At 33.6% G+C, this 69459-nt stretch overlaps 9 protein-coding genes and 2 non-coding genes across 15 annotated transcripts; 6 read left to right on the top strand and 5 right to left on the bottom strand.

The window, feature by feature from the left end:
* Positions 1-2983: 2983 nt before the first annotated feature.
* LOC105156731 (reticulon-like protein B9) lies at positions 2984-4493 on the top strand. Its single transcript, XM_011072950.3, has 5 exons — positions 2984-3164; positions 3411-3591; positions 3681-3810; positions 4051-4120; positions 4210-4493. The coding sequence occupies exons 1-5, from the start codon at positions 3065-3067 to the stop codon at positions 4377-4379; spliced, it is 651 nt and encodes a 216-aa protein (XP_011071252.1). The 5' UTR covers positions 2984-3064; the 3' UTR covers positions 4380-4493.
* LOC105156357 (uncharacterized) lies at positions 4224-9064 on the bottom strand. Of its 2 annotated transcripts, XM_088876790.1 has the most exons (7): positions 8681-9064; positions 8413-8504; positions 6994-7062; positions 6504-6563; positions 5816-6136; positions 5325-5560; positions 4224-4947 (listed from the first exon to the last, which is right to left on the bottom strand). In XM_088876790.1, the coding sequence occupies exons 1-6, from the start codon at positions 8931-8933 to the stop codon at positions 5366-5368; spliced, it is 990 nt and encodes a 329-aa protein (XP_088732916.1). In that variant the 5' UTR covers positions 8934-9064; the 3' UTR covers positions 4224-4947; positions 5325-5365. The 2 variants fall into 2 exon arrangements, with proteins under 2 accessions (XP_088732916.1, XP_020547038.1); XM_020691379.2 differs by lacking the exon at positions 4224-4947 and having other exon boundaries at positions 5218-5560.
* A 7234-nt stretch (positions 9065-16298) lies between these two features.
* Positions 16299-19784, bottom strand: LOC105156356 (uncharacterized). Of its 3 annotated transcripts, none has more exons than XM_011072467.3 (6): positions 19471-19784; positions 19249-19328; positions 17353-17421; positions 17190-17255; positions 16805-17110; positions 16299-16676 (listed from the first exon to the last, which is right to left on the bottom strand). In XM_011072467.3, exons 1-6 carry the CDS (start codon positions 19748-19750, stop codon positions 16488-16490), a joined length of 990 nt encoding a protein of 329 aa, XP_011070769.1. In that variant the 5' UTR covers positions 19751-19784; the 3' UTR covers positions 16299-16487. The 3 variants fall into 3 exon arrangements, with proteins under 3 accessions (XP_011070769.1, XP_020547745.1, XP_011070770.1); XM_020692086.2 differs by having other exon boundaries at positions 19249-19325; XM_011072468.3 differs by lacking the exon at positions 19471-19784 and adding an exon at positions 18233-18356 and having other exon boundaries at positions 19249-19306.
* An 8141-nt stretch (positions 19785-27925) lies between these two features.
* Positions 27926-34098, bottom strand: LOC105156355 (Nucleotidylyl transferase superfamily protein). The gene is made up of 12 exons (XM_011072465.3): positions 33877-34098; positions 33686-33784; positions 33460-33544; positions 31907-31976; positions 31375-31435; positions 31229-31282; positions 30725-30881; positions 30552-30642; positions 29528-29637; positions 28995-29101; positions 28348-28458; positions 27926-28252 (listed from the first exon to the last, which is right to left on the bottom strand). The coding sequence occupies exons 1-12, from the start codon at positions 33961-33963 to the stop codon at positions 28133-28135; spliced, it is 1152 nt and encodes a 383-aa protein (XP_011070767.1). The 5' UTR covers positions 33964-34098; the 3' UTR covers positions 27926-28132.
* Positions 34099-43050: 8952 nt separating this feature from the next.
* LOC105156354 (receptor protein kinase-like protein ZAR1) lies at positions 43051-45740 on the top strand. Its single transcript, XM_011072464.3, has 2 exons — positions 43051-44807; positions 44915-45740. The coding sequence occupies exons 1-2, from the start codon at positions 43343-43345 to the stop codon at positions 45583-45585; spliced, it is 2136 nt and encodes a 711-aa protein (XP_011070766.3). The 5' UTR covers positions 43051-43342; the 3' UTR covers positions 45586-45740.
* A 2430-nt stretch (positions 45741-48170) lies between these two features.
* On the bottom strand, positions 48171-49623 carry LOC105156730 (auxin-responsive protein IAA32). The gene is made up of 4 exons (XM_011072949.3): positions 49121-49623; positions 48777-49013; positions 48584-48692; positions 48171-48421 (listed from the first exon to the last, which is right to left on the bottom strand). The coding sequence occupies exons 1-4, from the start codon at positions 49251-49253 to the stop codon at positions 48322-48324; spliced, it is 579 nt and encodes a 192-aa protein (XP_011071251.1). The 5' UTR covers positions 49254-49623; the 3' UTR covers positions 48171-48321.
* Positions 49624-49897: 274 nt separating this feature from the next.
* On the top strand, positions 49898-50093 carry LOC148789259 (U2 spliceosomal RNA). Its single transcript, XR_016064309.1, has one exon. It is a non-coding gene; the product is annotated as a U2 spliceosomal RNA (small nuclear RNA).
* An 858-nt stretch (positions 50094-50951) lies between these two features.
* Positions 50952-51112, top strand: LOC148789258 (U1 spliceosomal RNA). The gene has a single exon (XR_016064337.1). It is a non-coding gene; the product is annotated as a U1 spliceosomal RNA (small nuclear RNA).
* A 2154-nt stretch (positions 51113-53266) lies between these two features.
* On the top strand, positions 53267-55204 carry LOC105156351 (uncharacterized). The gene is made up of 5 exons (XM_011072456.3): positions 53267-53901; positions 54193-54306; positions 54461-54544; positions 54644-54772; positions 54911-55204. Exons 1-5 carry the CDS (start codon positions 53467-53469, stop codon positions 55049-55051), a joined length of 903 nt encoding a protein of 300 aa, XP_011070758.1. The 5' UTR covers positions 53267-53466; the 3' UTR covers positions 55052-55204.
* A 168-nt stretch (positions 55205-55372) lies between these two features.
* LOC105156353 (alpha/beta hydrolase family protein) lies at positions 55373-60378 on the bottom strand. Of its 2 annotated transcripts, XM_088877723.1 has the most exons (10): positions 59896-60378; positions 59539-59616; positions 58254-58931; positions 57993-58095; positions 57209-57309; positions 56933-57107; positions 56330-56500; positions 56143-56243; positions 55959-56048; positions 55373-55812 (listed from the first exon to the last, which is right to left on the bottom strand). In XM_088877723.1, exons 1-9 carry the CDS (start codon positions 60193-60195, stop codon positions 55980-55982), a joined length of 1776 nt encoding a protein of 591 aa, XP_088733849.1. In that variant the 5' UTR covers positions 60196-60378; the 3' UTR covers positions 55373-55812; positions 55959-55979. The 2 variants fall into 2 exon arrangements, with proteins under 2 accessions (XP_088733849.1, XP_088733850.1); XM_088877724.1 differs by having other exon boundaries at positions 55373-56048; positions 57209-57303.
* Positions 60379-61348: 970 nt separating this feature from the next.
* ELP2 (elongator protein 2) lies at positions 61349-67578 on the top strand. Its single transcript, XM_011072455.3, has 10 exons — positions 61349-61631; positions 61715-61802; positions 61893-61978; positions 62506-62659; positions 63613-63773; positions 63867-64532; positions 64786-65107; positions 65510-65727; positions 66417-66594; positions 66926-67578. The coding sequence occupies exons 1-10, from the start codon at positions 61488-61490 to the stop codon at positions 67414-67416; spliced, it is 2508 nt and encodes an 835-aa protein (XP_011070757.1). The 5' UTR covers positions 61349-61487; the 3' UTR covers positions 67417-67578.
* Positions 67579-69459: the final 1881 nt, after the last annotated feature.

The raw sequence follows: 69459 nt of genomic DNA, 5'->3' as shown, positions 1-69459 counted from the left end.
TGAATACAAAATTATAATGAACAATTCAATATATAAATAGAGATGTTGCTCTCAAACAAATCTACTAGTGTGAATATTGTTAGCTTTATGAATTCTCAGAAAATATTATTTGGGATATATTAAATCAGGATAGAAAAAAAATGTAATGTATATTTAGTTTCAATATTTCACATGATCGTTACTATTTTATTTTATTTTTTTAAAACAATCACAATCACATTACGAAAATTTCAACCAACTACCAGAAGTATAATATATAACCACGATTAATTAGTATAATTAAAAATAAATAATTATAATAAATAGTTATTGACCACAATCACGCAAATATTTATAATTAAACAACAATTGAAACTACTATTAGCAACTATTATTAAAATAAATGAACGAAAATATATTGATAAAATTTGAAATCAGATCTCATAAAGTCCTAATTAAACTTAAATTACTATATTTTCTGAATTTCAATGAGTGTGTAACAATGAAAACTGATTGGGGCGATCTCTTTAATTGCAAAAAAGTAAAAGATCTTTACTGGTCCTGAGGTCAAAAGTAAGTGTAGGGGCCCCGTTTGGCTGTTCAGCGTCAAACCCTTTTTCGTTTTTCAATTAAGTGATGGTGATGGTACAACTTAATTCACATGCCATCAGTGTGCTAATAATGATAATCACCCATGCTCATCTACACTATCCCCCCATATTACATCATTTAATATATTAATAATTTAAATTTTTAAATATATTTAAATAAGATTAAAAAATAATAAATTACTATAATAATAGGCGTATTCATCCGCATTCGTAAATTTGAACCCACAATCGAAAAATTAGGAGGTCTTAGCTTTACTAATCGAGTGAAAAAGATCTCTTTCTTGAGACTGGGGATGAGTGATTAATACAACGATATTTTTCATAAGTAGCTATAAGAATTTTCATTGTTACCAAATGTTTGGTGTAAATGAAAATTACTATTAAAAGCATGAGCCCGTCACTGTCAAGATGTAAAATAAATCAAAATTATTTATCATAATTAAATTATGAATCTATAAACGGACACAAATTACTATTTAAATTAATTCGATCCCACGAGTTATGAAAAGGCATATTCTATTTCACTTGGACAATGGTCTCTCATCTATTAAAGTATAAACAAAGTGATTGAATTGGGGAAAAAAATTACCTACATTTTAGGCCGAGTAAGATTAAAATAAAAAAATTTCAAATTCAAATCTCAGAAGGGGTAGGTGTCCAAATATCTTTACAAAGAGTCCTATCGAATTATTTATAAGAAACTAGCTAGTGATCGCAGTACACTTAATGTGCGCGAAAAATATGATAAAATTTCACTTAATATTTATATAATTATATAACATTAATCAGATATAATATGATTTTTGGGTATATATATGGAGTTGTAATTCTCTTTCAGAAATATATAAATGAATACAATAATTACTATCAATATATTTACAAAAAAAAAACAATTATGTAATTTAATGAGATAAAAAGTACAACAAAATGAAGAAGAGAGAAAAAAAATGGTGAGAGGAAGGGAAAAAAGAGAAAAAAAGAATTCACTTGTCATCTTTTTCCGATACAGTTAATTTAATTAGTTCATAAATATATGCATAATCAAACATTAATTGTACAAGTCTGAGTAGTTAGGGGTGGTTCCTTAGTGGGTTTTACTATATTAATGGTGGGCTTAAGTTTTTAGGTTTGTGCTTAATTAACAAGATCAGAACCATCTCTTATTTATCATTAAGTAGGCTTGTCTAAACTCAACAGCTCCAATTCCAGCATGTTTCTTGACAAAGAAGGTGGATTTTTTTTTTCTTTGAAATTTTTATTCGAATTAAGTATAAAACAGCTAATTCTAACTGTATGTTACCAGTGTGTGATTGACACATATTTTAGAAAAAATTGCAATTTTATTAGTCTTCTAAATTAAGTGTTGGTAATTTTATTCCTGTTCAAATTAAAATTTATAATTTGGTCCTGTAATTTTAAAAATTATAGCACTTTTAGTCCTTTTCGGCTAAATAGTCGAAAGATTCCACGTTATCAGCCATGTCAACACTTAACTGGGGCTTTGACGAACTTGAAGATCTAGCAGTCCAAGTTTTTAGTTTTTTTTTTTAAATGACTTGGCAATAAGAAAATTACAACTTGGAAGAACTTGGTACATCATCAAGTAGTAATTTTCTTTTTTGCCAAATCATTTCCTTGGGAAAGAAAATGCTGGTATGCAAGTCATGAAATTTCATAAAAATCCCCAATTTAGGTATTCACATGATTGATGACGTGGCTAGAAGCGGCTGAAACTGTCACAATTTTTAAAGTTACAGAACAAAATTACGAATTATAATTTGAATCGAATCAAAATTACCATCCCTAATTTACAAGACTAAAATGCAATTTTTCCCATATTTTAAGTTAAACTATAATTTAAGAAATAATTACATTTATACCCCCTGACCTATGGTCTATTTACAGAAACTATCCCTGACAGCCAAAAAATAGGTATAGTTTGTGTAATGATGTTAACATTTTTAGGATGTATATGTGTAATTTTTCAAAAAAAAAAGTAAGAGGTGATTTGTGTAAGTGATAATGATATTTTAGTGGGTGTGTATGTGTAAATAAACAATAGGGATGGTTGGTGTAAACGAGCTATAGATTAAGGGGTGTAAATATAATTTTTTCCGTAACTTAAACTTATACTTAGTGGGATAAAAGAACGTTCACGTTCAAGGTCAGGAATGCTTGATTCTGTTCCATTGTAGTAAAGAAAACAGGAAGTTTGCGGACAGTTGAATTAAGTATCATGTGACGCAAATCAGCAATAATATAGTAATATTGGGCTTGTCGTGAGGTTACCTTTCTTTCTAGACATGCCAAAGCCATTCCTTTCTTTCTAGTCCTAAAGTACCTGAATTGGCTGCAAAGCTTGGTACTATACACGCCCTATATAAACACACTGTTTCAGGCAATTTCTGCCAACAGCTTATCAACAAGAATTTGACATCATCCTCGATCGCCTGTTTGAGTACCTCACCAAGAAAATGCCCATTTATTCCTCGGATTCCGATGATGTTCCTGCACCTCCTAAAAGGTTGTTCGGTCGTGAGAAGCCTTTGCATGCTCTTCTTGGAGGAGGAAAAGGTCATTTCTCTTTTCTCCCTGATTAACTTCAAACTCCGTTTGATGTTATATATTATCCTTGACAACGTTTTGATATTCAAATCAGTAGAAAAATGATTGAATTTATTAATTTTAAATGAAAAAATATAAATTTACTATGAAAGTATTCGTATCAACAACTGACGACTGATTATGATGTCTCAACTTTACTGCCCTCAGCAGTCCTATGAGAATAGAGCTAAGTACTAACTGAGGGAATTTTTGCAGTGGCGGACGTATTACTATGGAGGAACAGGAACTTATCAGCAGCAATACTAATTGGATTCACGGTTATATGGTTTCTGTTCGAAGTCGTGGAATATAATTTTGTCACTCTTCTATGTCATATTTCCATAATTACGATGTTAATCGTGTTTGTCTGGTCAACCGGAGCAGGCCTAATTGATTGGTAAACATCTTCAAGATTCACAAATATATGTACAGCCTTTGTCATGTGTATCGTACTTAATTATGTTACTTTCATTCATGATCTCCAAGGAATCCACCTGATCCACGAGCACTCACAATACCAGAATCCACTGTCCGATGGCTGTTTACCAAATTCAACAGGATACTGTTAAGGTTCTATGATGTTTCATCTGGAAGAGATTTGAAGACATTCATTCTGGTACGTACTCTACATGCAATTCTTACAGCACTTATCATATCACTTTATCTTTAGAAAGATTAGAGATAGTTTCTTACACAAACATTTCCTGGACTCATTACACTCATATATATCCGTTACAACCATGTATTACGTTGCTGAATCCTTAACTATCGTGTTTTCGTACAAAATCTGTAATGTGAAATATGACTGAAGAACATGTTGTATATATGATTTTTGGTAATTCTTTTTGGGGGTTAGGCCATCGCCTTCCTGTGGATACTTTCAGGAATCGGAAACTACTTCAGCTCCCTGAATCTGTTATATACAGGTAAGAGAGCTCGTCAATCTTTCGTTTCTCTTTATGTGCAACTTTGTATTTTGAGACTAATTGTTTCATCTTGTGTTGTCTGTATGAAGGGTTTTTATGTCTGATAACTCTTCCAGCGTTATATGAGCGATACCAGGACGAGGTGGATTATCTTGCAGGCAAGGGGAGCCGAGATATGAAGAAACTGTACAAGAAACTCGACTCCAAATTTCTTAACAAGATTCCAAGAGGACCTGTGAAAGAAAAGAAGAAATTCTGATTCAGAATTCTCAGAAAATGTGTATAAACTCATCTACATATGTTTAGTTGATTAGTTACAAGTAAAAGAATGTATATGTCTTTGCAATTAAGGGAATGAAAGCCACTTATCTAATTGTCACTGCAATTACTTGTCCTTCTGTACTTGAAACAATAAAAATTCCCATATGATATTGAGTGCATGCATGAATTCTGGCAAGGGATAGAGCGTTCATTCTTACTTTATGAAGAAGGCAGGTAAGAATCGTACATTCTGAAGATGGCTAAGTAAGAATCATACATTCTGAAGATGGCTAAGTATGAATCAAGGTAAATCTCTGCTGGGAATTTGGATAACATTGTATGAAATGGCTTGCAAGAATAAGGCTCCTGTATTGTATAGCAAAGCAAACTTTTTAATGTTGTAAATCTGTGGAAAGTGCATAAAGGTGGGGGGGGGGGGGGGGGATGAAAAGGCAGCATCATAGACATCAATCTGGAATCCATCTCCAGTGTGCTGCTGCTTGAAAGAGATAGGTAATGCATGAAGAGATCGGCATCATTGCAAATGGATCTGGCAAAACAGGTCTCTGTAAAGATGCAAAAGAAAGTGAAGAATTATGAGAGAGATCACCATTCTTGAATTTCTGAGGAAGATTCTGAATCTTATTTCTCGTGTTCTGAAATAGAATTTTGAAACTACACTGGCAGAGTAGACCTCGTTTCTTGGTTCTTAACCTTCTTTGAATCAAGAATGTTAGATCTTTTGCAGGATAAAGAAAATATGGTACTAGTTTTTTCCCATGGAGATAAAGAATGCTTGAAACTGCAAAAACAAAAAGAAAAATCTGGGCTATGTGAGGCATGTAATGAGGATTATTAGCAATTCTTGATACAAATTGAAAGCTTGATTCTCCTGGAATGGGGTGACTGGAAGTGGAAAGGCTTGGCACTCAGATGCTATTACCGAAGCAGGATTGGCAACTGAATAACAGATCGAACTCTTCATCACAATGTGGGAGGTAAATTCGTTTCTGATGGTGTCATTGAGCTGAGATTAGACAGCCAGGCTGGAAACCTGTAGACTCCATTGGTGAAAGGTGTGCCTTGCCTTCCTAGTCCAGGACCACCACCGGTACTAGTCATGGATCCCCACATTGATCTAAGAAGCATCTCATTTGTTCTCGGCTGCCAAACCTCGTGCTGTACACAAGACAACAATTATTCCCTGCTTAATGTGGTCTTAATTCATACGGCACAATCACAAACAAATAAAATTTTATTGATGTTGTTTCATTCATCTATTGCTCACTCTGCAAATAATGTTTTCAAGTGGAAATCTAGATATCAAAATTTCAAGACGGCCCCTAAATGGAAGGTGCACCAGAATTTTATCAGACAGAAACGATCAAAAACAGTATTATGTGTATTTATTTGAAATGAGTATGTATGTCTAACCTGAGTTATCCCTGGATGGGGATTCAAGAAACTTGATGGAGCGGTTAGGTGGGCCGTATACTCTCCTGGCACTGGATTACTGATGAAGGTGGAATCCAGCTTGGGAATCGGCACTGGATTACTGATCAAGGTGGAATCCAGCTTGGGAATCAGCACCGAAGGAAAAACACAGGGTGCAACCGGTGCAGCCATGTGATGGAACTGAAAGGGAATACATGGGACGTGGAAGCCCATTCCAGGATTCAAGCCGATCCCCTGCCCCCCAAAACCGGGTATGCTTGCTCTCGGCAGGAGCATTCCCCCCATCGATAACAATAACAGCTAATATGTTTGTAAAAATTAAAATTTCTGAGCCAAAACTACAAAAATACATAATTCAACAAGATTCTGGAAAAAGAAGCCTAGAAAGACATCCAATAAACATATACATACTACTACTCCTGGAAATGATTGTCCACAATATTTCCTTCAAATGCCTTTGGATCGAAGGATTTGAATTCTCGAGGTAGTACTCCAGTTTCACGGGGTCTCAGATTATTTGGAATTCAACGAAATTAACCAAACAAATATGCAGAAACCGAAACCATAATTTCTCAAGCAGCTAAAGAAATAAGGGGTTGACACTACTTCTTTGCTTGTTTTTCCATCCATTTCTTGAACTGGAAAAGAGAGAGAGAGAGATGATTACCTGAGATTGTAGAGATTGGATATACGAAGCAGCCACGTCCAGAAGAGTAACTTGATCTATCTGAATGGGAATGAAATCACAAGCAGTTGTTTGAGTGAATTCTCAATCAGCAGATGGGGATTCTTGAGTTAGAAGTTTATATAGACATAAAAGTGGCACGTCATTGTCGCATAAGCTGCCTAATAAAACAAACTCATGAAGAACCAAAAGTGGATGCTTTTTATAAAATTCGGAATCTCGAGTTTCAAACAACCACAATCATCTGTATATGTACATAGTAAATTTTACATACATTTCATGAATAGCTATGATCGCAGTAGAACCTCGACTGAAAAATAAAACTAAATACAAAATGCAGCTTTGTCTGTTTTCGTTCACGACAATGTTTATGTGTGCATATAGCAATATAAGACGAGCATGTGTACGTGTACATATAATTATAGTGATACAAACATATGCATATGTACAAATAAAGCGTTTAAATTTGTACCTTAGAGGTAGTGTTTGGCAACAACTCTCTGAGAGCTGTTAATTTTTCCCGCAGCCGATCCCTGCGCTTCTGCATGCTCCAATTACAACATGATTAAGAATGCTCCAATCAGGCATCATAAAGTTTGACAAATACTAAGAATTTCAACAAATTAATATCCAGCTTAATTAAAGGGAAATATAAACAATATATATTATTTTCAATCTTGGAATTTCTTATTATTTACCTTTACAAAATCCATTTTTGCTCGGACCATATGTACGTAGCATTAATGGACTACTAGGGAAATTCTTATTGAGACAGGGTTTAATCAGGCCTAAAATAATTATAAGACAAGTACAATATATTTATACTGTAACAGGTGTATAATTTAGGAAAAATATCCAATCACATAATAATTGTATCATACTTGCTCTATGATTATTGAGTTTGATCAAACTTGGTTTGTGTAAAAATTTTCTCCACCGACCTTTAAAAATATATATGAAAATGAAAAACCCTTCACTTACCAAATCCGCCCTAATGAATTCATTCGAGCAATTTCTTACTAATCTTGGTAAGTAAAACTGATGATCCATGTATATATAGAGTTTCTCAAAAATTAAAGTTATTCCTAATGGAGAAAACTATTTTGTCCACAACCCTAGCTATAAAATTAGTATATTTATTAGCACTAAATTCTACTCAGGAGACTACGGTGTTTTAACCAACACTTAAATGTATTTTTCGTTTTATAATTTAAGTTACTTGGTGCTTTTATTTTTTAATTGTTTATGATAGCATTTTGATCCTATATCTTTTTATAATTCGTGATTTCAGTATTTTTTTTATCGGAGTTCATCTTTACTGTCGGAAAAATACATGTGCATATCCACGTGACTTTTTAAAAATAAGTTATTGTTCATATTGACTCATTTTTATCCTTTGACTTTCTAGCTAGGATAGCATTTGGATCTTATATCTTTTTAATTTTTGCGATTTCAATCCTTGTTTTAGTTGGAGTTCAACTTTTCGTTGGTAAAGGTGAACTAAAAAGGACTGAAATTGTAAAAATTGATAAATATAGGATTAAAATACTATCTTAAAAAATAAAAAAATAAAAATATCGAATAACCTAAATTATGAAACAAAAAATGCATTTAATCCTTTAATGAATTATAAGCAAGCTGCCGCCACCCCCGGCCCTTGTCCAAACAAGTGAAGGAAAAAAACTACTTTACAACCACAAATCTTTGCTCAAAAATCATGTATCATTACCCTACACGCATGAATAAACCCCCATCTAGCCCTAATTTACTCATTAACAACAAAAAAATAGCTAAATAATCATAGCCTTTTTCTTCTAATGCAAGTTTCTTCATATATATATATATAAATATATGTGTGTGTGTGTATGTGTGTGTGTGTGTGTGTTCTCACCCTCTCAGAAGATGCATGTAGTTTTGAATGGGTTCTTCTACGTAATTGCCTCCTCCTTGCTACTCCTGTTCCCTGATCATCAGACGTCCCTTCTGTCAAAAATGAAAAACAAGAAGAAAAAAAAAAACATAAAGATTATGAACCAATACATTTCAAAAAGAAAAAAAAAATATTAGTTACAGTTAAAAACAAACTTATTTAAGTTTATGATTAATCAATCAAGTTGATGAATGCATGCGATTTGAGCAACTCATGATCATGACATCACCTTGAATCCTCGGATGATCAGGACTAGATTCATCAAACGCATGAGTCGTCTTTTTACGACCAAATGATGGTTCTCCCGTTTGGACCAGCGGCATGCTGGACGACATCGGGACGGGTTGGAGCTCACCATCATCAGACAGTAAGCTGAGAATATTGGAAAAGTCATCGAAGTTTTCGGGTACGACGACATATGAGTCGCAATTAGGGGGCTGTGATGTAGTAGTGGTACTGATGAATATTTCTTGATTACTCATTTTGGTACGGACAGTGTTGTCTCCATATATATATATAAAATTAGAGAGTGAGAAGAGGAGGGAGACAGGGAGGATGATAACTTAGGCAGCTGCAATGCTCCATGTATTATATTACAATGTTTTGGGTTAAAACGTACACGTACTCCACTTTTTCTATAAAACATACATATATTTATATAGGTGATTCATAATATTGATTTGTCATGTCTACCAGATTTTCTTTTATATTTACAGTTTTGGGTAAAAAATTAATCAATTTGAGATCAAGATATATATTCAATCAATAATTTAAGTATATTTTAACATAATTTTCAAGTACGATGATACTTCAAATAAAATTGAAGAATAATATGCTCAACTTGATTTATAGCCCTATATAATAATAGATACTGCTAAAAAAATAAAAATAAACAATGTTAAAAAAATATAAGAACTAATGTAAAGGAAAAATTATATTTTTAACCCCATAAACTACATCCAACATCTTTTCAATCTCATAATTTACGATATTATCGAAAATAGTCTCATAGCTTTAAAAATAAATCCATTTTCAGTCATTCTACTAACTCTATATATAAGAAATTAACCGAGGAAACTATGTGCAAGTTTCATGTGATTGTTATCTTTTTCAAAATTGAGGAAAATACCCCTATGATTTACACGTGGTATTTTTTTCATCAATTTTCAAACAAAAGTTGGTAATAGGACTTAATTACTAGAAGAAATTTAACTTTTAGCCATGGCTAATTTCTATGGTTAAAAATTAATAGCCATAGTAAATATTTTTTACCACGCCCACGCAATGTTTATTAGCTGTGATTTTTACAAATGTGACCAAAATATTTGTAATGGCTTATAACCATCACAAAAATAATTTTCATGACGGATAATCTAACTTTTTGTATTTTTTAACCATGATTAATAATAATTATTTACTATAATTTTAATTTATAGTCCATAAAATTGTAGTCAATAGTAAAATTTTGTCCAAGAGTGACTAAAAATGCGGATTTTCTAAAATTATAAAACTATTTTTAAAAAAAAAATTGTGAATATTAAGATTAAAAGTGTATAGAATCTAAAGGAGGCAAAAAACTAGAATTTCCTTCCATGTGAATCATTAATTTGTCGTTCTTGACTGCTTTTGTCAATCCCAAATGTAGGGGTAGACTAATCATTCTTGTAATATATAACATAAATAATTTGTTCACATACTTTTTAGTATTAATGTAAGTGCGAACTATTAAAGGAAACGTCACTAGAAAAATAATTATTATTGTCCATATATTCAATGACTATAAATTAAAATTTGTGATAATTAATAATATGAGATAAAATCGATACAAAAATTTAACGTATCTATTATGTAAAATATCTTTTGTTAAGGTTATGAGTCATGATAAATATCTTTTGTTAAGGTTAAGGTTAGAATTATAAATTAGTCCTAATTTTTTTTTTATTTTTCGTGATTTTGATCCTTTCAGTTTTGGATTTGGTAAAAGTAGTCGTAGTAAATCACGTGCACTTTTGTTTTAGTTGGTGCACTTTTATCAATATGAATAAGAAACTTTTAGAAAGTTCAGCATTGGAAGAACAAAAATTGTGAAATGTCAAACAGTTAAAGAGCTCTTTTATAACCCCTAAAAAGATAAAGGATAAAAAGCCAAAATTGCGAAGGGCACATGAATTATTTCGACTACTTTTGCAAAATTCGATACCAAAAGAACCAAAATCGCACAACAACAAAAAATGATAAAACTATTTTGCAATTTTAAAAAGATAAAGAATAATTAAAATACCAACGTGCAAAAATTACAAAATCGAAAATACATTTAAGTCGCACGCCGTTGGGAGGAAGAGGAAACTTAAAAACCATAGTAAATTAATTAATATATACTATTTATTAGGATGAAATAAAATTAACACAAAAAATCCAAATTTTACTCCCAATTAATTAATATTTGCAATGGTACATCTTAACTATAATCAGAATATTGGACATAATTTTGAGGTGTGGGCAGTGTTTTGTCATCGATCGCTTGCAGAATCACAATAACTAATAACTGTTCGGTGGTCCAAAGGAATTAGAATTCACCGTAATTTTCTATTTTTAATCATAACAAAAATTTATATTTCTATTTTAATGTAGAAGATAGTGAAAATATATCGATAAGGAAAAGCTAAGTGAAAATATTAGCATGAGTTTAATAGTAACCAGTATTAACTAAATACTGTCAGTAAAATATTTTATCCCTTAGAATTTTTTTATTAATTAATTATTTGAAGATTACTATCTAATATATTAATTAATGCTATTATTATATTTTGATGTAGCAAGACAAATGTAGTTAAAATTTTAATTACTATAATAACATATATATGTTGGTTGTTGGAACATTCTTAACATATAAAAATTTTAATTAAGTCGGAGTATTGGGTTTGATTAAATCAGAATAAATTATATAGTAAGTATAATATATTTATTGTATAATTAATATATAATTAAAAAACTGACCAACCTCATATAATTGCCTTCAATTCAAACGCTTTATGAATTAATGATGACACATTAGTTCTTAATTACTCATGAGAAGTACATACTAAAAAGTTATTACATGGATTAAATTTGGGTTACATTTAATTTTGGGATAGTAACAATTTATTCTCCGAGATTTGGGTGTAATTATACGCATATTTTTTTAATTCAAAAAATTAGATCTAGCATTTCAAAAATTCGCTTTCGCCTAATAAATAAGTCCTTTCGTTAGTCAAAATTTATTGAATTTGTCGATATTAACAAAAAAAATGAGGGAAAATATACTCCCCTCCCTTAAGATTTGATGCAATTATATACACAGGATATGTTTGGGAGCACTTTAGAAAAGTGTTTTTCAATTTATGACTTCCATAAATCACTTTTTAAGTATTTAAAATGTTAATTTCTACTTTTAAAACCGCTAAGAAAGGCCAAAAATTAAAAGCACCCAAACTGCGTGCCAAACCAAGTGGCTCGTGATGAGTGCCGATGTAAATGCATGCATGGTTATCTTATTGTGAACGTGTCGGAATGTTTGAATAGCCCTCTTGACTCATCACCTTTGCTTTCTCTAACTGTCTCTCTCTCTCTTCTTCATATATAGGAATTAGGAAGTATTAAGTACTCAGATTTTGGTGGAACATGCATGCTGGTCTGTCAGTGGGGTTGCTGTGGGAATTGAAATGCTGAATTCTTGCTGCTGCGACAAATGCTGCTATAAGCACATATAACCACTTTCCCTTTTTTGTCTGACTTTGGTACTTTCATTTCTCCCAATTACTCAATTTAGAAATAACATCAGATCAATATACTACAAACCAAAACAATTAGTAATAATGTATGTCAAATTTTCCAACATCAACCTCATCCATCGAGCCCACTTTTACTTTATACAATAATAATAATAATAATAATAATAATAATAATTATTATTATTATTATTATTGCTAATTCTGTATAGAATGGCAGTTTTAGTTGCTCATGTCTTACTCCTAAACACTAATAATGTTACATTAATCAGGTGAAAGTTTTAAAATAATGTTAATTTCTGTTCGCCTGCCCAACATCGCAAATTTCTGTAAAATCACATGTCTCTCTCTGGTGCATCCTCGTACGGGCATAAGTTCAGGTGAATTTAATATTTTCATGATAAATCTACTTGATTGAAAAATTTGATTCTTTCTGAACTCCCGCTTCAACTCATATATAATTCTTCAAAATATATTAATAGTTATACATAATTATAACAAAAAAATAATTTTTATTTAATAGCAATTTTCATCCTGTATGTAGTTACTAGGGGTGAAAATTTTAATTTTCTTATAATTTAATTTAGCAATTAAGCTTTGTAAATAAAAAAATCAACACATTAAGGATAAAAACGGCTGAATATTGCAATCTGGCCTAAATTCGGGGGGGGGGGGGGTTCGGATGATGAGGACCACATGCCAAATTTATTTAGAATTTTTTTATAACTCAACCAAAATTTTATTTTTCTCCTTTTAAGAAATATGTTGCGCATATAAACTTCTTAGTGCCATTCATAGGGAAAATTATCATCTTGGTCCCTTAACTAAAGGATGACAATTTTAATCTTATTGAAATCCAATTTCACAATTAAGTCCTGCAATTTGAAAATATTGGCAAATTGATGACAAAAGTCACCACAAATATGGCTAGAATTCGGGGCTTATGTGAGGCGTCATGCCAAATTCCAACCCTATTTACAATTTTCAACTAATTTTATTCTTAATATACCAATTTTTTAAAATTATAGGGTTTAATTATTAAATTAAATTCTAATAGAATTTATAATTGTCACCCCCATAAAATTACAGAATCAAATTTATATATTATTATTTTTTTAAATTTACTATCATCATTATAGAAAAGTACATATATAAACCTAGGCTGAAGTTTAATTTAAAAACAAATACACCCACTTAAAGTTTCTCAAATCGTATATTCATTTTTTAGGCTTATAGACCTTTTTCTTAGTCTAACTTTTAATTTTTTAGGGTAGTATTTTGATTTTGTATTTTTTAAAATTTTATTAATTTTAATTCTTTTTTGGCAGAAATTCACCCTTCTTACTGAAAAAATTGCATGTGTGTCTCTCGTGATATTTTAAAAATTGGAGCTTTTATTCCTATTTTGTCGTTTTTACAAGTACTTTTATCCTTTAAGTTTCTAAAATAGCTTTTTGGTCTTATATCTTTTTAATTTTCGTGATTTCAGTCTTTTTTACCTGCAATTCAGCCTTCTCACCGGTGGGTGAACTTTGATGAGCAAAAAATTAGAGTTGGAAAAATTAAAAAGATGCAATTTGTACATATAATCTCAACCATTTGTCATACATCAAAGACGCTATTGTAATAAAATAATAAATTTTAAATAATTATAAGTCAAAAATTTAACAAAGTTTAATTATATTTAAACACGTTTATTTGGATTTTATCCAATTTATACTGATTTACCTTAAACTTAATATTCTAAAATTACGAGAGAATTTTAAAATTAGTTTCCATAATATTAATACGTTCTTTTAGTTTTTATAGATTACGCATATAACTCCTATATTTTATTTCTTATAGCATGTTCTTTCTTTTTAAAAGAATAGCACTGGCAAAAGAATCATCTCGTTAGGAACTCATTGTCCATTACTGTAATTAAGAAAAGTTGATGTAACTTTTGAAATGTGTAATAGCAGAGGGGGATCGATCATGTTTTAGCCCAGTGAGTGAGGCTAACATTCAGGTTTCATTAACAAGTTTGAAATTATAAGTTCGACTCTCATCCGACATATGAATTTATATTTTACTTTATATTAATTTTTGTCATTTTATATGATTTATTATAATTTATTACTGTTATTAGTCATATTAACGTATTAATTAGATCAAATGCTATTAGGCCTCTTTTAGTCAGAAGGATTGAACTTGACATCTCTGTTAATCGAATTCAATTTTTTTGTTTACTTTATTTAGCCAAAGTCTAGTATTAATGTAGTTGACCCGTCATTAATTGTGATAAATGCATGATTAAAATCATGTAATTATCTACCTCATCCAATTCCATCATACAAAATAAACGAGTCCTTACTATATTAGTTGAATCGACATATTACTAAAAAAAGAAAAAAAATAGTAGAGGGGGCCAAAATAAATTTAACCGTATACAATATTGATCCGAACGACCAAACGGATTCAACTATATAATCATAATGCATCTACCATTATCTTATATAATTACATGTCGGGACCAAAAAATAATTCAGTCCCAAACATGTTAGGAACGCCGAATATCGTGCAAGTGGGAGAGCAAAAAATTTACGTTTATATCGATTGATTTCAAATTATGAATTTTAAATTCTTTTTATTTGAAATTGTTTGAAATTCTTAATTCAAATTCAAGTTCATCAATTTTAATATAACCTAAGGATATATAAGTATATGATTCCATTACACAATTAGTATATGTACATAAGTATACATATATGTAAATTTATGCCTTAATACATAGTAGATATTTTTTTTTTTTTTTAAAGTATCAAATTTGGTTCTCCAATTCCTCTTCAGAATTCGAACTCAATATATTTTTCACAATTGAACCATTTGATTTTCCCTGAAACCTATAGTAGCTTTGTGCGGCCGGTTTGTGCAATTTATATTTATTTATACTATATATTAATTAAGGGAGAGCACATTTTTTATGTCTCTCTTTTTTGGTTAATTTATTTTTTTTAAAAAATTTCATTCATCTTTTTTTTTCACTATTTTTTTATAAATTTAATATTAACTTATAATTATTTTATATGTATTTTATTAAATAACAATATTTTATAAGTATTATATTTTGAATAGTATTATAAAAATTACACGTGCATAAGGTGTGTCATAAATTACTGGTAATAATAAGAGTAAAATATACTTTGCCCTGTGATCTATTATTGATGTAACATTTACCCCCTTAAACTAACAAATGTAACACTTACCCCGTAAAATTAAACTTTTGAATAATGTTGCCCTTATATTATATACATATTGTTGATTATATTATATTTATTGTATTATCTACTATATAAATTAATTTATATTTCACTTTTAACTTAAATTTTTTACTTATTAAAAATATCAATTAAAAAATAATTTAATATAAAAAATATTAAAATACATTAAAAATAATATAATTATCAAGACATGAGGGGCATTTTTGTTCTACTAAGAGAGTAAATATTATATTAATAATAGTTCAGGAGGCAAAGTGTATTTTATCCTAATAATAATACAACCACAAGCCCTATTACAAAATTTAGGGTCATGAAATCAAGACCAACTCATTCAACTTTCAGACGGCTCGATCCGTCACGGAGGCCGGTTTACAATCCTATATGAAACAAACAATGTTAACGTCCGGGCCCGGGGCCAATTCAAATTCTAGAACTCATCCCGGCCGCTTGGGGTGGCCTTCAAATTCTGAGATCTTGACTCAGACTACACCCCTTAAACGTGAACTTTCTTATTTTTTCATTCATTACATATGTTTTTTTATAAAAATTAGAAGAAATTAGTAGTTGAAGAAAAGAAGAAATTCTGATTCCGAATTCTTAGAATTATTGTTTCAAGTACAAAGGCCAAGTAATTGTTGTGACAAATTGGTAGTTGTAAGTGGCTTTTAGTCCCTGGCCAATAAAGTCTAAACTTAGTTGGTAAAGCCTAAAAAATAATGGATTTGTGTCATAGCAATGTGTGGGTATTAATTTGTTTTAATAGTAGTTGTTGGTGTGTTGTAGGCAAAACGATTGGAATTCATAATGTATTTATAACCAATTTACTGAAAAAAAGGCGGCTTTCATTCCCACAATGTGCATTTTTTACTTTTCCACGGAGATAAAGAATGGTTGATACAAAATGAAAGGCTGATTCTTCTTGATTGGGATGAGTTGAAATGGAAAGGCTTGGCAATGCAGATGCTATTACAGAAGCAGAAGTAGAGGTGGTGATAATGGACACAACTCTTCATCCATATGTGGGAGACAAATTTGTTCCTGATAACGGCATCGTCGCTGGGCAGCCTGGAAACTTGGAGACTCCACCGGAGAACAGTGTGCCTGCCCCTCCTAGTCCACGACCAGCACCGTTATCTGTCAGGCTTCCCAACGTCGGCCTCAGAAGTGTTCCATTTGTGCTCGGCTCCCAAACCCCGTGCTGCACACAAGACAAATATCATTCCCTGCTAGCTCAATGTGGCCTTAATTCAATAAAAACAATAGAATTTCATGGATCTTGTTTCGAAAGGGAAGGTGTTCAAGATGTTGAAAAGAGTATGGTATAACCTGAGTTATCCCTGGATGGGGATTCAGGAAAGTTGATGAAAGTAGTGTTTGGTAGGTGGTAGGCTCTCCTGAAATCGGATTACTGATCAATGTGGAATCAAGCCTAGGAATCAGCAGGGAAGGAACAACACAGGTTGCAAATGGTGCAGCCATCTGATGCAACTGAAAGGGTATATACGGGACCTGGAATCGCATTCCAGGCTCAATGCCAATACCGTGCCCCACAAAACCAGATTCACTTGTTCTCGAAAGGCCTTGGTATCCAGCAATCGGCATATGCATCCTTCCCATGGACGACGATAACGCCTACCGTGTTTGCACATTTGAATTTCTGTGTGAAATCAAGCAAGGAAAAGAGATATACACAGAGAAATGATGTGATTACCTGTAACTGAGAATGTAGAGATCTGATACGTGAAGCGGCCTCGTCCAGAAGAGCAGCTTGATCAAACTGAATATTCGGGAAATGAGAAGCAGGTTTTAAGTTAATGGAAGCTATAAGGGGCTACATAATTCTTCAGAAATTCAATTGGAGTCTAAATTTGGACCTTAGACTTAGTGTCAAGCAGCAATTCTTTGAGTGTGCTTAATTTTTCTTTGAGGCGATCCCTGCGCTTCTGTTCAAATTAAACCATGATTAAGGATACTTGAAATCATATAAATATGCATCGTGGAACGTCTCATCATATATACTTATATAAATTCATCTAAATATATATTTGGATTGAAATGATTTAAAGCAAAAAATGCAAGCAACCCTAATGAGCAGCCCATATAAAAAAAATGGTATTTACCTTTCAATTTTTTTTAAGATCCAGCAATTTACCTTTTTACATAGGAAGATATATTGCTTCATTTTAAAAAGTATAGAGAGATAAATTACTTTTTTTATCGTAAAAAAGTAATTTGTTCATTTGTAATATTATATGATCATAATTTAAAGTACGATGAAGTAAATCCCAGACTAAACCAGTGATGTGTGGAATTTCTTGAAATCAAACTTATTCCTAATTTTAGACCAACTCAAACCCTAGCTAGCTATAAAGTTAATATCCTAATTTGATCGGGATATGATCTAGAGAACAATGTTTTTCTAATTAATTAGCAAAATTTTGCACACTGCTCCTTTTTCCAAACAAGTGACTTTATCTCAAATCATTACCCAAATTAATTCATGTATCAAAGTAGTCGGCGTGTGTGTGCAAAAATTTGTGTTGTTCAAGAAAGTGCTGAATTTTAGGGGAAAAAAGTTGAAAAAAATAATCAAGATGTAAAATTTTTAGAAATTGTTAGTTATAAATAATAGGAAATTGATGCAACTCAAAGTATCTGATAAAATTCGTGAAATCATGAAATTGCCCTTAAATTGGTAGTATTTTCTTCCTTATCCCTTTCTTGCTTCTTCAATATATACAGCAGAAACCTGACCTCCAACCCTAAGTTGGCATCTCCTTCCCCAGGCCCAGGTCCGGTGTTCCCCGCGTCAACCTCCATCTGCTCCTTGCTGCCGCTTATGCTACGTATGCTCTCCCTCAAATCTAATTATTTTACACTGCGCATATATATATATATATATATATATATGCGTTTACATTTTTTTATGTATTGGTATATATATATATATGTGTGTATATGTATAGTATAGGTGGTGGCAGTGGTGTCGCCGTCGTGGTGGGTGGCCGTGGTCTCGCTGGTCTCTTGTGACGATATATAGTTCATGAGTGTTGATTATTATTATTATTATTATTGTTATTATTATTATGCAAGAGTATTTTCAAAATTTTACCCTAATGTGATATTGAAAATGAGCACATTATCCCCTATGAAAAAAATATAGCAATTTATCCATTTATACTTTTTAAGACGAAGCAACTTACCTCCTTATACAGAGAGGTAAATTGCTTCATTTTAGAAATCATAGAGAGTAAATTGTTGTATTTTAAAAAATATAGAGAGGTAAATCGCTATTTATTTTTTCTTAAGGGGGTAATTTGCTCATTTGCAATATCACAAGTGGATTGCTTGTATTTTTTTCCTAATAATTGGCATAAATTATGCTTACAAACAGACTTTCATGTAACATAAATTCAGTTAAAAATTGCAGCCATATTATAATTTATTTATCCCCACAAAATATAAATCAATTACAACCTCGCAATTGATGATTTTAAGTAGGCCTAAATGAACAAAACCACACCTCTGGTTTTACTCATCCCATAAATAAATAAATAAACCATAGCCGTTTAATTTCTTCAAGTGCAAGTTTATACATATAATACACATTTACATGCACCAAACTTGTTCTTACCAAGGACAATTTAATAATTTCGACTCAAAATTTTTTATGAAAAATTGTATTTGAATTTGTGCGTGTACATCATAAAAAGAAATAAAAGACAAACGTATACATTATAAAAAGAAATAAAAGACAAAATTATTCTTACCCTCTCGGACGATGCATGATGTTTAGAACATCTTTTCTTAACCCGTCTCTTCTTTGATCCTTCATCCTCAATTCGTCCTTCTTAAAAGAAATAAAAAACGAAATTAAATATAAGGAAAAAATTGATAGTAACATATTAATTCATATTTATTTAATAAAGAAGAATTAAAAAGAAATTTAGAGTTTAAGTTGATAAATTCATGCAATTGGAACAACTGTTCACCTTGAATTTTGGGATGATGATGACTAGATTCATTAATAATAATAGTCTCTTTATGACTAAAGGATGATTCTCCCGTTTGGACCGTCGGCACGTCAACCTTATTAGACGTGGACGTGGTTGTGGTGGTGGGCGGATGAGTTCGAAGCTCACCATCGTCAGATAGTATGCTGAGAATATTGGAAAACGTATCAAAGTTCTCAGGTAAGACAACATATGGCTCACAACCACTAAAATTTGGGGCGACAGAAGTTGTACTGAATAATATTTCTTGCTCACTCATGTTTCTCCTTTTCAAATGTACATTCCTACTGCTCTCTATTTATATACATTTAGATGCAAAAAGGGCCAGAATCACAAGAGAGATAGCACCAAGGATAACTTGTCACGTGTGATTTAAGATATGATTTTCTCATATTGTATCCCATATATAAATTAAAAAAAAATTATTTTTTATTTTCACGTGACTTTCGGTCCAATAATTAGCGGAGAAATTACTAGATCATTAGTCCAGCACGTGTTTGAACTAATTGCTTTGTGACTTCTCCATTAATTATTAGACGAAAAGTCATGCAAGAATTGAAAATAAAAAAATTTCTAACTTATGAAATGTAATATGGAAAAATCATAACTAATAGGACTAATAATTGAAAATGAGCATAATTTATGGGACTAAAAATGCAATTTTTCAATCAAGTTGGGTCTACGTAATCCAAAAGTAGAACTATATTTAGTCTACAAAACAAACACTAGAGAAAAAAATGACTATTGACTACAATTTTAATAGCTATTGACTAAAAACAGTTGTAAATATTTTATATTGACAGCGATTAAATAAAATCAATGCAAAAATATAGGTTTTCCACCAAGAAAAAGTTATTTGCTATGGCTAAGGGTCATGGTAAAAGCCATTGCAAATGTTTTAGCCACCCTCACATATGCTACAGCCAACAACCGTTGCATGACCATAGTCAATGATTATTATTTTTAACCATGACAATTAATCATGATTAAATATTACATTTTTCTAGTTAGAGCACGTAAGATCAATATCAAAAAGTCCTTTAATTATATAGTCCTTTAATGCATAAATCAGTAACATAATTAATACACAAAATTCGTCCTAGGAATTAATTTGTAATAATCATTAATTGAAAAAATAGAGCTTCTTTTAAAGTCAGGCTAGAATGTCAGGGATAAAAATGAATTTAATCCCTGTAAAAGTAACATTGCTACATTTTCTAAAACTATATATTGTGGAAAATTATTATTATTATTGTTATTTGGAAAGGTAATAAGTTGAATTATTAATTAAAAGACTGAATATACAACCCAGCTAAAAGCAGCTTCTAGACAGCCAAGCGGTTATGAGAATTAAGGATTAAATTCATTTTGACTCCTGTGATATTTAAAATATCAAAAACCTCCTGTAATATTTTAATATAAAAAATCATCTCTATGTTACAAATAAATAATCACATCTCTATGAAAATTATAATAATTTATCTCTCTGTATTTTTTGAAATATAGTAATTTATCCCCCTGTGATGTTGCAAATGAGAAAATTACCCCTTTATAAAAATAAAAATAACAATTGACCTCCCTATGTTTAGGGATGCTCACGGTGCGATTTTGATTTTTTTAAACCTATTTTCGAAAAATTAAATTGTAATTGGTGGTTTTATGAAATAATTTTTTAAATTGTCACTTTTAAAACCAAAATCATAGGTGCAGTTTCAGGAGGTTTGGCAGTTTTAATACTTATAAAAAAATTAAGACATTAAGACTAACACAAATTAAGAAACGAAATAAGTGTTTGTATGTAACAAGCAATAAAAATCAACATTGTGCACCATAAACCACCAACACTCTCCACAACTTTAAGTAGATTAAAATATAAGATCATATACATTAATTCAATAAAAAAATACTTAATCAAAATGAAGGAAAGACAGGACATAAAACGCCGTAATTAAGAGAGAAAAGAGAGAAGAGGAAAAGGGGGACAAAAAAAAAAATAAGGGGCAAAAAATGAATGAAAAATTGAGACAATCATCAAATATTTTAAAATTTGAATGTGCTTAAAGAATTAAACATATTCTTTTTTGTATAAAGTCCAAATATAAATTTTATAAGAATGGATTTTTGTAATATGGATCTTTGATATTGAGATTATATAATACGAATATGAAATTCTTTTAAAAGATTAATTATTTTATCAAATTATTATATATATAATTTAAAAACTTAATTATATATTTAGTGCGATTGATTTTTGGCAGTTTTTTTAGAGTTCTAAATTAAAACTAAACCAATAGTATGGTGCGATTTTAATTTAAATTTAGAATTTGCGATTTGAAAAATAAATAATGAAAAACGGTTCGATTTGGTTTGGTTTGGTTTGGGCGGTTTTAAATTTTATTAATCACCCCTACCTATATTTTTTAAAATGTAGCAATTTAGCACCTTGTATTTTTTTAAATAAAGTAATTTACCTCCTAAAATGGGGAGGTAAATCGCTTCACTTTAAAAAAGCATAGAATGATAAATTGCTATTTTTTTGTTATAGAATGATAATTTACTCATTTACAATATCATAAGGATAAATTACGTTAAACTCAAATCGATATGTTGTGATAATTTTTTTTTGTACAGATTGCAATATGATTAAACATAAATTCCCACATTAACACTATAATCATTTAGAAGAGTTTCAACATTCTGAAATGAAAAAATTACATACGTTAGAGATATACAAACAAGAAGTTGAAGGCGGCGGGTGGCGGGCGCCGCTGTATATATGCATGCATGATTATCGTATTACCAACGTGTCAGAATGTTTTAACAGGAAAGGGTCTGGACTCATCACCATTCACGCTTTTACTTGGGTCGAGATCTTGCGGATAACTGCATTCAATGTATAATATAAGTGAATGAATGACATATACACATGCCCACATCTGTCTTCTATTGCAACTTACGTACATATATATTTTAACCCTTTCGTAGGTACTAAGCATTCAAATTTGGTGCTCCGACATGGTGGTCTTCCCAGTAGCTGAGGGGTTGCTGTGGAAATTGGAATGCTCAATTCTTGGTACTGCACGAAATGCTGCTGCACTCCATGAACCACATCCATTTGTCTGAGTTTGGTACTTCCACTTGTTCTACCATACCCAATTTTCTTACAAGTATCACATCAATGAGACCAACAGGAAAAACAAAAGGGAAAAAAGAAAAGAAACGAATAATGTTTTAATTCCCAACGTCAACCTCATAAAACTCTGTTTTTGTCCGAATATCACATTTCTATTTATTAAATCTCTGCTAGATCTTTCAGTTGGTGTGTTTTTGCTACAATTTATGCATGTAGTGATATTTTTAATATTACGAATTTCTAGTAACATTCTTTTTTTTTTTTTAATTTATTTACATTGTTTTAATTAAATTTGAGATTTCTTTTTGTTAATTTCAGACTCTGAATTTAACTTAATTTATTAAAATATTAATAACTTTTAATTCGTTTAATATGCAGTTGTTTTTAAAAAATTCTTCTATCAAATCCAAATTCATACTTTTAAATAAATTATAAAAGATTAATTGTTGGGTAGCTTGCACATATTAATTCTATGCCCCACGTCGAAAGAATAACTAAGTTTTAAATACTTAATAAAGACTTATTCAATTAAATGTTTAAGCTAAAAAATGGAGGGAATAATTAAGAAAATGAGGAAATTTATATATATAAATTCACTGGACAATTGGCACTTGCATCTTTATCCTATTGAACAAAATAATATTTTATTTTCTGAAAGATTGCGACGTTTGGATTGAAGAGATGCAAATTGAATGGATGCATATTTTTTAGAAAAAGGCATTTCAATATTTATATATAGATGAAATCAAGCACTACAAGAAAAATTATCAATAGTTACGAAAAAATTTGATGCTAAAATCAACGTCGAACTAATTAGCAAGTAAAACTTTTGTTGCTAATCTATATTAATTATTTAATATATCTTTTAAATAGTTCGTTGCTAAATTCGTAGCAAGTTAATTTTCCTTGCTAAATTCATAGCAAGTAAATTTATGTAGATTAACAATGAGTATTTCACTTACTAATTATCTCGACGCCAATTCTTTTTCGTTGCTATTTACCAATTTTTTTGTAGTGAAGTGCTAGAATAATCACTTCATATTCATAAGTTCTTTCACTTCATATTTTAGTGCCGGTGGGGTCGACGCCAAATTTCTGTCAAATCCGTGCGCTGCATCGCATGCGTGGTGCCTGTCTCCTGTTGGTGGGTCTCAGCAAAGATGTGATATGGTTCGATCTTGATTTTTTAACTTCGAATTTTAGTCGAAATATCAGTGTTTAAAATAAATACTTATACTTAAATAATTTGAAGAAAAAAAAAAGTAAAATTATATATCATTCATTCAAATATACACTATGAACTTGAACTGTAATGGTGTGACTGTAAATGATTGAAACTTGAGTTCCATATTTATGATGAATTCAAGTTTGAATTTGAATTTTCAACTTCGGCGGGCTCCAACTCAAATTTTATGACTGGAGTTTGAATGTTTTACAAGTTTACTTGAATTTGATTTATTTACTCCAAGATGCAAAGGGCAGACAGCGTGTTTAGGTGATCTTTTTTTCCAAATTCAATATTTGCGATTTTAAAGTACTTTAGCCAAGTTTATAGTTCGAAATTTCAAATTAACTTTATTGTTTTTGTAGTATCAAAAGGTGCTCTTTTGGACGTTTAGTCTAATTTTTAATTTCAAATTTAAAAAGATTACATCTAATACGTTTATGTTTGGTATTGTCCCACAAATAAACTTATCTCTTAGTCTCATAAATAGAATTTGTTGACGTCAATGTGAGAGTTGATCAAGAATTCGTCTTTACTTCCGAGTCGATCAATGCAAGTATCTGATATTTATTATCTAAACCTCCACTGAAAATATTTGATCTAAATGCAAATACATTATCTTACAGTCTCTAAATTTGCATATACCTTCCATAAATTTTATTGTCATTTTACTTCTAATTTCAACCCTTGTGATATCATTAGTACCTTTACATATTTTAATAAAACAATTATTAAATTCAAATTTAAAAAAAAAAAAAGATTTCTCAAAGTTATACTATACTTGCACAAATTAGTTTTTAAAAATTTATCTAATCCATATTAACTTACACTAAAATTTCAATGGAATTTAGTAATATTAACAAGTACATACTATAATTAAAAGTTATAGTGTTTAATAAATTAGTAATTACATATAATTATTTTTCTATCTCCGTCATTTGGCTTTATCCTCCCAAATTCACATTTTAGTGGTCTTATTTCTCTGATGATTTCGTTATATTTTTTCCTTTTGAGTTAAAAAATGACACAAAGTTTTCTTATAAGATAAATGGAATACTTGAGACTTGGGATCCAACTATCAAACATTTTGATTTGGTCTGTCTCGGACATCATCTATCAAATGTTTTTCCTCCATGTTGGCCCAACCTAACATAAGCCCGAGAGAAGTGGCCGCCACTTTTGTAGATTAATGGTAATAAATAAATCGTTCATGTTCATGCTAAGTCAAAGTCATAAGACCCTTTTTTTCGGCTAACTTACCGGTTTTGGCAGGATTGAATTTTCTATTGCATTTTATATTTCATCTTATACATAGTATAAAGAATACATTCTTAATTATATCTAAAAAATAATTTATACACATAATGTTATATATGAACTGAAATATAAATGTGCAACAGTAATTATAAGAAGAAATTCGATCTACATTAGGTCATAATGTTGCGTGTTCATGAACTACGACTGAAGCTTAATCTAATTGGCAGTTTATATATATTTTTAAGAATAAGTGATGATGCACGAGGTATTTATTTTTCAAGCTCAGGGAACTAAGTCCAACTCAAATCACGCTATGGAGACCAGGCCCAAACCTTGTTGGTCCACTCATTGTTAGAGGGCTAAAAGACCATTAGCTTGATCTCTGTAACCCTACAAACGGTGTTGTGCTAATTCAGGTCCAATACCAGCAAGTTCAAATCAATTTACCTCAGTTACCACATTAACGACATTCTACACATCCTAGGTTATCTCATCCCAAAAGGGTGCCGGCAGGGACATAGATGCCAGTTGAATCATACTAGTTAAAGATGTAGGGAGCTAACATCCCTAAATTTATGGTTGACTTGGCAGGATCACTTCTAGTTGGCATATGTGCTAGATGATGTGTATAAGTATTATATATTCCTAGGAAATAGACATCCCAAGGATTTGGGATATCCTAACTTCCTCCACTGGAACTCTTAATCTCTCGTAACTTACTCCTATAAATAGAAATTTAGGTAAATCAACAAGAGGGCTAAACTCACACAGCAAGGCTATTCGAGTTCTCTCATTTGTTTGCACTTCTCTCACACATTTCACACCATTCTTCGTACTCCAACACTCATGATTTAGTTTATCAAATCTCACGTTTGTTACTCAATGAGTTTCTTATTTTATTTCGTCATATCTTTTACTGATCTAAGTATCAAAGTATGAACCCATACTTTGCATGTTAGTCTTTTGATAATTTTAAAATTTTAAAAAAAAATCTTCCAATCGTACAGTGCTATTAAAACCCAATACACAACATTACGTTCTAATTATATATTTTATAAGAATGACAAGAGATGATAAGTAGTAGAAGAATAAAAAAGAAAATATTTCTTATAATCAATCAGTACTTGTTTAACAAAGATATTATTAATTCTAATAAATTTTTGTCACCAACATAGTTATTAAATCACTGAAATTGAATAACAATAATAATAATAATGACATCATAGGCCGGTGGGATACCCTTCTTTTCACCTTTTTTAATTTCTCTTGCTTTTAGAACTTAAAGGCGATATTATTGGTAAATGTATTGAAGACGATTTTTCATGAAATCTAACTATTATTTGGACTTTGGAAGATTTGAGGGGACAAAGTGATGTAGAGAGTGAAAAGATAGAAGAAGTGGGCAGTCTTATTTTCACATGATTTCTAGCTTCCGTGGCTTACACGAAGTTTGGCTTTATTACAAGTGGGGAACTCCATCGACTTATCCAGCAGGAAATCCGACACCTAAATTCCCATAATAGCTTATACCGACTCGGGTGCTGATTAGTTAAAGTCAACCCACCTGCAATAAGATAAACTCGAATTAGTGTCGGATTTTCATCCTTGTTAAAGTAATAATCTTGATTAGCATTGACAATGACAAACAAAGTATAATATTATAAGCTCTTTATTCAAAAGGAATGTGCGGCTTTCTTTTCACAATTCCAATTCCACTTTGCATTATGAGTCTCGATTCTTGACTCTCACTCTCTCTCTCTCTCTCTCGCCCCGTCTGTATATATATATATATATATATAATACGCGTATGCACACAAGAAAGACTTGTAATTTCTAATAAGAAGCCTGTGGATAGAGAAGTGCTCGTTTCTGCAAAAAATTAAAAATAATAATACGGGCTTTGTTTTTTTTAATTTTGTGTGTGTGTTTGTGTAGATGGTGAGGCAATGGAATGGTGGAGATAGCTGGGGTGGAGGCGACGCCGCAGGCTTCGGCAGCGTAGTTTGGGCGGCGTGGGGTGCTTTGCTCGCCCTAGTTCTCGTAATATCCGTCGTATTTTCTTGTGCGGGTGGCACGTCACAAGACAAGGCGGCTGCGGCAAATTCCCATGCTGATACATACGGCGGAGCAGCTTGCGCCGGCGCTTGTGGTGCTGCCTGTGGTGGTTGACTCATTGATCTTCTGTAGCTATTACTTTTGGGAAAACTTTTGCTGTTTATTTATGTAATTTGGTAAAGGTAATTAACTGTAAACTGTCCCACCAAAGGCATGTCTGTAAGAACGAAAAGCCAACCTTATTTGGTTGTTTTTTCCTTTTCTCTTTTTTTGGATGATTTCGAATGGTATCCGAACACATGCATGTGGTCAACTCTTATATTCGCAGGTGGAGTTATAGTCAGCACAAATTAGATTTGGCCTAATTTAAATTAATTTATGACAAATATAGTACATTTATAGTGTAATTGATATAGACTTCACCAAAAATAATCATAACAAATGTATGACATTTGCTTTATAATTGATTAATTCAACCAAACTTAATTCGAGTAGAAAAAATTGATAAAGTTATTGTGTCAGACTATTGATTCACGAGTTGTCATTGGCACTTCTATTTGTGTTGTGACTATGTTGAATGAAGCTTAAATACGTCAAAAGAATCAAGTATGTGGATAATTGAAACAGTTAATTCCAATCGAAGACATTGGACGATACAATGTCTTGAACTCGTACAATTTTCTATTTCTAGCACGTGTGTCATACTGCAGAGTGATAAAAGGTCAAATGTTATGCCATAATAAGATGAGGTTATGCCACGGCAATCAGAATGTAATGGTTTAGTCATTTATATAATATGTACCTTCTGAATCATTTAAATCTAACAACATTCACAAGCTAAAACACAAATAAAACAAGAAGCCGAATCTGTCCCTTCAATTTTTCCAGCATTGAAACAGAGTTACCTCCTCCACATCTTTATTTTTTAAGTTGTACAGGGATGTATTTCAATATGCAATGTGCAAAATAAATTAGAGCATTCCTTGACTTCTCCTGATTTCAGTCGATGAAATGTCCATGCGAAATTTATCCGCAGGTATTGGGACGAACATATCTCTTAGCTCTTGGGGAATATCAAAATCATCAAGAACCTACAGAATCATACAATCAGTATAGCTTCAATATGTACACTTTAACTCATGAGAGAGCCAAGGTGCAAATTCATAGTTAAGGATTGAGGGCAAACCTTAAAATCACCATTTACAGTTCGACCACCAACAAGGAAGACGCACCCTGTGCTTTTGCATCCAGAGAGAACTTCCAGCATTCTTCCGTAGTCCCCGCTGTAGTACTTTGGCTGTCAAAAGGAACAGAAGTTAAGACAGAGAATCGGCTAGAACATATTGACCTGTAACTAATGCTATTCATAACGCCAAAATAAGATGAAATGAGGATTTCCAGTGGAACAAACTATTTGATTTCACGGACTCTTTCTGAAATGCAAGTCTAGGTCAAAGATAATTACATAAGTTCTGACTTTTAGAAGACTGCAAAAGGAGTTGATTCACAGAGTCCTCAACCAATTGTTAGTATCTCTATAAGCAAAACTTTCATGATCAAGAGAGCATACCCACGCAAACCATTAGAAGAAAACTACTAGAATAAGACGACTAAGGTTCAACTCACTCTTGTATCATGTTAGTTTCGCAGATATTTTATACACTTAATTGATCACGAAAAAGAAATAGCTCTGCTTACCAATATCTTATGATAAGGACGAGATTAAGAATGTTAAAAAAGATGGAATAGCATTCAGCAACATTTGCCTCAGCTCAAGAAATAGAAACATTAAAAAGGAAAAATATTATATATTGGTTTGAGCGACTCCCGTACATTTATAAGCCTTGCTGCAGTATCCGCACCAATCACAAAGGCACTGCCAGGAAAGAGTTCAGCTTTCTTGTAAAAGTATGGCTGGTTGGAAATTATAACCGTCTTCCCTGCACTTGAAAGATTGAGACCATTAATAGCTCAGTCAGCTGTACAACTGATGAAGTTGAGGAGTTAGATCTATATACAATTACAATCTATATATATATATATATATAGAAGTAACGAATACAAAAGGTAAACATCATCACAACTGAAGAAACAATGGCTAAGGTATTCAAGGAATAGCCGAAAGCATACCCATCTCAAACAAAAGAGATAAAAAAGAGAGAAATGGCATTAAAGATATGTGTTCTATGTATAAATTTTTTTTATTATACAGTGCTTTGAAATTATATTCATAAAAGAATGACATAGCACACAAGTAATATTAATTGCACGTCAAGTCACTAAGAGAAACACATGAACACATAGTTGAGCAAAGCTACAGTCGGATATAATAGTTGCAACGTGGAAGGTGATATGTTAAACCTCACCAACTTTTTCGAATTGCCTGACACGTTGTTTGATTTCAGACACAGTCAGGGGAGGTTTGTCTGCATTCACTGCAGACAACTCAAAGCATGGGTATCCTTCACCAACAATGCTGCAAAGGATAATGTTGTACGTACAGTGACTAAATAGCATCTCAACAGGATAAGTAGAATATGACTGCAATTCAATGATAAGACTGTAACGTGTACCAAGATTCCGCTAGACATGTGAATAACTAGAATGCATAAAGTTTCAAGTAGACCAGCCGAAAAAGAAAGTAAACTCAAGAAGTTCTCAAATATACAAATTAAATATGGAATGGGGTAAATAATTTTACTAGTATAGACCAGAAAATACAACCTTATACCTCCATTTCGTGTGCTAATGGTAAGCATTGACTTCACAACCTCAAAGACCTTATAGATTAAAGCCATCGACAAAATCATCGACATCAACTTTTAACTTCAGCAATCAATTGTATCAATAACTCCAAAGTCTCCGTTTAGAAATTACAAATAAAGATGAAGGTCATAGGAAATGGTGCAAAGTGGAATAAAGAAAAAAGAATTAAATAAAATAGGATCCAATACATTCCTATACTGGTCAAAGTGGAAGCTGTATATATGAACTGAAGCAAGCTTCAGATGTGGTCGGAATAGAGTCGACAAAAACCAAATGCAAAATTGAAGGACATGGATAGTTAAATAACTAAAGATCTTTTGACACCATCGGATGGGGAAGACATTACAGTATCACCAGGTACATCCACATAAATGCCTGTCATGCAGACAATAAGATTTACCAAGGATCTCTGCAAGATAACACAAATTGAAAATCTCCCTTCAGAATACTGCAAGTTTTTGAAATGAGAGATTGAATTTGTGGGGCTGAAGAAGCAAGGGAGAAAAACATTTTGTGACAAGTAGAAATCAATCCACATCTTAAAGTCATGCGGGGAACAGAACAATTGCTTTATCACAAGTCTCATTGTCGGAATAACAATTTCACCAGAAACGATGAAGATACCTCGCAGCAACTTCCAAAAGCTTTAGGTGACCATCATGCAAGGGATTAAAAGAGCCAGAGAGAATTATCTTCCTTTCTGCCCTTGACATATCTGCACAACATTTCCTTCACAATGAACAAGAAAGAGAACATAAATTGTGTGATTTTGCAGCTGTATATAGCTTAAACCATACCATTTAGAAAGGGGTAAACCTTAAAGCATATTTCACCATTGATAAGTTGATCCAACTCCTGATCTTCATCAAATTGAATTTCAAATTCATCGGGAATTTCTGTATCAGTTAACTCCGAAACAAAACTTGCTGGAACCTTGCAACCATATGCTATTGCCTACAAACATATAATCAAGGCTAAACCACATTTTACTGGGATTAAGGAAAATGGACATGACATTAACATATCAAAGAATTTTCAGGCAAAATGTTATGCAAAATTAAGGACCTCTGAGTTATCAAGGAAGTACTTCGTGTGCCAGAATCAAAGCCTCACAGGTCACTGAGTAGATCGAGAAGCATGACACCACCAAAATGATAAACAAATCGACAAATGCTATGCATTCATCTAAGATTTTAATATTTCCACACTTTTAAACTGATTACATAACTGAAATCCATCACTTTTTTATGCCACAATATCATTAACCACTCAACTCAAAAGGAACAATAATTAAACAGTACCTTCAGTAAGTACTGGCTAGAAACTCCATCTTCTTGTTCACGAGTTCGCAAACCCTGAAATCATGCATGTGAACAGAGCAAAATGACTAACTCATAATGAAAACTCTAATCAGTGCGGTAAAAGATTTAAGGAAATTACATGATACCTTAGACAATGAAACAGTAGATGCCCAAAGCTGGTTAGATGTCCTTGTGGATACATGAAACCTAAATACAATATATAAATAAAGTATTAAGTCCAACTTATATATAAAGAAAATAAGCATAAAAAAGAGAAGGACAGGACATCTTTGCAGTCAGCCCTTTTTACTTTTTCAAGCATACCCCATACCAAGAGCCCACATTCATCTATCATCAAATTACCCTTGAACTCCAGAGAACGGTATTCTCATGCCAAACAACAGCCTCTAGTACTAAAATTACACTTGATGTCAATCTCCAATTAGAAGAATGCAGTATGAAGAAACAAAACATTGGGGATGAGACAATTTTTAATGTGCTAATCTATGAATGTCAGTATAATGAGAACTCAACACCTTTCATATATTATTAATAGAAAAGATATCCTATTAGCACGAGTTTCAGGAAACAGATTATAAGGCCATTTCCAATTGGTGCAGCACTACACAAAGGTAATATGTAACTTGAAAATGTTGAGTGACGCAAGTAATATGTTACCGATGATCCCCTCGCTTGGGATGTGTGCTGGCCAGAGCCCCAGTGAAACCCACACCAAGAACTGGGAACCCTGTACTCAACAGAAGACTGAACATAAGTTCCAAAACTAAGAGCCAGCAGATCAGGACACAGCAATTTCAATACAGCATTGAACCCAATCATCCTTTGACCAACAAAAACATAGGGAAAATAAATGCAATAATGAAGATTCTGCAAGTGAAATATCTGTACAAATAATATATATGCAGTTCATGGAATAAATTAGTAGTTAAGCAATTCAAGATCTTAAAACCATCATTATTCAGCTGCATGAGATGCTCTATCCTTTGCCATGTCAGGTAAATGTTACATCCCTCGCAATTAAGAGCAGTATATACTATCGTATAGTAAATCAGAACTCAAAAGAACAAAATGAATGCAATAGTATTTTTACATCAATATCTCTAAGCTAGTCAATTCACAAGAAGGAGCTCAACATGTATTAGTTGTATTTTCAATTTTTCATTTGTTTCCTTATACATTAACATGCTCCTTACTCTGTGAAGTACAACCTGGAGTTAAAATAGCAAAATTAAGGGCCAAAGGGAAATGCAGAACCATCTAACCATTTACATCCAGCCAGAAAGAAAGAGGCAGATTAATCAATTGAAATGTAGAGGAAACTCAGGAACTAGTATAATAACAGTTTAATTAGAGCTGAACTGGGTTTGATATCAGTTGATGTGCTGTTGGCCTCAGACAGCCTAATTAAACCTAAACAAAGAAACTAGTTCAATGCTTCACCATCTAATTTTGGAAAACTAATATTGCATGGGGCAATCAGGACTGCAACAAATTACCTTTATGCTCTTGTTTAGTCCAATGCATCATAGTTACCTCACACATATCACTTTATTCTGTAACTAGACGCCGGGTAAAGCCTCTATTTAATGCAGTTCCTTGGAGTTAACTTGTATTTGACAGCATAATGAGTGAAGTCACAGAAAAGCAAATAAGGTTCTAATTGAGTCATTTGGACTTTGATCTTAAACACCCATGTCAACTTAGCAATTTAATCCATTTGATATAGATATACTTACATAATGGTTATATGATTAGAACATTGAGAGAGACTAAACAAAAAAAGAAATAATGAGAAAGTCATGTAATGAATATCAGAAATAAGTAATCATTTCAGTTCAGCGAGAAGGTCAACAATTTTAATTTATGGAATGTGATTTAGTTATGTCACTCTTAACAAAGTAAGAATACAGGAACTAACTGTTCAAAAGAAAGACAATTGTTGTTCAATCAAAACCCACATATATATGTATATATCATCTGCTTTTGTTTCCACAATCTAGTAAGAGTTCAGATCAAATAAATGGTTAGAAACATCATATTAAGCATCGTGGGTTTACAAGAACACCAGGGCAAGTAAAATATATTCGCTCTCGGAGTTATTACTGCCTAAAAGAATATCACCCAGGCTCAGTTTTAACAGCCAAACGCAAAATGAAAAAGACAGATAAATTCAGCTAAGAACATCAAACCAAATTATATAATGCAACAACCCGGCTGAGAAAGCTTTAGAGCGCTATTATACGCCAACAATGCCATGTCCTCTGCAGTTTGTCGACTGGCAAATTGAGTGGGAACCTAAAACCCTCATAAAAAGATAAAACTATTCAACATCAGAAGATAAACATCTGATCCAATTTCACTTGAGAACTTTAAAAAGACAAAAGAAAACTTGAAATCAACAAAAAGAATAAAGGAAAAGCGCAAAAAATCTCTAACCTTCCCCAGTAACTGGATCATGGACATTCTAGAATAAGGCACGACTGCTTCCAAGACAGTGTTTGAAGCTCCCGGCACAGACATTAACCACCCAAGTGCCTGCCCATTTTTGTCAGGTGTTTCATTTGGACATTTAATCGAACAGTTTCTACTTGAACATCAATATGTGTAGTATCTTCAATTCAGCGTACCTGAGAGGCACCGCCAGAGAGATAAAGTACGGCTTGAGTGGGGCTGGCATGGATGGCTTCCACCATAGCTCGTGCAGAAACGTCCATTTTAGGCCGTTGGATTAGTGAATTGGCTCTGTCCTGTCGCGTCTGCTTGCAGGTAAGTGATTACGCGTTTTACGATGTCGTATGATGGTTCGATAACGGTTTTGCCTGACGCGTGTTCAGCAAACAAGAAAATCGATGATTTGATGACGGGTTTCTTAAGAACGTAGATTAGACTTCAGGAATATTTTCTACTTTACCCCCGTACTCTAAACCCCTTACATTTGACCGCTTATACTTTTAATTAGGGACAATTGCACTCCCATACTTTGAAATTTGGTGTAATTATACGTAAATTTATTATAGTTTGAAAAATTATATTTAACACCCATAAGGTTTGCTTCGATCTGACAAATAAATTCTTCCGTTAGTTAAAATTCACCGACTTTGCCGATATTAACAAAACATCAGAAAGAAAATATGTATTTATCCTCAATTGACTTATTACTAATTTATTGCAAATTAAATAATTTATTTTATGATCAAATTACCCTTGTACGTCTTCGTGCATTAATGCATGTGAGGGGTATATCTTTATCATTATTAGGTAGCTTAATCGAAAAAAAATTATTTGACATGCAATAAGCAATAATAAGTAAATCGATAGTAAATATCAAATTTTATTCAGTTTTTTTTTTTTTTTGTTAATATCATCAAATTCAATGAATTTTAATTAACGGAGTGACCTATTTATTGGACAAAAGCATACTCTAGAGATACTAAATGTAATTTTTAAAATTTTAGGAGATCAACATATAATTATTCTACATTTTTAAGGGAGGGGAGTGTAATTATTCCTTTTAATTATATCACTTTATACTCTTAAACAGTATCACAATTATACACTCACCTTAAATATCGATGTATAGTTATTGCAGTTTATTGCAATGAATTTTATAAAATTTCATGTGAAAAAACTAAAAAGGAAATGGTTAAATTCTTAGCACCTCAAAGTTATTATCTTAAAACAAATATTTCAAATGATCATTTAAATAATAAATAGATTTCAAAGTCCAACTATCTCTGTGGACAATATATTATCAAGAGTATATGCACACTAGGAGTTTATTAATAATTTTTTAGAATCAAATAATAGTTTTCATACTATACTATTTATGAAAAATAATTCTATCAGGATGAATATGGTTAAAAATTAAGATTTCGCAGGTTCTTGTTTTATTTTTAAAAGATTATTGTAATAATATTAATTTGTTATCTCTTAATACAAAATTTCTTAAATTTTTTACGTATATATGTTTTCTAAACTTATTTCGAATAGATTGTCATAGATTTAGTATAAAAATCTTGAATTTAAAATTTTTTGTAGAAAATTTTGAGCCGAAGTCATTAGACAGTCCCGTAGGGGACAATGGACATTTACTATTGGGTTGGATGTAAACCTGGGTCCTGAACTAGGTTTAGTATAAACTATATGATATTTAAATAAACTAAAAGTATATTATATTTTTTTTTAACATTACAGTAAGAAAATTAAAAAAAAATAAAAGAATGTTAACACATACTCATAGACGTAAAGGTAAAATATGAATATGTAATTATTTGAAAATAAAAGTAATATTATTTTGATATATATTTGTGGCCTTATAATTCTTAAATCATGCAAAATTTTATTTCATCCATGCAATTATATTATTCTATTTTTAATTATGATAAAATTCCTATATAACTAATTAATATTTACATTAACTATTAGGTTTGTCTTAGTTTAATGATATTCAATGAATATTTACAAATAATTTGAGAAAATATAAAAATTAGGCTTAATTGCATTTACTGCCCCGTATATTAGGGGGGGTAGCATTTCAGGGACTGTAGTTAAGTGTGTAGCAAATAGCATCCCAGAATTAAATTTTTTTTGGCTATTGAAGGACTCCGGCAATCGGAATTTTCAAATGTACCGGAAAATGCTTACCTGGACAAAAATTAGAGTTCGAATTTGGGGATTTTGCTGATGTGGCGGGGGGGTAATGAATTATTGCCAACTAAGCTAAAAAACACAAAAGAAAAATGAAAACAAAAAATAAAACCCAAAATAAAAGAAGAAATCTTCTCCCGCTGAAATCGACCGAGGTATTCTTCTCTCAGACAAAAATCTCTAACCCCCAACACTCCCAATCCCATCCCTGCAGCTGAAGAAGACGACCGAGCCCAACCCGCCACCATTTCCCTTGCTCCGAGCCCAACCCGCCACCATTTCCCTTGCTCCGAGTCCAACCCGCCACCATTTCCCTTGCTCCGAGCCCGACAGTGCGAAGATTCCGTGATGTCTTCCATGCCCAGTTGGACACAATGTTATTGTGGTAAGCCAGCTTACATTCGCACATCTTGGACTGACCAAAACCCAGGTAGACGATTCCATTCATGCCATGACTACAAGGTATGTAGAGAGAAGTTCATTTTTTCTTTCTATTTTTCCGTTTTTCATACTCTCAAATTTTTTTTTTTTTTTGGTGAGAAATGTAGAATAATGGGTGTAGATTCTTCCAGTGGGAAGATCCTCCAATGTGCTCAAGAGCAAGGTCTATAATTCCTGGGTTGGTGAGGAAGATGAATCAGCTAGAAATGGAGAAGACAAAGATGGAAAAGAAGATGAAATTTTACTTGAAGTTGCTTTTCTTGTCATGGTTTTTTTTTATTTGTGTTTGGATGCTAGGAAGTCGTGCATAAATGGAGTTTTGATGTAATTGATTGTGTAATTGATGGTGTAATTGATGGTGTTTTGCTATGTAATGGTGTAATTTGTGTAAGGATTATGTAATTCATGGTGTTTTGCTATGTAATGGATGGAGTTTTGCTGTGATGGTGTTGTTTTGCTATGTAAAATTTACACTAGTAAGCATCATGAGCTTTATTTTTAAGGATTAGTAAGCATTTTGTTTGTTTATATGTTTAAATTGTCTTAAGTTATAACCTGTGAATATGTGAATAAGCTATAAACATTAAATAATAGATTATACTAAAAACAACAGTAAAGACATAAAAACAGTAAAGATGATTATATTAACTTGATCACCTCAAAACATGATGTTTGAATAAGACTAAGTTTGCCAAACAATGGCAATCTAAAGGGCTCACAAAAAGTATAAAATCCTGCCAAAACATCATGCCAAAATGCCAAACAAGTGAAAATCACAAAACAATCCAAAATGTCAAAAGTACAAGTTAAGTTTATGTTTCTTATGAGTTGTTGCTACTGCTTCTTGGAGGCCCTTTTGAGCTTAAGCTGTGCAAGTTTGACAATGTGATGAATTTCTTTCCCCCTTGCATGATAACTGGAAAATGTTCTTGGACTGGATGCTGTGTGACACTGTATTGACTACCAAGCATAGGAGGTGGGACTCTAATATTTACCCTTGATGTTGCACTCATGGGAAGTCCAACACTCTGTAGTTGAGTGTACATTGAAGGTCCCTTAGTGTATTGTGGAGAGTTGGAAACTAGATTGGGCACTTGGAGTGTAGTGAAGATCTCATTCTCATTTTCTGCAGATTGTGAGGTGACTAGGCTCTGCATGAAAAGGGAAAAGTGTGAAATAAATTGTGAAAGAAAGCTGCAAAAAGATGTAAAGTAATACTTACAGTAATTGGGGGTAGAATAATTTCTGCCTCATTGTCCACTTGCGTCATTTCTGACTCATTTGTCACCTTCTCTTTTCCTTTGCCTTTCCCCTAAGATACATCGAAATAAACTGTGACAAGACAACTAGAAAACATACAAAATCTTAAGAAAAAGACAACTATAAAAATACTTACAGTAATTGGGGGTAGAATAATTTCTACCTCATTGTCCACTTGCATCACTTCTGCCTCATTTGTCACCTTCTTTTTTCCTTTGCCTTTCCCCTAAGAAACATCGAAACAAACTGTCAAAACTATAACAAAATAATTGGAGCCTATAAAAATACAACTATAAAAATACTTACAGTAATTGGGGCTAAAATAATTGGAGCCTCATCAGTGACCTTATTTTTTCCTTTGTCTGCCACCTGCAAATAATATCAGAAGAAGTTGTCAACACTAGCAGAATACAACTGAAGCAAAAAAAAAAACAAATCAGAAAATTGGGAACAAACCACTTTATTTTGAGATTGCTGTGTTGAAATCCTCCCTCTCTTCCTTACATTTAGCTTTGTTGGTAAAGCTTCATCAGCTGTCAATACATTATCTTCAACTGTCAAATCTGTAATTTCTTCATACCACTGAGATAGATCAGTCTTTGGGCATGTCCTTGCATTATGCTTCTCCTGGCCACACTTAGAGCATTTGACTGTTGTCTGTTGTCTTTTCAGCTTCATCCCATTACCTTTCTTCCCTTTTTTCTTCTTTGACATAGGCTCATCTGCATCTCTTCTACGTGCACTGGAAGGTCTTCCACTCCTTCTGCCAAACCTTGGTGGCAATGGAGGTATGAAGCATGTCTCATTCCACTGATTCTCACCACTTATTGGCATTATTGCACTAGCATAAATCCTCTTGTAAGCAATTACAGAATAACAGTCATCAATGTAATCCTCAGGATCATCTTTCTGATTTAAGATTGCTGAGATGGCATGCTTACAAGGAATCCCACTGAGTTCCCACTTCCTACAACTGCAAGTATGGTTTGACAAGTCCACTGCATACTGACCACCATCAAAGCATGATATCTGATAATGAAAATTATCAGCTTTGATAGGAATACAGTCACCAACTTTTTCTATATGTTTGTCAAGTATTTTTCTTATTCTTGGGCAGATTCTGTCTTTCCATTTTGCTTCAGCCATGTCCCTATTTTCCTGCAATCTCTTCATCAAAAATTCCCTTATCCACTCTAACATAGTCAGTATTGGCTTCTCCCTAGCATCCAATATCATCATATTGAAAGTCTCACAACAATTGTTCAGCAACATATCACACTTTACATTTGGACTAAAGTGTGACCTACTCCACTGTTCAGGAGGTTTATCAGAAAACCAATCAAAGGCAGTTTGATCAAGCACTTGGATATCCCTCATTCTAGCCTTAAACTCACCTTTGTTACATGCCTTTGCAGCTCTCCATAAGGCATGCTTGAATGCCAACCCTCTAAAACCTGCATTTTTGAAGTTACTGTGCATATGCCTTACACAGAACCTATGAGGTGCAGCAGGTAACACTTCTTGAAAAGCTTGAATTAATCCTTTTTGTTTGTCAGACATAAACACATATTCACTCTGATTTTCAATAGCCAAATCAGTTTTCAACAAAATCAAAAACCACTCCCAAGTTTCCCTTGATTCTGTGTTTACAACAGCATATGCAATTGGGTAAAGATTGTTGTTTGGATCCACCCCTACTGCAGTTAGAAGAATTCCCCCATGAGGCCCCTTTAAGTGGCACCCATCAACACCAATTATCTTCCTACACCCCTCTTTGAAACCAATTTTCATTGCTGAAAAACAAACATAAAACTTACTAAATCTGTTTTCCCTTCCCACATCTTCAGTCCCCACAATGACAGTGCTACCTGGATTGGTTCTTCTAATCTCATCTGCATAATCCCAAAGTCTTGTATATTGGTACTCAGGACTGCCCTCAAGTTTTTTCAATGCTTTTCTTTTGGCTCTATATGCTTGATCTTTGGAGATATGACATCTAATCTCATTTATAGCATCCACTCTAAACCCCTTCACAGACCTCTTGGGATCAGATTTGAATTTGTCAAGATATTTATCGCAGAGCCAACTAGACTTTACATTTTTTAGATTGAAAGTCTTGGCACACTTGTGTTTAGGGTTGTAATCCCTAATCTGAAAAGTGCATTCATCTTTTACTTTACGAGCATGTAACCTCCAATCACAATTTGTATCACCACATTTAGCATAGTATCTGCTTGGGTCACTTTTTGTGCAAATTATATGTCTTCTTGTCTTAATTGCATGTGACTGAATAGCATTTCTAAGCTCACCCTTTGTGCTAAACATCATCCCCAATGTAAATGTTGGATCAAATTTTTCAGCAGGATTAAAAATAGGGTAGCTAGATTCACTTTGCTCATCATCACTGACTTTATTTTCATTTAGATCAATCTCATCACCCATAATATCTGTCTCACCATCATCACTAGACCCACTTAGACCATCAGAGTTGTTTTCATCATCAACTTCTAAATCTGATGTTGTTTTATCATCCACATAATCATCAAATAATATGTCATCATCTTCTACCTCTGTTGATATATCATAATCAGAATCAAACAAGTCTGAATCCTCATCTTCATCATTAACATCATCTTTTCTACCCCCCTCACTAAACATCTCAACATATACAGGGACATCCCTCGCATGCCTGTACTCCCTCCCCAACTCTAAACACTGTGAATCTGTAGTTAGGAGCTGAAAACCAGTTTTTACTTTCTTATAGTATCTCTTATCACCAACCAACCCTAATTTATCACAGAACAAATTAAGGTTTGCAAAACATATGTGACTTGAGTCTACATAGTCAAACTTAGCAACCTCGCCACCAATATAATAAGGAATAGTACAATTACTTGGGCTAAATTTTCCCCCATAATAATATGTGACAGTAGTTGAACTACTGTCAGGATCTGTAAATTAAAAACCAATCAAAAAAATAATACTAAATTAGAAATATCACCATCACCAACAGACTAAGCAAGCAGAAAAAAAATAATACTAAATTAGAAATATCACCATCACCAACAGACTAAGCAAACAGAAACAAAATAATACTAAATTAAATATCACCATCACCAACCAGTGAACGTGTGCAAATTCAGCAACTCTATATTTCATGCTGCCATTTTGCCTTAGATAATATAACTTTGATTCCAAAGTCAATTGATTCACATCCTATGCAGGTACTCATATGCTCCAGAGATTGGTGCATAATGTTCTGGTTACCAGGTTCTTTGTGCAGTTGAGCCAATTACCTGTTCATATCGCATTACTTATTTGTGCTTGGAAAATCAAGTCTTATGAAACTTACACTGTAGCTGGTTCTTAGTCTAAAATCAACTCAAACTGGCCTTTAAGAATAACATCTCAAGTATTGCCATGTCAGTTAACTCTTATGTTACAATTCTATTTAACAATCAGTTCATACTCTTAATTTAACACAATTCAGATTATTGGAAACTGCCATTTAGTTTATCAATCATTCATAATCTAAAAACTAAAGTTCAAGATCTCCTACTACTTAAATTCTCTGCTGATACACTTTCACTTGAATATTCTTAACATTGGCCAAATGTATATGCTCAAAAGAAGTATATGTAGATTAATCATTCTGTTGTCTTTAATTCCAGGGAACAGGTAATCTAATCTGGAAGCATGCAATTGGACATCCAATTACTTCATCTGCTTATGTAGATGAGAACACCCAAGTGATGTCTAATGGCTCCATTCTGTCTGGCAGGTAATGGTTAAGGCTTAGCATATTAAGTTGGCTTGTACTGATTAATTTTCCTAATCGTTCTTACTCATCCTTTTCAGGTTAATCTGCGTCTGTGACAGTTCTAGTGGTATGCATGTGCTTACAGTTGACTCGAATTCTATTGGAGGTTCAAAGCAAAATATGAAAGACATAGTACAGGAATTTGCTCGATTGGACTTGGAAGACGAGACCTAACGAAGCACACACTTCCTCCCTCAGTTATACATAACTGGATTGAGGCGAAAGCCCTACCGCTTGGAGGGTCTTTCACAACTTTACATATTAAAAATAGAAACAACAAAAAAAAATTAATTTCTTCATACCCCCACATACTGATACAGAAAGATAACATCCCCCCACATTTTTTTCCTCGAACAATTAAAATGAAAACGCAGTGGGAGACAAAGAGGGACCACAAAATGCGTATTAAAATGAAAACACAGTGGGAGACAAAGAGGGGCAATGGGGGACCACAGACAAGAAGAGGGAAACTTACGGTATAAAGGAGGTGGGAGGTTTAGGTGACGCTTGCTCCGTATAACCACCATTTTCTTGTCTTTGGTGCTCTCTATTCGTCGTCTTCTTCAGGTGATATGATCAAAGATTAGGGTTGGGGATTGTTGGGGATTAGGGTTCTTTGTCTGTTGATTTGGGAAAGAAAATGACGTACGCGTTTCTTTGTTGCCGTTTTGTTTTGTTTTTGTTTTTGTTTTTGTTTTTGTTTTTGTTTTTTAAGTTATTTTCCACGTCAACGGACAAGTTGGCAATTAAATCTACACCACAGCCACGTCAGCAGCTTATATGGCAATAATTCATTACCCCCCCCGCCACATCAGCAAAATCCCCAAATTCGAACTCTAATTTTTGTCCAGGTAAGCATTTTCCGGTACATTTGAAAATTCCGATTGCCGGAGTCCTTCAATAGCCAAAAAAAAATTAATTCTGGGATGCTATTTGCTACACCCTTAACTATAGTCCCTGAAATGCTACCCCCCCTAATATACGGGGCAGTAAATGCAATTAAGCCTAAAAATTATAAACGGCTATGAGCGTACAATGATATGCATCATCTGTTTAAATTATATTATACATTAATTATATAGTAAATATATTATACTTATCGCGTAATTATTTGAAATTTGATCAGATTTAATTTGAGTTAAATATTTCATTATTTAATAAATAATAACAATTAAAATAAGTAGAAGTTAACAACAACTGCTTGTTAACGTTATGTTGCAATTATTAGCAGTAGCACTTCCACTTGTGAAGAGGCGAAAAGAAACTAAAAACTTTGAATTAAAATAAGCATAGAAGTAGAAGTAGAAGCGCGCCTACCCATCGAGAAGACAAAAGGAGGACCAAAAGCGCGCTACAGTATTCGCACTCCCGTTTCCGTTTATCTATATTATTATTAAAAAATGCTGTACACATAAAATGACGACTTTAAAATCATTATATTAATTTTTTGTGATTTAAAAATACATAAGATAATCAATTTATTTAAACTTTATTTCTTTATTATAATATATAGAAAATATATTTTTAAAAATTATTTATTATATAACTACATGTGTGTGCGAATAACAATAGAGTGTAGTTTCTTTGATTTCACAAAAATTGATGTACTGTACTTAACTGAACTTTCCTTTTCGTCTTTGACACGCTGCTGTGTTGTTGGTTTCTGATGCAAAATAATCCGTTTCCCAAGGCTCCCTTTCCTCAGCTCAAAACAACTCCTTTTTAAACTTTTCCCTGTAAGCCTCCTCTGCCTGCCTACTCTCAAAACCTTTCATTTCATATAAACTCCCTCTGTGAACCGCATTTCCGTCTCACAGATTTCTTTTCCTTCCATCCACTTTGTTTTCTGAAAGAATTTCATTCATCGTTTGCTTTTTATCTTGGTTGCATTTCCAATTGTCACATTTCGTGGTGTCTTGGGCAATATGTTAGCTATACTTGCTGTTTTGATTTTACTTTTGTGCAGTTCTCCTAGTATTGTAGTGTTGAGTTCTTTGAATGCTGACGGCGTAGCTCTGTTATCATTCAAGCAGTCAGTTAAAGACGACCCAGCAGGGGCACTTAGTAGCTGGAATTACTCTGATGAAACCCCTTGTTCCTGGAATGGCATTACATGCAAAGATCAGAGAGTTATCTCTGTTAGCATTCCTAAGAAGAAACTCTCTGGCGCTGTTTCTTCTTCTCTTGGTTCTCTCTCTGAGCTTAGGCATGTGAATTTAAGGAGTAATAACTTTTCTGGAAACTTACCTTCTGAGCTTTTCAAGGCCCAGAGGCTGCAAAGTTTGGTGCTTTATGGGAATTCCCTTTCTGGGACTTTGCCATTTGAGGTTGGGAATCTCAAATACCTTCAGACTTTAGATTTATCACTGAATTTCTTTGATGGGTCATTGCCCCCATCTTTAATTCAGTGCAAAAGGTTGAGGAATCTTGTTCTTCATCACAATAACTTTAGTGGTTCTTTGCCTGATGGATTTGGGAAAAACATGGCATTGTTGGAAAAGCTTGATGTTTCCTACAATGAATTTGGTGGCTCAATTCCTGGTGACTTGGGCAATCTTGCTAATTTGCAAGGAACTGTTGACTTGTCTCATAATATGTTTAATGGTTCAATCCCAGCTAGTCTTGGCAATCTTCCTGAGAATGTTTACATTGATCTCACCTATAACAAATTAACAGGTCCAATTCCACAAAATGGAGCTCTAGCAAATAGAGGGCCGACGGCCTTTATTGGGAATCCTGGTCTTTGTGGTCCTCCTCTGAAGAATCTATGTTCTTCGGGTAGTGAAGCAAGTCCACCTTTCTCATTTCCTTACTTGCCTAATAGTTACCCTCACCAAGATGTTGTAGGTGGAGGGGGGCTGAGTAAAGCAGCTGTGATTGCCATTGTTGTGGGTGATTTGGTTGGTGTTTGCGTTATTGGGTTGCTGTTTGCGTATTGTTACTCAAGGATTTGCTCTTGTGGGAGGAGGAGGGATGATTATGAGTATGGTTTTAAGAAGGGAGGTAGAGTTAGGAAGGAATGTTTATGCTTTACAAAGGATGAGTTGGAGACTCCTTCGGAAAATACAGAACAGTATGATCTAGTGCCGTTGGACGAAGAGGTGGGATTTGATCTCGACGAGCTCTTGAAGGCGTCCGCATTTGTTCTTGGAAAGAGTGGGTTTGGAATTATGTACAAAGTTGTGCTTGATGATGGACTTACATTGGCCGTTCGGAGATTGGGCGAAGGAGGTTCACAAAGGTTTAAAGAATTCCAAACTGAAGTGGAAGCTATAGGAAAGCTTAGACATGAAAACATTGTGACTCTCAGAGCTTATTATTGGTCAGTAGATGAGAAGCTGCTCATATATGATTTCATACCAAATGGCAATCTTGCTACTGCAGTTCATGGTCAGCTTAGCAAATCTCTTTTGTGCATTATTATAGTCATTTTGATTTCTTGCTTCCTTGCTTGTCGGTATAACTATAAAACTTATTGTGCATGCTGACATCCTCAGGAAAGTCAGGGTTAACGACGTTTACACCTCTTCCATGGTCCCTGCGGTTGAAAATAATGAAAGGAGTGTCGAGAGGCGTCGTTTATCTGCACGAGTGTAGTCCAAAAAAGTATGTTCATGGTGACATAAAACCATCGAATATATTGCTTGGACATGACATGGAGCCCAAAATCTCTGATTTTGGTATTGGTCGTTTGGCTAATATAACCGGCGGATCACCAACTGTGCAGTCAGGTCGAATGGTCTCCGAGAAACCACAGCAGTGGCAACAGAGCAGTACAGCTTCAGAAGCTGCAATGTTTTCCCCGGTTGTGTCCTTCAGCCCCAATTATCAAGCTCCAGAGGCGCTAAAAGTGGCGAAACCATCCCAAAAGTGGGATGTCTACTCATACGGAATAATATTACTGGAAATGATAACTGGAAGAATGCCACTAGTCCAAGTGGGAAACTCGGAAATGGATCTCGTCCAGTGGATGCAGCAACGCATCAAAGAGAAGAAACCACTTGCCAATGTTTTAGACCCTTACTTAGTTCAAGATGCTGATAAAGAAGAAGAGATGATAGCGGTTCTAAACATTGCAATGGCGTGCACGCAAAGCAGCCCCGATGCCAGACCTTCTATGCGACATGTTTCGGATGCTCTAGAAAGGGTGTCATCATCCCTTGACTGAAAGTTCATGCAGCTCTTGGAGTCGATTGCAATTGCATACGGTCGAGGGCATTTATTACCCATCAACTATCACTGTTTGTTCAAGTTTTGTGTATGAAAATGAAGGACTTCAACTTGTCTACTTCTTGATCTTACTATAAACCTTAATTCTTGTTATTTGCTGGTCTATCATTTTACATTTGTGTTTGTTCTTAATGTTGTTCCATGTTTCTCTGTCCAAGACTTTACACATATTCCTTTGAAATAATAAAATTTGTAAAGTAAAAACAAAAAGAATGAAGACATTAATTTGAAATGACAATCTTGAGCATGATGTACTAAAATGCTGAAGATTCTGGTACAGACAACATTAACTATAAATTCCTGGCACTGAAACTTATTCTCAATTTATGGCAACTTTCCAGATCTTCTTCCATCATTACTGATTCCAGCTCTTTTGCAACATACAACTACAAATAGGTGAGTCGCACGTGAACAGATATAAAGGCAATATTTCCTGTCCAGTTATACCACATACTCAAAGATTAATCCGAATTGTATTTTTTATTAATTAATATATGCAGATTATCCACATGTATTGAAAAATTATAATTTCGTATCTAATACTTCATAATTATAGGATCACTGAATCTCGATTTAGACATGTTCCATTTTCTTATTCAGTATCATCGCAACTTATAGTAAAGGTCCTGTATTATTTTTCTCACAATTATATATTTAATATAGAAAAAGATAAAAGTATTTACAACTTTATTTCTTTGGAAATGTATGTAAATTGTTTTGTGTAAAATTCAAATGTGAGCAGTCTATAGCTGTAGGGCACGAGCATGGCTAAAGTGGGAATTTGTGAGGAGTGAACTCCACAATCCACGTACACGTATTATTGGGACTTGGGAGTCTTTTCTTTGTCTAACCAATTTTTAGGTATTCATTAATTGACAACAAATTGCCAATCCTTGACTTTTAGCGTATCAGAACTTCTTGTCGGAATGTAGATTGTCAATTTTAATGTGGAGCTCATGTTTCTACAGTCCTAAACTTTGAACCATGCTCATCCGCTAATCATTCATGCAATTCGAGGTGGATGAAGTTGGAAGAAAAAAAAATTTTCGCCCCCTTTTGACTTCAACTTTGGAAAGTGTAAGAAACTCAAGTTTGTAGCAATATTAAATACTTTAGTGTTAAATACACTTTGCAATTTTAAATTATACATTTCATTTTGTTTACATCTTTAAAATATTAAAGTAATAAAAATACTCTAACAAAATAATTTGTATTGATAAGACAAAATGCGATTCTCACTTACCCCTATATTTTTTTATTCTACTTGCTAAAATATGTTTTATTAAAGTATATTCCCCCAAACTATTTTTAGTGATTTAAAATTTTACTCATATTTTATTTTAAAAATTATATTTATAATTTCTTATAAATTATGGAACACAAAATATATTTATAAGCTCAATATATGTACATATATTTTACAAAACTAAATAAATTATGTTAAAAAGTACATGTAAAAATGTGTCAATACATAATGCATATAATATTATAGAAACACTATGTTATATAACTTAAAAACTTTTATCCAATTACATGTCCACGTAATAAAAATATAGCATATCATTACTTAAAAATATAGAATATTATATATTAATTATATTATAAATTTACATATTTTAAAGTATATATATTCGATGTAATATATTTTAAATTTATATTGATAATTTATTCTAAAAAGTTCAGTATATATAACAAAACAGACAAAAATTATGTACACTTTTTACAAGTTGTATAAAAAAATAAGAATTGTAAATTTATAGAGTTTATATAGATTTTATACTCAGTATAAAAATTATAAATTTTGGATAGCGTTTATTGAATAAGTGAGAGAAAGATATTGTGATGATAAAAAAAATGAGCGGCAAAACAAGACAGAAATGTGCTAGTTATCTTTTTTAAGAAAACCCATTATTGGTTAGTAAAGAACACAAATGAAAGGATAAAAAAAGGTCGATTGACAAAAGGAAAATAATTTACAAGATATGATTTATCTGCATCTAAAGTATCACTTCCAACAAATATTGAACTTAAAAAAAGAGAAATTTCTTTCTTTCGAAATCCTTTGATATATGAGATGAATTGAATCTAGTAGTTCAATTTCTTACTTGTTTCAATTGAGTTGCATGGATTTGGATACGTATAAAAAACCACAAAAAAAGAGTTTTTTTTTATGGTTGTTCCATATACGTCGGCTTTGGCTCGACTGAATGTTCTCACGAAACTTGAGTTAAGTTATAGAAAAAAACAGGATTCTTGCATTTAAATAAGTTTAGCCAAACACCCTCTTAATCCAAATTCAAACTTTAGATCAGTGTGCTTTCTATAATACTTCATTTCCAACTTGGTGAAGGATCTTTCTACTTTGTAGGGGAGCAACAAAAGAAATCAAAGTTACTGTACTTCTCTATAGTTCATTAAATCTGTGTAGTTATATGGCCTTCCTATGCTGCATTTTAGCACTGAAGTGCTAAAAGAGTTCTGTTTTCAAGCCAATAGATAAGAACATATTGTAGAAGCAAGAAATCAGGCCAAGAATTTCTTATGGAAAGGATCTGAACCAGCATACACTCTCTTAGCAAAGACTAATGGCAAATCTAAATTGAGTACACGGGAACAGTTTAGATCAGATTCTAAGAAAATTAATTTGTGGAAGTCATTCTGATTTTCTTGTATGTTAAAGTTGGAGAGAGTGGAGCAATGCTGATGAAGAGGGCAAGCGACGAGCATCGTCCTTGCATGCAATTCTCAGCCTCTTCACGCGATCCAAGAACTCCCTGTCCACGATCATCAATTCATCAGACGGTGAAAACCTCAGGATAAGCAGTAAAATATGATTCGTTCTTGAGGCGAATGCATAAACATTGAACATGTTGTTTTAAGATGAATCGCCGTTTTTCTATTCAGGGCAGAAACTAACATAAATTACTGATACTTACTTCCATGGGACGTCCCCAACGGTCCTCCATTCATCATCCTTGTCTTTGTAAAACAAGGAGAATGGCGAGTCAGCATGGAACAACCTCAGACCAGATATCGATTGTTTTCCTGATCAATTGTATGACAGTTCCTCATCAAATTTTAGTATAGAACAACCAAGATACACAAACTTGATTATGTTTTTCAACATACCAAACATGTCTTCCAGTTGAATTGCAAGACTGAAATAGTCCATATGGTCAAGGATGCAAATCTTTCTACCAACAAGCACCCCGTCCATGTTAACTTTCACGTAAGTCCAACGTTGTTTGCTTTGAATTCCCTCTGATTCCTCGTCACAGTTTTCCTTAACTCTCTGCGGGTTAAGACAAACAGTTTTTTTCAGCTGAGGATGCAGCTGATGCCAGTCTACCAGGACATCATAATTCTCTGCAATAAACAGCAACATGGATATGTAACATCCTTGAAAGACATTTTGAAGTTGGATAACATTGTAAGAAAGCATAACCTTTAGAAAGCGAAATGATCTTATGTACCATGAGAGGAAGGGTAACAAGCCTCGGGCTGCAATGCTCGTAGACTTAGTCCCAAATCAATGATGTTAGAGTCATCTTTGCTTAGATAGTATTCCGCGTGATTTAAAAGGTAGCCTGATGCATTTGAATCCATGGTTGAAGATACGTGCACAAATATAGTTATCACTACTGTTATCAGCTCTATTACATCGATATCCTGATGCCCGTGTATTTATATTTCCATTTGTAAAACCTGAGATCAGAGATGGTAAGAAGAAGTGGGGACAGAGGTGGACAACAATGACTTTATCCCATTACCAATCATTGAGCAGCAGTTATGAATTCTGCCAATCTTAACATGTTGATGTTCAGAGGAGTTAGCAAGAGAACACAAGGACAAAGGATGGGCTCAAGTGATACACCAAAAGTAGGCTTGGATTCTTGCATCCCCATATTGCTACACAAATCCTTCTTGCTCAGCTGACAGTTCTCAGTAGCAGAAAAACATGCTAGTGTTTCATTGTCCAAGTCGATCCGTTCACTGACTAGGAAACTTGTCACAATAACGACACAAATTCGGTAAGTTTAGAACGATTCTTGTTGCTTTTCTGCGCCCCAGTGTGTTGTACCAGAGACAACGTATCCAAGATTCAGAGAAATTAGTTTAGGCAGTGTAACATAAGGTTTAATGAAGTAGATAGAGTAGCATAGTTTTCATAATTTGTCCCACATCGAACGTTTAAAGAAGCGTCTACAAGTGGTCGAGTATAAGTGAGGAGTTCTGGGACCGAATTAAGCATACCTTTCTCGGCCTTTTGGCTAAGATCAAGTGTAGTATCTGTTCTTATCAGTTTAATATCTGATACGTGAGCCATTGGCTCACATGATATTAAATTAATTTTTTTAGGGGGAGAGCCCGTCACAGCAGCTTGCTGCTGGGTCTCTCGCGCGTCGTCTTGGCGTTGCACTATTGCCTTGGCCTGGCGCACCCCACCAATTCCAAGTTCGCATGTTTGTTCTGTAAGTCCCTGGGTAACGGTCCTTCTCAAACAGTGGGTACAAGAAGAATTCTGGCGGTATATACTGCTTGTTTGTTTTCTTGCTGTTTGCTTTTTCAGTGAGAGTTCATCTGGTATTACTCATAGAAAATCTCTCCAAACGAATGTGATTTTGATCCTTTGAACTACTCGATGAATTTAGATTGTTTTAGTCCATCATGACCATAGAACGAATATATCCAACAATAAATCTAATTCCGAATTATAGAGCATATGATGGAAACCCCGAATAAACAAAATGTTGAACCAACAATAAATCTAATTCTGAATTATAGAGCAGAACCAACAATAAATCTAATTCTGAATTATAGAGCATATGATCAAAACCCGAATGAACAAAATGTTGAATTGAATCGTACCTGTCCTATGCTAGGAGGTTTTTGATCCTCGTTGCTTTACAATCTTTCTCATGTACACCTTTTCCCAAGTACGAGTTCTGCTTGTAGGGATATGGGGCTCACGTTCGTCATAGGAACTTTCTAGCTCTACTCACTCTTGGCCCTTCTAGTCTCTTCCGGTTCTGTTTGCTACTGCAGGTGATTGAATTAAAGATAGAATTATCCCATGAGTTCTTTTATACAATATAAATCAATCATCGAGAGAATGTAAGAGACATGCACAATGATGTTTTTAAGATTCCATGTTCAGTCCTCAATCACAGGTTTGATCCATCAAAACCGAAATTCAATAGAAGAAGTGATGTGATATCCCTAGTTAATATTTCCCACATCGATAAGAACATGTGCAAGTATACGGAAATGTCTACAAAAGGAGCTGGAAGGATATTGGGCTCCATACTTACCTGGACGGGGTCAATGGGTGATCAATAAGGCCTATGGCCTAGGTTGGCGACCTCCATTGCACTTAGGAGGGGCGCCCGCCTAAGGTCGGCCCAAGTGGTCGAGCCTACGTCATAATTTGTGGTAGAGGGGGCCTGCGTTCGCGCGGCCCCTGCCCAATTCTAGTTCTAAAATTTGTTTGGCTTAGCATGGTCGTGGGCTCATCAAAATTTGGTTTGTGGATTCTTGGCCATCCGTGAGTAGGCGAAAAATCTCAGTAAAAGATAATTGGTTCTTGAAAAATTTGTAGAATTTTTGTAAAGAATATGCAAAGTGGAATTTTCCTCCTTTTAATTAATAATAGAGTGATATAAAGAAATTATGGTTATGGATATAAATTTTTAATAAAATGTATACTTTAAAAAAAGTGGAAACAAATTTACATAATGTTCTTGTTTTGGGGTATTTTGAGAGAGAAAAACAAAGATAAATAAAAATAAGTTAGAGATAGTGTGTATGATTGGATTTATTTTTAGAGATAATATAAAATAAGTATGGTATGTTTGATGTTGGATAGTGAGGAGACAAAGTACTGTTCATTGTCAAATCACGTCTCTTTTATATATATTTATATATATATATGTATAAAAATATATATTTATTTAGAGTGATTTAAAATAAATATTATTTTTTAATTAATTATATTTTTTGAAAAAAGTAATTAAAACTTTTTTAAGATAATCAAAAATATATTCAAAACTTACAAAACTAAGCAAACCAAACATAGTCTATATTTTGGCCAAAATCAAAACCAAAGATAGTGTATATGTTTAATGTTGTGTTTGGGAGACAAAAATTAGTATTATTGTCAAATCATGTAATTTTATATATATTTATGCATATGTATGTGTGCATATATATGTATGTATTTATGTCAAAACAGTTAAAAACACTTAATTTAAATATTTTTTAAATGATCACAATTATTGGGTATGTTTTGACTTGTTTCGAAAATAATTTGAAAATGAAAACAAACATTATTAAATTCTTTCACTACTCTTATTATTTCGTCGATGGTTATTTGAATAATTAAAATAATTGACAATTAAAACATGTATTTAGAAAAAAGAATGTATTAAGTAGATGCATATGTATGAGCAATGCAATACAATTTCAAAACCTACAGTTGAGTGAATATTTTTTGGGTGTAAGAAAATGATTCCATATCGAGATAATATGAATCTCATTGATATTCCAAAATACATGCTTCAAAATGAGAGTTGTAGAATTTGAAATAATTGATAATACGAAATCACCCAACTAAATCCAAAGTATTTATGATTAAAAATGTAAAATTCTCACTTTCAGATTCATTAATCAAACACATAATATAAAATTTTGAATTGCTAATTACGTATGTATATGAATGTCTCATCAAGTGGCAGTATTTTAATGTCTCTTTTTGTATGCAAGTACCAAGATAATACAATATGTTTGCATGCATGCTGGCCGCTGATGTCACTTCAACATATGTATATACCATTTTACTTTTACATTAAATAATTATATTTTTTAAGAGTTAATTACATTTAATTTTTTTGTAATAATACAAAATTATACTTTCTCAAAAAATTCCAAAATTACACCTACACTCCCTCCGATTTCACACATCTAACGCCCTATCATTATAGTTTAAATGAAAAATATTGACGTTAGAAGATAAATTACGTAAATTTGATTTATATCTCATTTGCCATTTGCATATAATAATTTTGTAATTATAAGAAAAAAAAAATAATAATATTAACCTCAATTCATATACATGTGTATTACATTTGTCCCCTTATAAATATAAAAATATACATGATAATGTTAAATGGCGAGTAAAATTTAAAATTTATATAATTTTTTTTATTAACATTAGTATTTTCTGTTTAAATTCTAAAGAAACGGCGCAAGTATAAAATGGAGAGTTTTCGAAAATAATAAGTATAACTTTAATTTTAAAAGAAATAATAATATAATTTTATAGTTTTAAAGATGATTTAAATATAATTATCCCTGCTTTTAATTTGAAGACATGTCAATCTATATATATAAAGAAAAACATGCCAATTTATCTTCATTGTAATATGGATTGCAACACAAAAGTGTAATAAAAGATGGATACCACGCATCATTTTCCGTACTCATTAAAGGTGAATGAGGTTAGGAGACATGTAGGACAGTGTCGCAGAGCAGAGAGATGACAGAAGAGAAAAAAATGTTGAACAAGTGAAGGACAAAAGTGCTGTGGGTTGTCATTAACAACGCAGGAACGTGGGACAGTAAAAACAAACAACACAGCAGAAGATAGACAACTGTATTTTTTGGACAAATAAAATACCCCTTTTCTTTTGTCACATCTCATTCTTCATTCTTCCTTCCAACAAATTCAAACTCAACAATATTCCTTCAAATTCATCAATTTTCAAATTCTTGAAATTAGGATTCTTTTCTTTCTTCAAGCAACTCATTTACACATCCAATCATGCCCCGGGCAAGAAATGAACACAGGAAACAGAAAATCCACTGCAAATTAGCCTCATTTTCAGACACCAAACCTCGTTCATCTTCCATGGTAACATCCAATGACAGCCATGCAACTGAATCAAGAAACTTGGTTGGCAAGAATTCCAAGAAAAAGAAGATGCTTTTGTTTGTGAAATTTAGAGGGCTGGGGTGTAAAGGGAGTTCATTGCCTGCATCAACGCCGGCAATCATCCGGTCGGCCGCTGATTGGGAATCTAAGCAGACAGGGAAGGAAAGAAACCGTAGGAGGAAAAGAGAGCAGGAAAACCGGAGAAATCCAGGAAACGTTGTGGTTGATGTCCCTGATGTTTGTTGCACTCCTCCAGGAGTCGGGATTGCTTCTGATTTTGCACCGAGGACTAGGAGCAATGCCCCAAGAATTGATCACAGAAAGGTACATATGATTCAAAATCCATGAAAGCTTGTCTCGCATTGTTAAATTTTAGAAAAACCTTTTGACTTGCTTGAGTGAACTTTCTTGTTTTTACCCTGTGAACCTTGAAATATGAGTAATTAGACCATGACTCTGAGCGGGGTGCAAGAGCAGATCTTATTCAGTGTTTGATTCCTTTTCTAGTTGGTTATCTTTCCCATTGTTTTCCACAGATCTTCAAGCAAATGCTATGTGGCCATAAACTATGAAAAGTTATCTTTTTGCAATACTGACTCAATCTTGTTACAATAGCATCCTCGTGAAGCTAGGAGAAATGAAGATACTTCAGGTCCAAATTTTCCGGCAATTTTATCAAGTGGTTTTGGCTCAAGAAGTAATCATGGGTCTGCAGGGCAGATCATAGAGGTCTGGCCTAAACTTCTGCTTCTGTTCCAACATGTGTTGATTGACTCTTCTCATTTCAGCTTTAAACCTCTGCACGGAGTAGATATTTAATATCAAATATGATTTCCATAATGGTGCATTATAATGTTTTAAAATCAAGACATGAAAAATGCAGACACTGATGTCCCAACAAAGAATCCTCCACGGACAAGATCGATACCAAGACTGGAGACTCAATGTCGATGATATGTCTTATGAGGTGCTCCCTGACATCTAATCGGAGAAAGCAATCTACAGTAGTAGAGTTGATGGATCTTTTGGCCAAAGTTTTGATTCTGTTGTGTTAATTATGTAACAGGAGCTGCTTGATTTGAGTGAGAAGATTGGGTATGTGGGCTCTGGCTTGCGAGAAGAAGAGATATCCAGGTGCCTAAGGAGATTCAAGCACTTCAACCCTGAGAGAGATTGGAAATGTAGCATTTGCCAAGTGAGCTCTGCTTTCTTATTTTGATTCTTCTAACTTTTCTTTCCTTTAGAAGGAATATCATTGAAGATTGCATACCTCCTAATTGGATGGACACTAACTTGAGTGGTATGCAAATAAATATATGTTGTATTAATGCAGGAGAAATACAGAAGAGATGGTGATGTAGTTACATTAGATTGTGGTCACCATCATCATGTACGATGCATAAAGCAGTGGCTCCTACAGAAAAATGAGTGTCCTGTCTGCAAATCTCCTGCCCTGCCCGGCAAGTCCAGATGAGCATGCGTGTTTGTATCATTTCTGGCAACCATGTAACATTAGGTTGCAGAAGCTGTTAAAAGAAGATATTATTTCCCCATAGCTACCCATGTTGTTTGCTAAGCTATTTTATTTGCAATTCTAATAGCACAAGCAGTTGCATTTCCTCAATCATTCAAATCCATTTAATTTCTTAATAGTTCCGTGGTTGGAGGAGTCTGGCCGTCAAGAGACTTCCAAGCACAATCCCTCCATTACCAGCAATATGATAGTTACATTTGTCACTCATGTCTTTGGCATCGAACAAAAGTTCATGTTTCATAACATAAAATCGTTATCAACTTGTCATAAAAATCTGCATCACATGTATATTCCTTCAAGTTGTAAACTCATGTTACATATTCTCTTCATTAAATACAAGCTGGTAGATTACATAAAACAACAGAACTACAAAGTCCGGGCAGTACCCATGAGATTGCTGTAGATTAGGTTGAACAGGCACTACCCCTATGTTCTAGAATCAACGCCCAATAAATTGTGTCAATACAGATACTTCTAGTTCACAATTTTTGGAGAGGAAAACGAAATCAAATCTGAATATGAAACTTACAGAAAAGAATTAAAAGCATGATATGAGATGAAAGCTAACAAGGAACCTTTCATGTATGACTTAATTCGGAGCTTTCAAGGTTGAAGTTCTCTTGCGAAGAGATGACATGCCACACACCCCACATCAAGAAAAGGAACACATTTAATCGATCATGAGATTATTTTGTATTTTTCTGAAAATAAAGCAGGACGTTAGAATAGCTGACCAGCACACAGGACCTAGCCATGGCATCGACATAAGAACACACACCATAATAACCGATAATATTAACGAGGGTGAGGTAATAATGCCAATGAAATGCAAAGCTTGCTGCTTAACTATTTTCATCCAGGGTCATCGCTATGATTTTTGATCCAAGTCATGACAGCTTAGAAATTCGATTATACACGGGTATATTTGTTCCACAGCCTGCAGATATTAGGTGAGTTCAAACAATCAAGCTTGAGTCAACAACCTCCTAAAGATTTTTAACCGTCAGAAAAGAAAGCATAAAAATACATACCAGCCGTCCTCCCACCAAGTCATAATGAGCATAATGTGGACCATTGGGTTCCCCAAACACTTTATATGTGACCAAATGTTCAGGAACGAGCTTCACGGTCTCTGCTTGACATATTAGAAAGAAAAAAATTTAAAAGTGATGCTAAGACTTAACTGAAGTATATAGTTGGACCACGAAGAAAACAAACCATATACAGCTTCTGGTGGGCAAATCAAGTCCCGGTCTCCAGCAAGAGCCAAGACAGGAACATTACTTTTATGAAGATGATCCTTGTAGAAAAATGTACCACTTCTATCCCGGAGACCCCCCTCACGGAAAGCAGTTGTGAGCTGCAATAATAGTTTAGCAGGAATAGTACCTGTCAACAGTGAGAAATATTACCAATCATGAAATCAAAATTAAAGAAATTCAAAGAGATATATTGAGATCTTCCTCGTATACATAAAAAAGAGCGATTACTAGATGTAGGCTAGTGATGCCCTTTAGCATTGCTCAACAAATCTCTCTTTCAGAACTAAAGAAAGAAGAAGATATTTTACTGGTAGCTATACTAAAAGTATCCTATTACAGGCAATAATGATCTGTGTGATGGCAGTCGTCATCACTTATCATGTAAAGTGCAAACTTGAGATCAGTAACCTCGACAATCTCCCTTCAGTACTGTTTCCAATATGTTAATAAACATCTAAGAGGCGTTATAGGATTAAATAAAAAATAAATGCAGTTGCTATTTGTAATTGAACAAAAGTACAGAAGCTGGTAAATAGTGCAGGGAAATGTCTAGACTCACAAAAATTATTTAGGACAAGCTTCTTCAACAGCTCAGGATGCATCATATCCTGAGCTGATATCAGGTCATTCAGCCATGACAAGACATAAGGTGGGCGGGAAGAAAGAGGATAAGCTGCAGAAAGTAATGCTCCTAAAGGAACAACAGGCACATTGAGAGCCTGTGCAGGATCAGCCTACAGGACAGACAGGAAAATTATAACACTCAGCAGATGAGGTAAGAATTGACATTTGACCCAATGGAGCTGGCAAACAGCCAAAACAGATTGCTACTTACAAGGGGAAGAAGCAGTTTGAGCGATGATCTCGATGATGTGTAGTCAAGTGATGAGGCCAATGTAACAATAGCAGCTAATCCAGGATCTCTTCCTTCTGAACCTTTAAGAAAATCAACAGTATGAAATGATGGAGAAAAAACATAGACAGAGTCACAGAACCAAAAATGTGTAGATTGAGACATGATCATGACAGGAAATTGCCAGAAGACTATGATAACATAAGACGATAAAAGCTTCAGCAGTCATGTGTTCAATGAACCAAACAAGACATAAAAGCATGATATTGACTAGAAGAACTATTAAAAGGAACCACAGAAACTAATGATCAACTAAAACAATTAATGGATTACCACTCAAGGAATTAGTAAGAAAAAAAAAACCAGTGTACACTTGTTTGCCAGCCTAGTTAAAGTAATAAACTGTAATTGCATACCAAAAGAAAAAGTAGAATTGATTAGAGAAACCATCAAATATTCAGCTTTTCAATATACTTCTTTATAAGAATCATTTCAAATTCTGATGGAAAAGAAAATTGCAAGTATCCCTTAAGATAGCTATTGACTTTGCAGACATCATAAGAAAGAACATAATAATTCAGAGTCAAAACAAGTATGGTTTCAGGACAGTTGGCTACAGAAAAGATAAGACCCAAACTAATAGTCTACTTCCAGAGACAGAGTGGCCCTATACTTGGTATTCCAATTACACAAAAGCAAATTGTTTTGAAATGAATACAAGTAGCATGTTTACTAGGTAATATACTAATATTGCAATCCAACTCACTGTATCGTGATAGCATGGCGTATAGCAGGATACCCCCCATGGAGTGACCAATTGCAAATAATCGGCCATCCTTTGGTTTGCTTTGGGCCCTTATATATTCCATCTGAAACGGACAAAGGGACAGAATACAGATTATCAATGATAATAAAAGAGATAAAGTAACTCAAAATACAATGTCAGCAGGTGTAACAATTTGGTTTCACACTAAAAGTAAATGTTAGCAACATGCATGGCCATCACCAAAAAGAAATGTCACCTCACCGCAGCAGGAACATCTTGTTCCAAATAATGATCAAAGTCCCAATCATATTTGACAATCAAGTCCAATTGTTTCTGGAAATCTTCCACAGTGGTTATTAGGCGCCCATGCATATCAAAAAATTGAGGTGAAACAGAGCGTTGACCTTCTTCGATGATATCTACTAGTTTCTGACTTAGATCCCTAATCTGGCCAGCTACACCAGAACTTTGCCTTGCTTCCAGCAAACTCAAAAGCTTTCCCCTTACTTCACTAAGGCGTTCGAATATAAAGGAATCCTCCAAGAGTTCTGATATTTGATCAAACAATTTGGCAGACATAATCTTTGACTGACTTTCACTAAGAAAGCCAGAAAGTCTTTCTGACAAGCGCGTAAAAGTTTCCGTCAATTCTGTGACCAGTCTTGATTCGTCCCATGCTGTTTCAACACTAACTGGTTCTTCATTGACCACAGCCATCTCAGGTTTTTCTGAGGTATCCTGGACCAGGGATGACCGAGTGTCTGAAGAGAGAGCCCCATTGGTCGCATTCTCTGCAGCAGCTTCCATTTGCTCAGATTTTTCATGAGCCAACTTCTCAATGTCTTTACGATCTGATCCTCGAGTGCTCAACCCAGCCCCTCGGACCTCTAGAACCCAGGTATCAAATCCTTGGCCACACATATAACGGGCAAATGAAGACTGCACAGTGTTTTACCGAAAGAAAAACTGTGATTAGTTTTTCTTTTACTTCTTTGTCCTTTTGAGGATGAAAGTATTAGTAAAAAAATGCTATAGCAGAAATAGTAATCCAATTCCATGCATGCCCATAGCATTCCAGAATAGAAATGGTACTGGATTCATGCTTAGTCATAAAATTCAATGATCATATCTGTTCCGATGTTAGACCATCACCAAGCATATCTTGATTGTTTGTATTTCACACTATGAGTCTCTTCCCCTTGAGAACTCCCAAATACATCTATCATCTAGTCAAAGATTGTTTTCAAGCTCACCTATCAATCTAAAGATAGGTAAAGATCCATGGTAAACATGCTATCTAAGCAACTACTTAGCTTCTAAGAGAATATATCTGTATAGCAACTCACACACACCATAGAGGAGAAAAGAAAGGCTTCATATCCAACCAAAATGAAACATGCCTTGGGAAGAAATTCAGCAATCAACCCTCATGAGTCCATTTTTATAAGACATGCATCCAATTATCTACACAAAATCTTTTCCCACATAAAGCAAATCCCAATTTAGAACAATAGCACGTTTATGTATAGAAGAGAAGGAAACTAACCCCAGGAGCCAGATCATATCCAATGGCATTTGTTCCAACACCCGATAACAGCATCAGTGGATGATTTCTTGCTGGAGCCTGCTTCCAAATAAAATTCATTTGAATTTATATTTCTGTCCCGAGAGTAAAAATCTTTCTCATTTACGTTGCATATACAAACAAAAAGCAACAAAGTTAAACTAACGCATCACAGTTTTACAACTTAAGAGAAAATTCTCAAACTCAATTGTCCTCCCAGTTAAATGGAAATCAAAATCTGCAAAAGCTCATCCGTACTTCCACCAAGTGTAACAAATATCTATCTTAACATAGAAATTTAATGTTTCTGCTGCGTATTGATCCAGGTGGGAACAATACCTGTGGCGAGGGCTTATAGCGCCAGAGAGCGAGTCGCCAGTCGGAGTTGTTGACCGTGACGTAATGGAGCTCGTCGGCCGTGCAAATAGGCGGTTTATTGGGAAGCTTCTCAGTTTCAGCCGATTGAGTCTCGTTGGTGGAGAAAGCTCTGACACTCACAACTTCGAGTGTAAGGCGGCGGAACGCAGCTGGGGGTGGGAAGAGAAATCGGTGGTGGGGGAAATGTAGGCGGTGGTGGTGGCGAAAAGTGGAAGCGGCAAACTGTATCGCCGGATTAATGTTGGATTGGGCGATCACCATCGCTGATTGATAAGTATCTGCTAGATTTTGCGAATTTTGATTTGAATTCCAAAGCGTCGTTTTTTAATTTTTGGTTTGTTTGACTCTGATGAGTTGATAATTTGGAAGGGGCGGAATGGGATTGATTTGGTTTTGGTATAAAAGCTAACACCGACACGTCATAAGACGCCTTCTTTTATTCACAACACCGCACCCCATACACAATACATCTAACGTAACACTCATCTTCACCCTATAATTTCTTTGTTTCCTTAAAAAATCTAGATAATTATATTCACACCCCAAAATTTATATTATATTTATACAAATTATTTATATTTTTTATATTATCACTAAAAGTATTTTTGATAATTGAAAAATAAAGTAATTTGTACGACAACAATACTGATGTTTTATGGATTATATTTGTAATTATCTAAAAGAAAATGATATTCTAAAAGGACTGGTTTGTATAATGTAAATATAATTATCTCATGTTTTTAATTAGATAAAAATAATTAAAAACAAAGGAAATAGTGATGAAATTTAATATAATAAAAGAAAAGTAGTAATAAAGTTAAAAAAAGATGTAAGGAATTATAATTAAAAAGAATTATTATGCAATATCATAACACCAATTCACGACGTAAGGTGAGATTTTAAAATTATTCATTGTGGCAAGTCATTTCACGTTTATATAATAAATAATTTTGTATTTTTAAAATATATTACATAAAATTAATAATATTAATTAGACAATTAAATTAATATAAAATTTAAAAAATTAACTAAATTAATTATTTTATTAATTGAATGGTACTTTTAAAATTATAAAAATTATAAAAATTTGATGCAACGGTATAAAATATATAAATTAACATATCATATTTTAATAATTTAAATATATCAATACAAAAAAATTGATTTTACAGATATCACAAATCGTGATTTGTGAATGAAAAAATATTTTTATTTTATCATATTAGTCTAGATATATAGATAAGAAGAAGTCAGTTGAAGTGGTTGAAAACTATATAAGAGATATTTTTAATAAATTTTAAAAATTAATGTTGCAGCTAAATAATCGTCATACGTGAGCAAAATTAGAGTTTTCTTTTTATTTATATATATATATATAGTATATATATCATATGAAACCAATTGCAAGCCCGATAACAGTCCAAAATATTCAGAGGCATGCAAGCCCAATCTAAAGCCCATACAAGATTCATAGCATCTCCGCCACTTTCTCTTCCCTACTAAAACCTCCGTCCGTTGCCTGAAAACCCACCGAAAACACTTTCCCACTTCAGATGGGTTTTGATGGTGGAGGTATGGAGGTGAAAAGAGTGTTCATAGGAGCAGGTTGCAATAGAATAGTGAATAACACCTCGTGGGGTGCCTGTGATTTGCTCTCTTTTGGTGCCCAAAATGCTGTTGCCATCTTTTGCCCCGAGGTCTTGCTGAACTAATTTGTTACTGTTGAGTTTTTGTTAATATATGCTGTTTTATTTACTGTTTATATGGGTTTCTTGGATAGACTGCTCAAATTCTGACTACACTTCCGGGGCACAGCGCCTATGTGAATTGCACCCAGTGGTTGCCCAGCAACAAGTTTGCATTTAAAGGTTCAATCTTTACCTTTAGTCTGCTGGTGAAAAACTTTTCTTTTCTTGTTTATAGTTTTATATTGTGGATATGGTTTTTCTTTTCTCCAGCTAAGAATTTGGAGAGGCATTATCTGCTATCTGGAGATGCTGATGGAACTATCTTTTTGTGGGAGTATTCCCTTACTGATAAGAAGGTGTTCTCTGAAGTCTTTTGTTCTTTTCTTGCACGCTATCTGTCAATTTTATGTTAAAAACATCCTTGCAGAGTGATATGATATCATTTCTTGAAACTGTAGTTGGCTTTTTGTAATAAGAATAATCATGGAATTTCATATTGGGGCTCCAAAGTTGGTGCTGCCCGTAAATGTGGCAAAGCCAAAAATGAGGATATAAATGTAACATTAGGGTGAAGTCCACCTGACTATGATTCACAGGGTAAGGTTGCTAAGGAAGAGTAGAACAAAAAATCTCAGAATTAAGAGAGCCTGAATATTTGCTTTATGCCTTTAACTTTAATAGTTACATGACGGCACTAAAAGGCCAATAACGGGAAACTACACAAAAAATTCCATCCCTTTTGAGAATTGGATCTGTGATTTTGGACTGGGGGGAGTGTATATTACATATATGTATCTATAGCTGTATGTATGTATGTATAGCTTGGATGATAACTGGAGATGTGCTGCTACTTTCTGTGAGCTATAATGAATTTTCCTTGCAGTGGAGGGATGTGCTACAAGTACCAGAAAAGCATAAGAAAGGTGTTACATGCATTACTGCAATTATGCTGTCTCAGACAGAAGCTATATTTGCATCATCCAGTTCTGATGGTGCGGTACATGTGTGGGAAGTAATTCTTCCATCCAGCTCTGGAGGTGAGTTGCTGGAATTTTAGTAATTGCGTGATCATGCTTTTTGAATTTGCATTTATTTGTATTGATATTAGATTCAACTGCAACATTTACAATATCAATTCTCTTGCTATACATTTGATATTGTGAAAGCCATTTTCCCAATCTCTTATTTGTTTCTGAATAATTATAGATCTTCTCCATGGCTTATGCTTATACATAGAAAAATTAAAGTGCTATGCTGATAAAAATCTCGGTCAGTGAAAAATATACCGACAATAAAAAGTATTTTTGTACTATTCTTTTCTGGCTTCATGAGATCTCTGTATATGTTTTGGGGGACCCCTATAGCTTTGTGCCATTCTTAGATCCATCTCATAAATGCTTTAATTCTTCTTCTGCTACAGTACTTTGTTGTTTAGAAGGCCTTCTTGTGAATACATTTCCTCTTTCTACTGTTATATTTTATATTTTATATCTCCTTCGTTCTTCTAGAATCAGTTTTACAAAAAAAAATCCTTCAGAAGAAGGGTTTTTGCACTCATTAACCTGAGTGTTGTGCATTCTGTATGGGCATATCTGAATGTCAGCGTCTTGGATTAGACTTTTGATTCCATCCATTGCTATGAATTTCCTATCTTGGTGCTCTTAGATGCTGGATGAATGTAAACTATACTATTCATTGACCATGTAAACTTTCTTAGGCTATTTGAGATCTGTTGTTGTTTTAGTCTGTCTTCCTGATAATGATATTTGACGAACTTGGGAATACTCTGTCATTAGATTGTATTCAGTGGGATTATGCTCATAAACCTCAGCTTCTATCACAGATGACAAAATAACTATAGGATATGAAGTGATACAGATACATAAATTATCACTCTTGAACTTATGTATTTGGTATATAATAGCTGTCATTTGAATCTAAAGTGAATAACTAATTCTGATTCGCATTGATGCTCCTTTGAATGTCTTAGGTGAATGCAAATTGTCATGCTTGGACTCCATACTTGTTGGTAAAAAACCTATGGTTGCTCTTTCGCTTGTGGAATTGCCTGGAGATAACGGGCACCTAGCCCTAGCCATGGGCGGATTAGATAACAAAATTCACATTTACAGTGGTGAGAGAGCAGGAAAAGTGTGTATCATCTGGTGCATTGTCTGTTCTAGTTCTTCTGCTAGTATGCTTTTATTTTGCTAACCACATGTGTTGATGTTCATTTATGGCCAGTTTGTCCACGCCTGTGAACTGAAAGGGCACACGGATTGGATTCGCAGTCTTGATTTCTCTTTACCTTTATATGGAAGTAGTGAAACACCTAGTCTTCTTCTGGTGAGTTCATCTCAAGACAAGGGGATACGCATATGGAAGATGGCTTTACATGAGTCTATTGGTAATAACAGGAAAGAAGAAACCAGCTTGGCTTCTTACATTAAAGGCCCAATATTTTCAGCTGGCCCATCCTCTTATCAGGTATCTCTGGAGTCCCTCCTCGTTGGGCATGAGGATTGGGTGTACTCAGTGGCATGGCAGCCTCCTCAAAGCTCATCTATTGATGGCATTGAATGTTATCAACCTCAGAGCATCTTATCTGCATCCATGGATAAGACAATGATGATATGGCAACCTGAAAAGACTACTGGTATATGGATGAACATGGTTACTGTTGGGGAATTGAGTCATTGTGCTTTAGGGTTTTATGGTGGTCATTGGAGCCCAAGTGGCAACTCAATTTTAGCTCATGGGTATGGTGGATCTTTTCATCTCTGGAAAAATGTTGGCACTGATTTTGATGACTGGAAACCACAAAAAGTTCCTTCTGGACACTTTGCGTCAGTGTCAGACATTTCATGGGCCAGAGAGGGGGAGTATCTGCTGTCCGTTAGTCATGATCAAGTAAGATGCTTATTAATTCACTTATGGAACTCTATTTGTCGGGAATCCGTCCTCGTTGGGGTTGGTTAACTAAACCAGGCAGCTGTTGTGATTAATTAATTGTGACCTGGTTCTTGAAAGTTAAACTGGAAGGCAGATTCTTTATATACTTGCAGTCTGTTTCTGACTCTCTGATGTTTCAATAAAATCTAGCACACCTTATTTCTCTTCTGTCCTCTATAGAAGTATCAAATGACAAATTCTTTGGTTGCAGACATCTAGAGTATTTTCTGCATGGCATGATGAATCTTCTTTAGAAGATGGAGATGCTTGGCATGAAATTGCGCGACCTCAAGTTCATGGCCATGATATTAATTGTGTCGCAATAATAAGAGGAAAGGGGAACCACCGATTTGTAAGTGGGGCTGATGAGAAAGTTGCCAGAGTGTTTGAAGCTCCTCTCTCCTTCCTGAAGACATTGAGTCATGCTACCAGACAGAAATCTAGCTTTGCCAACGATCTTCCAGTGAATGTGCAAATTCTTGGTGCAAATATGTCTGCTCTTGGGTTATCGCAGAAGCCTATATATGTCCAAGGTGAGTTATCTTTAGAAAAGGTTGGTTACAATTTAGCCATGGGAAAAAAATTATTTCAACCAAGCAGGTATATTATGGGCAAGAAGCATTGAGGTGAATGCTTTCTCCATTCTTAACTTCCTTTAAACATAAATCTCCAATATGTTCTAGTTTGATTCTGATTGTTGCTTGATTGAATCATAATTAAGTCAAAATGCATTAATCAGTGGTAGTGTAAGACAGTTAACATGTCATTGGGATGGTAGCATCTGCTGCTAGTTTATTTTCCAGTAGATCTTTTATTGAGGTCTTTGCTTGCTGTAAAAGTACTAGGTTCCTGCGTCCTCGTGAGTGTGAGTATATTGACCCAGCTTATAAACATTAATCTTTTATTGAATATATACACATATTTCCTTCTGGCAGCATCCCCAGAGTCGAAAGAAAGAAATAATAATGAAGGCATCGACACACTTGAAACTATTCCAGAAGCAATGCCAGTTGAGTTGACAAAACCACCCATTGAGGAGCAATTGGCATGGCATACACTATGGCCTGAATCGCACAAGCTTTATGGTCATGGAAATGAACTATTTTCTGTATGTAGTGATCATGAGGGAAAGCTAGTTGCTTCTTCCTGCAAGGTACGTCGTGTCGTTTTCCTGTTCATTTTGTAATAGAGTTTACTACTGGGTATTAATGATCAATCTTTAGGAGTTTATAGTTTCCTTGTTTCATCTAAACAAGGTGAATTTTAGCAGTTTATGATTAAATTCAGCAACCATCAATCTTATAGAAGGGGCTGGTTATGCATGACAATTTCCTTCTTGGAACCAATATTTATACATTATATATGTCACACTTTTTTATTGTATTCACCTTTAACTCAAGGAGCATTGTGATATGATATGGAGTGATTTAAAACACTGTGAATCTAAGGGCAAAGAGCTTTTGTGAAAAGTATCTGCATCAATGAAGAACTGCTGATGAGACTTTAGTCAAAAAGTATCTGCATCAATGAAGAACTGCTGATGAGACTTTAGTCAAAAATATTTGGCCAATAAAACCAAACGATGCCCTTTTGACTACAAATATTTCACGTATTATGCATTCAAGGAGTTGTAGATTGTATAATTTAACTGCTCATTTGGATTGTACCTTCCAGGATTTTGTATGGCATAGTATAGGTGAACATTATCTTACTGCATCAATATTTAACCAGTTAGTATGACGAAATGGCAGCAATAACTTGAAGTATTATTTGGCATTTTCCATTTAGATGTTTGTTTTGGCACTTATGACTTGAGAGATAACAGGATTTTTAATCTTGCAGGCACAATCTGCATCTGTTGCTGAAATATGGCTATGGGAAGTTGGCTCTTGGAAGGCTGTAGGCCGCTTGCATTCTCACAGTTTAACAGTGACACAGTTGGAGTTCTCTCACGACAACAGTTTTCTTTTGTCTGTGTCTAGAGATCGTCATTTCTCTATCTTTGCAATTAAGAAGACAGGTATCATAAATTTTGCTCCAATTATCTACTTCATTACTATCTTTATCAGGGATAACTGCAGAAATATTCCTTAACGTTTCATGGTATTACGAATTAGACTAACACCACCCTAAACATGTTTAATTACATTACAAATTTCCCGGACATCCCATCCTTAATGAAGAATTTGTAATGGAAAACATAATTGCAGGGATTACAGTGTAATTTAACAAATCATAGGACTATTTTTGTGATATGCATAAACCTCAGTCTTGTCAGCGTAGCGATCCTTTGTTATAGAGACACTTCTATATAACTGAACACTAATGCTTTTGAGATATGTTTTGCATAGGAGGAGCAGATGAAATCAGTCACCAGCTTGTTATCAGGCAGGAAGCTCATAAAAGAATAATATGGACGTGCTCTTGGAACCCATTTGGCCATGAATTTGCCACTGGTTCAAGAGATAAGACCGTGAAGATCTGGGAACTGGAGGACGGGTCATCAGTTAAACTGCTCATGACTCTGCCGATGTTCAAAAGCAGCGTCACTGCCTTATCTTGGCTGGGAGTTGACAGGCAGAAGAATCACGGTCTTCTTGCAGTGGGAATGGAGAGTGGTCTCATAGAGCTGTGGAGTCTTTCCAATACCAAAACCGACAACAGCAGGATTTCAGCACCAAATGCTGCTCTTTTTGTTCGTTTAGATCCGTTTATCTGTCACATATCCGCCGTCCACCGGTTGAGGTGGAAAAACTCGACGAAGAGTGAAGAGTCTACATCCATGCAGCTTGCATCTTGCGGAGCTGATCATTGTGTGAGAATATTTCAAGTAGATGTTTGATTTTTAACTAGAATGTTGTCTCATTATTGAAAACTGAATTCGTAAAATTATGTGCTTCCGAATTCGTATCTCGGTTTTGTATACTACAGATTAGGTTTTGACAATGTACGGGTAGTGATTTATACTTGAAAGAGTGAAACAGAAACATTATCTTTTTATTTATATATGTGTTTGCGATATAAATTTATATCCTTACGGATAAATATGCATCTTTACGTATAAAATATAAATATAAATATGAATATCTATAAGCTGGAACAATAAATACAATTTCCATTCAAAATGGAAAATAAGCGGAGCCTAGGATTTCGTACATTCTTGGTAATTCAGATGGTAAGATTTCACAATCGTTCCTGAATGATTTGTAATATGAGTCTGAACAACAGAACTCAAGCTAACATCTTGTCTATGCTTAGACAGCAGTTTGGAGTAGCAAACAGGAAAAACAACAGCCTTAGTTGAAATATATACATACCGTAATTCGGAGAGATTTTGTTTTCTTTAGGGTTGTGTAGAGCCATTCTAGTTTCCCAATCACCAAACTCTTGCCTTTAATAATGGCCAGACACTTCACAAAATTTCAAAATACCAGGGAAGAGGTGTATTTCAAAAGAAAAAAATCAAGGGCTTTTAGAGGTACTTTTCGCTAGGATAGCAAAAGATTTATGAGATTCTCTTAGTTCGAAGATGAAGTGAAGATCAAAGTAAAACAATTTTTCAGTGTGATGCGCAGATTGTATGAAGGGGAAGGAATTAGGGTTTTTAAATTTAGCCTCTTTTACTTCTTCTATTTTGCCGCCTAAACAAAACAAAGACATTAACATTTTCTCACATGTAGATCACGTGACAAACCGTCTACCAGCCATTGACAAAAATAGCAACTGCCGTTAGCCTCTTGAGGGAAAACCCTCTTGTGTCCTTGAATTGAAAAAAAAGACACATATGGGACTCAATGTGCGAATTGTCGGGGGTTAATATAGTTTTTCTAATTTTTTATTAATATCAGCAAATTCAGTGAGTTTTGACTAGCGACATATTTTATTTGTTAAATAGAAACAAATATCAGGGGTGCTAAATATAATTTTTCAAATTTCAGAAAGTTTACGTATAATTACATGAAACCTCAAGAGAGGGTAGTGTAATTATCCCATATCATTATGACATTATCTTTATTACTAACAGATAATTCTTATTTCTTTCTTTATTTTAATTTAGAAAGTTTTATAATTTTATTATTTATGAGTAAAGGTATCCGATTAACTTGATGAGTATCTTTTTCTATTTAATAACTACCCAATTTATTTAAAATCAAATTTGAGTAATCCAAAATTTAGAAATTACAAAAATTATCGGACTCAATCTACCGGATAAGAATCCCACTCATTTAGAGTTGGCAAAAATCCTAAACCTGATCCGAAATTTGTTTGACATAAAGTAATTACACTACAACAAATATAATATTTATTTATAGTTAATTGTCATAATCAATAATAAAAAATTATACAAGCCAACAATTAAAAAATATGCATTTTGTATTTTTCTTTCTTTCTCAATTCTCATTCTTTCTCACACTCCTCATCTCCCAATTCAAACAACACTCACCATAAAAATATGCAAAATGATTATGGAAATTTTGAAGTTTGGTGTTGAAGAAATAATGGTTTATTGAAGAAGTTATGGACATTTTTGGGCACCGTTTGCTATGGTCTCACCGTTGAGGATCTGGTGAATCGAGTTCGAGCTCGTCAACTCAATCTTGAGTTCGTCAGATCGAGATGAATAAACAATTATGTTACCTAATGATAGCATTATTAAGTTAAATATTCAGTTTTTCTATTCATATTTTAAAAAGATAAATATGAAATATACTAATCAAAATAAATTTAATATTTTTTGTGAAAGTATAATTTTTATTGACAAACGACAAATGCAATTATTAAAAAAAAAAAAAGGTATCTTTCTAGCAAATAGGTACAAAATGATCTTTATTCAATTAATTTTGTTTTAAAAGTAATTTTTATCCTAAGAGCTAAGACTATCCAA

This window comes from Sesamum indicum, linkage group LG2, assembly GCF_026168435.1.
Source record: "Sesamum indicum cultivar Baizhima isolate 11 linkage group LG2, ASM2616843v1, whole genome shotgun sequence".
Taxonomy (NCBI): Eukaryota; Viridiplantae; Streptophyta; class Magnoliopsida; order Lamiales; family Pedaliaceae; genus Sesamum; species Sesamum indicum.
This window is presented reverse-complemented; position numbering and strand designations above follow the sequence as displayed.

Excerpts from the sequence above, each read along its gene's own strand:
- LOC105156351 (XM_011072456.3), top strand. The coding sequence starts at position 53,467 with ATGCCCCGGGCAAGAAATGAACACAGGAAACAGAAAATCCACTGCAAA. Across the intron at positions 53,902-54,192 it reads CAAGAATTGATCACAGAAAG|CATCCTCGTGAAGCTAGGAG; the intron begins GTACATATGATT and ends TTGTTACAATAG. Across the intron at positions 54,773-54,910 it reads GGAAATGTAGCATTTGCCAA|GAGAAATACAGAAGAGATGG; the intron begins GTGAGCTCTGCT and ends GTATTAATGCAG.
- LOC105156355 (XM_011072465.3), bottom strand. The coding sequence starts at position 33,963 with ATGGACGTTTCTGCACGAGCTATGGTGGAAGCCATCCATGCCAGCCCC. Across the intron at positions 33,545-33,685 it reads TGATCCAGTTACTGGGGAAG|GTTCCCACTCAATTTGCCAG; the intron begins GTTAGAGATTTT and ends TGAGGGTTTTAG. Across the intron at positions 31,436-31,906 it reads CCCAAGCGAGGGGATCATCG|GTTTCATGTATCCACAAGGA; the intron begins GTAACATATTAC and ends TATTGTATTTAG.
- LOC105156354 (XM_011072464.3), top strand. The coding sequence starts at position 43,343 with ATGTTAGCTATACTTGCTGTTTTGATTTTACTTTTGTGCAGTTCTCCT. Across the intron at positions 44,808-44,914 it reads TCTTGCTACTGCAGTTCATG|GAAAGTCAGGGTTAACGACG; the intron begins GTCAGCTTAGCA and ends TGACATCCTCAG.
- LOC105156730 (XM_011072949.3), bottom strand. The coding sequence starts at position 49,253 with ATGGATTCAAATGCATCAGGCTACCTTTTAAATCACGCGGAATACTAT. Across the intron at positions 49,014-49,120 it reads TTGTTACCCTTCCTCTCATG|AGAATTATGATGTCCTGGTA; the intron begins GTACATAAGATC and ends TGTTTATTGCAG. Across the intron at positions 48,693-48,776 it reads TCAACTGGAAGACATGTTTG|GAAAACAATCGATATCTGGT; the intron begins GTATGTTGAAAA and ends ACAATTGATCAG.
- LOC105156357 (XM_088876790.1), bottom strand. The coding sequence starts at position 8,933 with ATGAGTAATCAAGAAATATTCATCAGTACCACTACTACATCACAGCCC. Across the intron at positions 6,564-6,993 it reads TGCCAAACACTACCTCTAAG|ATAGATCAAGTTACTCTTCT; the intron begins GTACAAATTTAA and ends ATTCCCATTCAG. Across the intron at positions 5,561-5,815 it reads CCCATCCAGGGATAACTCAG|CACGAGGTTTGGCAGCCGAG; the intron begins GTTAGACATACA and ends TCTTGTGTACAG.
- LOC105156353 (XM_088877723.1), bottom strand. The coding sequence starts at position 60,195 with ATGGTGATCGCCCAATCCAACATTAATCCGGCGATACAGTTTGCCGCT. Across the intron at positions 56,501-56,932 it reads GCTTGTCCTAAATAATTTTT|GTACTATTCCTGCTAAACTA; the intron begins GTGAGTCTAGAC and ends CACTGTTGACAG. Across the intron at positions 56,244-56,329 it reads CCCACCAGAAGCTGTATATG|AGACCGTGAAGCTCGTTCCT; the intron begins GTTTGTTTTCTT and ends TATGTCAAGCAG.
- LOC105156356 (XM_011072467.3), bottom strand. The coding sequence starts at position 19,750 with ATGAGTGAGCAAGAAATATTATTCAGTACAACTTCTGTCGCCCCAAAT. Across the intron at positions 17,111-17,189 it reads CTCTACATTCTCAGTTACAG|GCGTTATCGTCGTCCATGGG; the intron begins GTAATCACATCA and ends CAAACACGGTAG. Across the intron at positions 16,677-16,804 it reads CCCATCCAGGGATAACTCAG|CACGGGGTTTGGGAGCCGAG; the intron begins GTTATACCATAC and ends TCTTGTGTGCAG.
- LOC105156731 (XM_011072950.3), top strand. The coding sequence starts at position 3,065 with ATGCCCATTTATTCCTCGGATTCCGATGATGTTCCTGCACCTCCTAAA. Across the intron at positions 3,165-3,410 it reads TCTTCTTGGAGGAGGAAAAG|TGGCGGACGTATTACTATGG; the intron begins GTCATTTCTCTT and ends GAATTTTTGCAG. Across the intron at positions 3,592-3,680 it reads GGAGCAGGCCTAATTGATTG|GAATCCACCTGATCCACGAG; the intron begins GTAAACATCTTC and ends ATGATCTCCAAG.
- ELP2 (XM_011072455.3), top strand. The coding sequence starts at position 61,488 with ATGGGTTTTGATGGTGGAGGTATGGAGGTGAAAAGAGTGTTCATAGGA. Across the intron at positions 63,774-63,866 it reads GTGGTGAGAGAGCAGGAAAA|TTTGTCCACGCCTGTGAACT; the intron begins GTGTGTATCATC and ends ATTTATGGCCAG. Across the intron at positions 64,533-64,785 it reads TGTCCGTTAGTCATGATCAA|ACATCTAGAGTATTTTCTGC; the intron begins GTAAGATGCTTA and ends CTTTGGTTGCAG.